The sequence below is a fragment of the Serinus canaria genome, chromosome 11 (genome assembly GCF_022539315.1).
Source record: "Serinus canaria isolate serCan28SL12 chromosome 11, serCan2020, whole genome shotgun sequence".
In the NCBI taxonomy this organism is placed as follows: domain Eukaryota; kingdom Metazoa; phylum Chordata; class Aves; order Passeriformes; family Fringillidae; genus Serinus; species Serinus canaria.
This window is the reverse complement of record NC_066325.1, coordinates 7,891,047-7,963,135: the sequence shown is the minus strand read 5'-3', so window position 1 is coordinate 7,963,135 and position 72,089 is coordinate 7,891,047.

The window sequence follows — 72,089 nt, the reverse complement described above, 5'->3', positions numbered from 1 at the left end:
ACACTGTCAGAACTAAGTTGGCAGCAAACAGGACACTTCTCCCACTGTTAAAAGACACAAGTTCAATCAAGGTATTTACAAAAAACATTGCAAGAATTCTTCCAAACCTGAAAATATTTATTAAACAGTGTGAGCAGGTCTGAGAAGTCACTCATCAGGCCCTGTATGTCTGCATTAAAAGCCTTAATCATCTTCAGTGGGAGATCCCGACCCTTGGACAGATGAAGAGCTTGCCCTGAGCCCCACCAGGTGAACTGTGATGTCCTGCCATTTTTCAGGCATAATTCTTAAACAGCAAGCCTCCTTTTGTGTGTGCTTTGTGCTTTTCTGTGTTTCCATATAGAAAATTGTCCCCATAATATTCAGAGCAGACTTGAGCCCCAGGCATCATCCTGCACTTACACTGCAGTTCCTGCATCCTGCTCCTCTTCCCTCCCTGTCCCAGTCTGCTTTGCGGCTTGTCTATGATTTGCATGTGTTTATTCATTGCATCTTCATTTAAACTATTGACTGATAAGAACACTGGATTAGAATTTAAGAGAGTTTTTTTTATTAATTTGCTTTAATTTAATATTTATGCAAATTACTCAGGAAAAGGGATATTCTCCAAAATTATATTATACTATTTGAAAAAGAATTATAATCAATTTTCTTTCAAGAATATTAGTTATTGAAAAGTTGTCTTCTCTGAAGATAGAAGAACTATTTATCTCTGTTGCTTCCTGGTAAAGATGAATTAATTTAGTTGTTTAGAAAAAGCTTTTCACATGTATGGGGAGTGTACTCAATTCTTTCTTGGCTTTTATTTTGATGATACAAAATAAGCTAATTTTTTTTCCTGCATTCTGATGTCTAATTGTATTTCCAGGACCAACTTATTTGAAAGCAATGAAATCAATTACACAAGTCTTTTCAATAGAATGAATGTATAAGGCTCTTTTCAACATGGAAGATTAATCTTTTTTGATAATCTCAATGTCCTTTAATTAACTAAGAGATAATTTTACTTGCATTTTCTTATTAAATTAGGCCTTGAGCTAATATTTTGAATATTTCAGATGTAAAAAGGGATAGGACTCTTTTTTTTTTTTTTTTTTTATGCAAGAGTAAAATATCTTTGTGTGAGAAACATCTCAATTAACATAAAAACAGTTTTCACCAAAGGTTCTCAAATACTCAAAGGCAACTAAACTTTATGCTTTGTTAACAAGGAATAATGATTCCAAAGAGCACTGAGAGCTGCCCTGGCTGGTGTTCCACAGACACTGTAATTGTGGGGAGAATCTCCCTGCAACCTTGAAAGGCTGAGGGGGTCTAAAGATGGCCAAGACCCACAGAAACAAGAGCAAAGTGGTGGAAGAGCTGGCCCAGAGGGGTCATTCCTGTCCCTGGGAGCTCTGGGGACACCTGTGAATAAAGCCCTGGGGACCTGCTCTGTCAGGGTTAACACTGCTTTGAGGAGGAGGCTGAACTAGAGATCACTGGGCTCTCTTCCAATGTGAAATATCTTGGTCTTCTATAGAAACTCTTCACTTTCACAATTTTTCCTCACATTTTAATGATAATTCCCACAGAAGACTCATCTCCAAGGTAAACAAAAAGGTGTCTTTAAGGCTGTTGACAGATCTCACCTCTTTCCTATGGTGAGTTACAGACAGTTTTGCCTCTGTCACACTACAGAGGTGCAGTGGGGGTTTGGTCTGTGATACCTGTGAGCTCAGGCTGGGCTTCCTTCCCATTATTGGTGCAGATCTTTACCAATTTATAGCCTTACCATCACTATTCTGTAGTCAATGCCTTCCAAGGAATTTTTTTAAACTGAAAAAAGTTGAAAACCATTTGTCTAGAGAATTCCAGAAAGAAATGAGCTTTCTTAGTGAGCAGAGCTTTATAAGCAAAATCTTTTTGAAGTTATATCCCAGCTGTCTCTGAAGACAGGAAGTGAGGACCCTGATCTTTTCACAAATAAGTCATATGGTGTTCTGCACAAGGCCACTTTCCAGACTGAGTCAAGTTTATCAGTGCACTTTCTTGACAACCTTGCCTTGGAGAGAACTGAAAAATTTCCATGGCAGTGGGACAACAAATATGTCAATTAACTTTTCAAATTAAGATCTTCCCTCTGCAAACAAAATCCCAATTTTATTTACTACAAAAAGCCTTAAGTGACAGGGGATACAGAAATTTTCATACAGGATTCTGATTGAAGAAACAAGAGATTAAGGTTAGTTTGAATAATTTTATTTCATTACTGGCTATATACTGAGATTGGTTCTGAATTTTTGTCAATAAAAATATCAAAGGTCATTTGTAGCAGATTCTCTGTGCTTGGATAGATCTTTTCTCCCCTGGGAGCTAAAACAATATTTTATAGATTCATAACAGGGCTGGAAGGGACCTCAAGAGGTCATTTCATCCATCCTCTGTTCCAAGGCAAGATCAAACATATTAATCTTGACAGATATTTGTCTAGACTGTCTTTTTAAAAACTTCCAATTACAAGGATTCCAAAACCTCTCCAGGCAATCTATCCCAATGCATTACTATCATTACCTTTAAAATTTTTTTTCCTAATAACTGATCTTAATTTTCCCTATTGCAGGTTAAATCAAAAACTGCTTGTTCAATTGTCATTGACAATGAGCTTAGATTGTTTCCTTCCTCTTACAGATCTTTTAAAAATGCAAACTTCTACCCAGCCATTTGCTCCCATCTTGCCATCCTGCCTAAACACAGTACCTTGGCCATATACAAGTTGGACTACATCCTAATTTTTTTCCAGACACTGTTGGCCAATTTTGATAATTTCTGTAGAGGTTCTCCAGAGAACATCTGCTCACTGGCTTAATCCCCTGCATGTACCAAGGAAGGCTGAACAAAGATGTCTCCAGGCTCCTCAGAAGGTTCTCCTTAAATTCTCCTAGAAATTTTCTTTCTTCCCTTTATTTAATAAGCTGGCAATATTTGATGGCTGTGATATGTTTCTTACTTGATTAGCTGCACAGCAGCTACCCAGAAAGTTATTAGTTCCTTGCTGATATGGGCTTATTCCCTTCTAAGCTAATGGCAGTAAATCCAGGATTTACTCCTAAACATCCTAAATAACATCCCTGAGGTAGAGCTCTGATGCAAAGTTATCTTTTCTGTTCCTTCCATGAATATACATAACCCAGGACAAAAGGGGATAGAGGTAATCAATCACATTTAAAGCCCTCAATTGTGTAAATCAATACAGTGGTTTCAGAGATGCATGAGAAGAGTTAAACAGTGAAAGAAAGCTGGAAAGAGTTGGTTTGGGTTTATTCTTTGTTTTTAGAAAGTTTTATAATTAGTGTTGGGGCATACTGGGCACTGAATTCATTTCCTAGTATCACACATAAAAGCAAGCTGAATTCCTCTCAGTGCAAAACCAACCTCAAGCTACCTTGACAACAAGATAACAATAACCCTGTAATTTCAATTGTTCACTCTTTTTTTATGGGTTCTGTATCTCAGTGAAGTCTCATCTTCCCAGCTCAGTGCCATAGGCTAATAATCTGTAACAAAACTCACCCTCCAAAAATGTCAGTTATAATGAAAAACACAACTTCACAGATGAGAAAGTTGGCCCTAGCTAAATCCTAAGGGCCCTAGCTCTCAGATTCTGTAGGTTCTGCTGTTTCATCCTCTAACCCTGAATTAGAAGGCTGTGTGAAATTGAACTATTCCTGCTTTTTTCTACTGAATCACTCATTCCTCATCACAGAACAACTGACTTCCAAAGATTGAAAATTCCGTTGCCAGCTGATAAAAAAATGACCCCAGCAGTTGAACCCAAAACCTGACAGCCCACCCTCATGATGTGCCAAGTGATATTTTTATTAATGAAGACATAGTTCTTCAATTGCCACTTATGGAATTTGAGTGGTTATCACTCAAAAATGATGAAGTATTTCCTCTCAGTAGGAATTGGAATATTTGGATTTGTGAATAAGCATTGAACCTTATCTCTAATGGCCTTTGATACACTACAAAAAGTTGAAAAGTTTCATTTTGATTTGTGTTAAAACAATTATTTTCTGTCAGCAATCTAAAAAGAAAACCACCCCAAACCACTTCTTTGCTCTTGGCTTTTTCCTGTTTAGTCTAAACACTGAAATGTCAAGTTTTCTCACTAATTAAACATGTCTGTCTTAGACTCCACTTCTATCTTTCATCATAATGGTGCAGAGTTCCAGGGAGACATTACATATTCATGTTTTCAAATATAACATGTAAAAAAATACAAATATAAATTTAATGCAGAAATCTCTTAATGAGCAAAGCAATTATGACATGGGAGAAATGAAGGAATTAGCCTTCTAAAAAGTTCTCAGTATTTATGGGCCCAGGGCTTCAGAGTCTGGTTAAGACAAGTTTTTATGCAGATCCTCTTTAAAGGAGTAGAAGGAAATGTGAGTTATTAGTGGAAGTCAGGTAAAATGTGCTCAAAAAGAGAGGATGGAATCACAATTAAATTGATAAGATAAATGATAAAATACTCATTTTTTAACACTGGGACTGAAATCTTGTAGGAAAAGGTTCTTGGTATTTCACTTCTACTGTCAAAAAACCCAACAAATCAACAAACAAAAATATTATAGCAAGAACAAATTCTAAAAATTCAAAACTTTAGCAACAGAGGTTTTTGTAAAGTCCAGGTTTAGAAATGGCTGAAGCTTCTTGGTGTTTGTGTAATATCTCCTAGATTATAGCAGCTGATACATTCATAGCATAAATTCTCATTTTGCTGCTTTTTATCATTTTCTTTGAGCTCTCTCTTGCCAGTGATTATTATGATTAGTAAACTGAATTTTAAAAAATTACAGCTCATGGAAAATATATATTGTTAGTATCTTTCATAAAATAAGGAATAACCTATGAAAGAAGTAGAGTGTATTTTGAGGGAAAGGAACTGTAATCACAGAATAAATCTCCCATCAATAAGATTCTTTCCCAGACATCTCTCCTGAGTGACTACTCTCTCTGGTGCCATCTTCTATTCTGACTTGCTCTCTTTACTTTGTATGACCACTTTCAAATGTTTGTATTTAACATTTTCTTTGGGCTCCATTTCTGTCCTCACTAATCATAAACACTTTGTCTGAGAACCATTTCTTTTGTGATCCTCTCCTTCAGCACAAACATTCTCAGCTATGCCCATGAGGGTCACATCAGTAACTTCTCACTTAACACTGATCTCTCACCCTCCTTCAGATTCAGCAGAGTTTGAAAATGACTATTGACATCAGCTGTATCTGTTCCAATAGGAACTCAGTGACATTCCAGTGCAGCCAGGACTCTAACTTCTTAACTTTTAATTAAAATGTAGATACATACACTCAGCTCTCTGCACCACAGATTTCTCCAGGATAAATTCTGCAGCTCTAGATGAAAACTCAGTCGTTTCACTAACACAGAGTCATCTGCTTTCTCGAGTGGTACTTTGATAATCTCTGAACAGCCTCTTCACAAAGGAACAGTGTTTTTGAATTGACATGCTACAGCTACAGCATATTTTATTGCTACAATAAACCTGTAGCTATTAAAGAAATTAAACAATGAGTATGATGTGCTTGAGCTTTTAGCAAGTGCATGTGGGTTAGTTATTTTATGATATCTGACTCAGCTACTTCTGATGAACTGACCAGAGAGAATACCCATATTGCTAGGAGAGCACTTTCAGTAGACTCAGAAGAGAAAACAGACACAAACTGAACTTTTCTTTTCTATTCCCAGGGTCACTAACCTAGTTTAAAGTGATGTGACATCACTAGAGAAAAGATAAATCCTACCTTAACAGAATTTTTCCCCTGTTTATTACATCTCAGCCAAAACCAATCCTGCAGGCATATATACCTAGGTGCATCTGTATTGGTGTGGGGAATGCAAAAAGCAGTAGGAAAGGGGAAAAATTGTCTCAATGAGTATTTCCATATCTGTGATTACAGCCAGTAAGACCCTGTGTTCTTTTTTGAAGGATTATGAGTAAAGCCATCAAAAAAACAAAGTGGGGGTAGATAACTGGTAAAATGTCCAACTTCTTGTCAATTTCCAATTATCAGCCGTGACTTATATCCATTTATACACAATGAGGACAGTTTCTTAAGAAAGCAAGAACAAATTAAACAGCACATAAGGAAAGTTACCCAAGACCTGGGACACCAAATTCTGGGGGTGAAAAATCAGAAATTTAGGAAACACTTCTATCCTAAAATTTATTTTTAATAGAATTCTTTATGATATTTTGTTCTAACTGACACAGTGATGTTTTAATTGACCTTCTGTATATTTGTCTTTCCTCTCCCTAATTATTTATGATGACTGGGCATGTAGGGACTATAAATGATGAACCAAATTTTCCCATAATTACTTTTGAATTTTTTACTATCTGCAATATACAAAAGCCAAGGTTACAAAAGTTGACACGTATTGGTGATTATAATAGGCCTGCCTTTTTCACATCCTAAAATCTAAATCTAAACATGGAGAAATGCCAAGTATTTAGAGAAATGAAAGGCCTTAAACAAATTTCTGGATGCCAGGCTTTGCTTTAGGAGGGAAAAAAATGGAACAAAACCTGACTCTGATGGACTATGAACATCTTACAAAAACTGTCTGCCTCATTTAAACCTTCCATGTTTATTGGGATGTCTGCTCACATGCTCTGAACTTTAGTGTGCTGATGACCTTACTTACAGAAGCAGCCATAAACTTCTGCTCCATTTCTGCTTGCACTGATAAAGGAAGAATCTTTTGCACTCAGAATTACAAGCTTTGAAGATAGTAAGGTAATTCAGAAAGAAATTTCATATTCCAATGATAGTTTGGACATGGGAAAAAGTCACCACAGCAATAAAAGAAAGAAGGGTAAAACAGTTGAATACATAAAATGTCAACTATTACAATGATGTTACATCCACCCACAAGGGTCTAGAAATTACTGCCATAAAAATTGGCAAACTTCTATTTACACAGGGTAAAAGGGCAAATTTAATGGACTGAATTATGCCCATTAATTTGTTTCATTAATTTCATTTTATAGCTTTGTGAAGATTTTAATAGAAGATTTAAGATGTGGCATGAGCTTAATATATCTGGTATTTAGCAACTGTGCAAAACAGTAGATTCATTTCACAAGGCTTAAAAGACTATAACAAAGTTGGCCTGCATTTCGACACAATTTTATAACTCTTCTCAAACAAAGCAGATTTTTCAAAAATTCCCTATCACAGTAAAAGCTAGAAAGCATTTAGTAGGTGTTAGGAATATTCTAATTTTTTAAAAAACCTTTCATAAAGTAGGGAGGGCAAAGCAACTATTACATGTACTTTTTCATCTTTGACCTGACAGGAAATGACAGTAGAGTCAGGTGTGGAAAATTAGACGTAAAAAAAAATGCCATTAACAAATTGGTAGGATTGACTTATCCTTCAAATATATTTTATTACATTATAAATGTATTTGAAGTTCCATGCCCATTATGTGAGATGCTTTACTGTAATGACATTGTGAAGAGAAAGTTTCTTCATAAAACATGGCCATTATAGGGTTTTAATCCTTTTCTAACCTTTCCATTAGATGTGTTCCTTTTGGATTTTTCTACAGGGTTTCCTTTACACAAATATTCTCTTGGGAATCTTAAGTCCCAGGGATTGTATTGCGGAGTTTTAAATACTAAAAATCCACATAAAGACTTGAGTAAGATGAAGCTCTATTATTTGGAACTAAAGCCTTTTTTACACTGATTTTATACAGTAGCAAGGCACCACAAAGCTCCAACTAAAGTGCAAGCAGCTGTGATATATGTGCCCCATTTATAGTATATGCAGATCATTTGTTAGCTGCACTAGCAAATCTAATTAGATGTTGTATTTTGTATCAGTGTAAAGAAATACTTTTCTTCCCCAAGGAAGTGTAAGAATAATACTGTTTGTGTTACCCACATTAAAAAGAGTTACAAAATAAGTACCTATGATAATTTGAATAAAAAATGCCTAATGATTTAATATTCAAAAACAATGGAAAGAAGTTGTTGGACTGGATTATCAAAAAGTTACCATAAAAAAAAATTACAAACAATTGAACTATCAAGGGAAAGGATGCAAATTATTGCATGGGGATTTAGAGGCATAGACATGTAATGAACTGTAAATTAAAGTCATTTATAAGGTACTACTGGAAACCATATATAAAAATAACTTCTTAGTCAGCAAAGGTGAGTTAAATTATTTGCCACTGCAAGAAGAAATCCATGGGATAGCCCACTGCATGCTTATCAAATGTTGGTTGTGTTCAAAATTTTCAAAACTAATAATCTGTCCCAAAGACAGCCACCAAGTTCACTGTCACTGCCACACTCAGCCACTTTCCCTGCAAAGGTGGAAGGGGACAGAGCCAAAAGTCTCACTGGGTGGGTATACAAAGTTCCTGTACCACACCCTCTCTGCTCCCCCTTGCTGTTAAAAGGTCAATGATAGGAGGTAATGGTGGCAAGGAAGGTGCTTCAGGGAGAGCAACACTCCCATAGATCTGAGATAAAAGCAGGGACTCAGGGAAGTGCAGCTCTCCTCCTTCCACAGGGAGGATTTCTCATTAGAATATCTGGCATGGAGCTCAGAGATCTCTAGCCAGTCTTTTAAAGAGCCTTGGGTTTGTTTTACTTCTGTGTTATCTCATTATTTATTGCAAGTGTGTATAGTAATACCTGTCTTGTACCATTGCCCTAAAATGTGATTAATTTATACTCATTAACAATTCCATTTCATAACAGCATATCACTTAAGTAAAGATGCTATCTGGTGCCATATAAAGAATCATAATGGAAAGCACAGTAAAATCCTTAAACACAAATATTATTGAATTTTTATTGATTAAAATATAATAAAAATTATTCTATGCTCTTAAAATACAGTGGAGAGAAAGAGTAAAAGAAGTCATTCTCATGAGCTCCAGATTTGCCACAATGAGAGTCATTATCAGATTTTCTCTTGTTATGGCTGCTTCAAGTTTTAAAAAGATTCTGAAAAGCTGCAGAACTATTGAGAATGTAAAATGTATTATATCTTGATTTTTTTTTCCCTAAAACCCTTATAAAGCAGAAGACATGCACATATGCTTTTAATTGCCATGCTGGAAATTGCAAGAATAAGCATATGAATAAATAATATATTAGATAGCAAGTGATAGAATGGTTACCATGGTTAAGGTCTGCAGGCTTTTCATATTGAATGGTAAATAGTTAAATATCTATATATACTCCAACAAGTGGACAGAGCAGGAAGAAATCAGCCATATAAATGTAGGTTTCTTTCTCCTCCTTTTAACTTGTTTCTATAACCCTCTTTTTCTTTCTTTAGTGCTGTTATCCTCCACCCCTCTTTTGAAGAGGAAAGTGAGGGTTATTTTTGCTTCTAAAAAGAAAAAATGATGAAGTGAAGATTGCAGGCTATCTGTAAACCCAGATTCCAGTGGGATGTGAAAAGCTCTCAGTATTTCCTACACATTTTGGTTCATTAGTAGAGGAATGTTATTTCAGACAGCCATTATGTGTTACAGGTTTTATTATTTGCCCCCCATAAATATTATACCAAAGCAACAGACAAATTCTTTAGAATTAAATCAAAACAATTCTGCTTATGGGTGCAATGGCATTAAAATACACATCTTCTTCTGAAGATATAATCTATGAATTTTATGGTCAACCAAAGCAACTTGTCAAGCAAAGTGAAATAATTCAGTTATTTAAATAAATAACTTCTATAAAGGAGACCTTCCACATTTGACTGTAAAATACCATTAGAGGATATCTTGTCTTGCCTTTCAGCTGTGCTGACACACAGGTAATAAACTGGAAATAACAATTACCTCCACGTAGGTTATAAATTCTTAGGAACTCAAGTAATTTATTTATTTAGATGGTGATATTGGATTTAGTTGCCTCATTTCAGACACATGAACATTGCCTGGAATCATTCAAAGCTGGATATTGCACTTAAATGATTTAAAATAATTTCACAAGCAAATTAAGTGCAAAGGGAAGTATTCCATTTTCAGAACCCTCTATTCACAATTTTCTTTTTTAACATTTACAGTTCTGTGGGATATATAGACTCTCAGATTTGATATCATTTTCTGTAGATGAAGTAATGATAGGATACATCACTCATCCTAAGTACTGGCTCTTCAAATTGCTACAGTTACACAAAATGACTCATGCAATTACAATTTGCTCTGGTCTTTTTTTTTTTTTTTTAATGCATGTAGCATAGAAAACAGATCATTTTTTGCTAAATGGTGATTTCCTTTACCTTAAACAATATTTACATGACACTTTTTTTTATTTTTAGACTATCTGCCTTCCCTATAGATGTGGAAGTGTTTTTGCAATGCCCTGCCTCTACAGCCAAGATTGATTTGTGGAGAATGGCCTGGCAAGTGAAAGAGGTGAAGACACTTTTTAAACCTGTCATGGGCATTTCTAAGTCTTCTGTGGTATTTGAATTGTGTGTCCTTTCTGACAAAAAGGCCATTGCCTGCTGTGAAATAGATCAATGGGTGATATTGTGCAGTGATTGCTATTTGTTTAAGAGAAATCTCACTGGCTGACCCACTTCCTGTAATGCATAAAAAATAAATGACAGAAGTAATATTTTTGCTCTTGTTTCACTTTCATTCATCTTATTTGATCAGCACTGAACAAAACTGACATCTCATCAAACCCAGCAGTGTATTTCTGCACCAGGTTGATCAGAGGGTGGCATTTAAAACACAGACATTGCAGGAACAAATGTATTTGCTGGCTCTGTCCATCGATGTAAACCTGACCTTTATCCTGTAGATTTATTGACACCGTGCTGCCTTGTATCATATTTTATTACTATGTGAAAAGCCTGGAAGGCCCTCCCTGTAAAACCACTCCTGATTCCCATCTGAAAATTTTCTATCTGTAATAGATTCATCTAAAGATTGAGAAAACTTTGATAGGTCTTAATCTTACATAACCAAGACGATTTAACTACACTTTATAAAAATGCCTCCACATTGGTTTGTGTTTGGTGACACCAGTTCTTAGGGACACCAGGAAAGGAGAGAAGCATCACTGAAGAGTATTTTCCTACAGTTCTTTTCACCACCCCACAAAGCCTGTGTGTTAGTAATCATGTTCCAGAAAAGAACCTATTACGTATAGTCTTGTGATTAGTATTTACAGGTGTAAAATAGTCAAATCAATTCCCTGTACAAAACACAAACTAGGCTCCAACAACTGCACTCCTAAATTAATAATGGATTTACCTTGTTGTGGTGCAGTATCCTGCCACTTTGTTCCTACAATCACCTAGGAGACACATAAGCCCTTTAATAAACAGGGCATTCTAAAATTCTTTGGATTGATACATAGCCATGTTAACTATAACAGCTATACACAGAACAGGTCTGTGACTAAATATTTTGTTCTGCGTGGGGAAATTTTGATGAAAGCAAATAACAATTAACAAAGCAAATTTGAATCATGCTGACAAAACATGTCTTTCTAACTAATTGGCAAAATAACAGTTTGTATTTCTTCAGTATGTTCTTTTCCTAAATCCCCTGGAAGCTTTCCAACAAACCAGAACACTGAAGCACCATGCTGCTGAGCCCTATGTGAATCACATCTGTGTCGTTGTTTTCAGCCTTCTAGGCTTGAACATACTGAAAGAGTCAATGCTTGGCAGTAAAGCAAACAGACTATTTTCCTTAAAGAAAGAAAAATCTATTATTCTTGTGCTGAAGTCTGAAATCCTAATATTTACCCTCCTCTAAATTATGTGTAATTGAGCACTAACATAAACCAACTCCAGATTTCCCTCAAAACCACTTAAAATAGAAGTGGAAAGCAAATGAAAATCATGTTTTCATTCCTGCATTAATTGAGGATAAAAGATTAGAGCTCAGTCCTTGAAGTCTAGAGATAACCATGGGAAGGGTAGCATAAAAGGGGCATTTCCAGTTGTCTGCTAAGTGTCTGAATCTGCACAGACATTTCTAGGTAGTTGCCTGAAATCACTTTACAGGCAATGGAAAGCAATGGGCATTTCTAGAAGGCAATTTCTCTGACATAAAATACCATCTTTATATGGGATATGGTAAACCAATGCATCCCAAAATTAAGTAAAGCTTCAGGTAAAGCCAAAGGTCACATACACTGATTTCAGTGAAGGTCTGAACTTACCTTTTTTCCCTTTGAGTGAATTCTAGAAATTTAAAACAGAGTTTTTCCAAGCAGCAATTTAAAATAAACAACATCACAAAGTCAGAAGAAGGAAGGTACAGATTTTTTCACACATGCATAAAGGTGTTCTCATTCACTAGATTTAGATTTCTCTAAATTTTTCACTTTTTAGATTTCTCAAAAATTATAAGCATAAATTTCTGTCTATATAACGAAGATATCCTGTATTTAGTAATAGAATATCACAGAATATACAGATATTCATAGACTATCCTGAGTTGGAAGGGACCCACAAAGATCTTTGAAGTTCAGCTCTTGGTCCCTCACAGGATACCCCAGCAATTCTCCCTGTGCCTGAGAGCATTGTCCAAACTGTTCCTGAGCTCTGCCAGGCTGGTGCTGTGCCCACTGCCCTGGGGAGCCTGGTCAGTGCCCAGCCACCCTCTGGTACCTTTTCCTGATATCCAACCTAAACGTCCCAGAGACAGTTTCATGCCATTCCCTCGCCTCCTGTCACTGTCACACAGAGCAGGGATCAGTGCCTGCCCCTCCTGTTCCCCTCTCGAGGAGGCTGTACCTGCACTGAGGTCTCCCCTCAGTCTCCTCTGCTCCAGGCTGAACAGACCAAGCACCCTCAGCTGCTCCTCACAGAGCTTCTCCTCAGAGCCCTTCCCCATCCTCATGGCCTCCTCTGGACACCTCTCTAACTGCTCAATGTCCTTCCTCTATTGTAGCCCCCTTGGGCACTCTCTAGTGGCTCAATGTCTTTGCTCTATTGTAGCCCCCTTGGGCACTCTCTAGTGGCTCAATGTCTTTGCTCTATTGTAGCCCCTTTGGACACACTCTAGAGGTTCAATGTCTTTGCTCTATTGCAGCCCCCTTGGACACACTCTAGTGGCTCAATGTCTTTGCTCTATTGCAGCCCCCTTGGACACACTCTAGTGGCTCAATGTCTTTGCTTTATTGTAGCCCCTTTGGACATTCTCTAGAGGTTCAATGTCTTTGCTCTATTGTAGCCCCTTTGGACACACTCTAATGGCTCAATGTCTTTGTTCTATTGTAGCCCCCTTGGGCACTCTCTAGAGGTTCAATGTCTGTCCTCCATTGTGCCCCAAAGCTGTCCCAGCCCTGGGACAGGTGAGGTGCCCCAGCTCTGAGCAGAGTGGGACAATGCCCTGCATGGCCTGGCCTGCAGTGCTGGGCGCCATGGCTCCAGTCACCCCACCCTTTGTGCCAGGGGCTCACACCAGGTGCTTGTCCCACTGCATGTGGCATACTTCATCCAGAAGGATACTGCAAGAGACATATTGAAAGCTTTACTGAAATCCCAGAAGATTACATCAACTGGCTTCCCTTCATAAACACTGGCAGTGCTTTTCCCTTTACAGATCCTATGGGAAACAGGAGAAGAAATGTCACCTTCAGAACTAAGATCAATTAACAAAATTTAATATTTAACTGGTTTTATGGAAAGAAAACACAAACAGCTCCAGTAGTCCATGTAGAGCCCCATCTAGCTGGAATGAGATAGAAATGTTTCCAGTTTTAAGAAATAATTCTCAAAAATAAACTTCCCAAAATGCTCATCCAGATGAACCTTTATTTCCCTAGCTTGTTTGTTCATCATAACAATGGCAAACGAAGTGTTTAAGACTAAGACTCCCATAATACTTCATTAAAATTGAAGGTCAGTACCTTACTCCTGGATGATGTTCTCTGTACCTAATTATGAAGCAGCAACTTAAGTGATGAACAAAAGTCAATGTAAAGAAGATAAACTAGATGACTTGACAACTTATCTCCAGACTCATTTGAATTTCTCTTTTGACCTCTTATAGAGAAGCAAGGAAGTACTAGAAGTGTAGACTATAAAATGTGATAAACAATGAGAGAGAGATAGATGATGAGAAGATGAGAGGAAGGATGCTGACCATCTCTGCTGATCAATGAAACAGGAAAACCAGATCTATTTTAAAATTCAGAAACCCCATTAGAATAGAAAATAGCTGTGGCAGTTGGATTCACGTATAAGGAATATGACTTGTAAAAACAGATGCTTTCTCCATCATCTGCATTCTGTATCTAAAAATGAGTCTTTAAACTCTTCTCTTTAGTTTCCTGCCTGATTACCATTACAGATTTAATATTTGTCACAATTACATTCTACGAGTAAGTTCAAGCCCATTTTCATGTGAAATGCTTAGATGTCCAGCCAATTAGACATGACCATGAGCTCATCACATAAAACTTATTTAGTAGCAAAGTTAGTTCAAGTGATAATGATATTGCCTGTTGAGACTTGCTGGGGGATCCCTGCAATGGATGTTTTAATTATGTTATGAATATACTGTCTAGAGATCACTGTCCTTGTGCCTACTGGATGAAGCTCAGCAAGCCTATACAAGCAGTTCACATTAGTTTGTCTAAGGATCCAGCAAAATATGAGCAACTTTCACCCAATAAAATGTTCAAATTATTTGCCTGCACCAATTTTCCCTACAGTTAATATGCAGCTTCTAGAACATGTTTGTTAGCAGAACTGTAATTTGCTTGGGCAAAACTTTCATCCTGACAAATGTTCAGTTTTAGTGTTGAAGTATGTCAGTTTTTGGTTAAAATGAAAAAGCCACTGTACAGTGTGTTTTGCCTGCTCAGATCTGTGTGGCCTCTTACAACTCCAGAGCAGGTTTTTAATGCTTTGTGGCACTGCCCAGGGAGGTAAATGGCAAACAGAAAAAAGTGGTTGGGACATAAGGAGCTTGAGAGCCATTTAAAAATGGGGATTGTGCTTTGGTGCAGTTGTATATCATCTGAAATCATATTTACTTTTACAAACTTCCTTATCTTCATGGAACAGTAATTCTGGCTTTCAGTAGTGATTATGAAGATCATTAACAATCACTATTAGTTTCATCAAGACAAAAACCAATCAATGTGAAAAGCATTTTGCAGACAACCTTGGACAGACACTGATTTTTACTGCCAGGATAACATTGTTTTCTGCAACAGCCATATATATATCTTACTGAGGATAAAGCTGGATTTAACAGTGATAACAGTTAATATGGACTTAGTCAGCCTTACCTCTAATATTAAGAAAGTTGCATTCAATTGTCTGCTCTAGTGCTTCTCTTAACATATTGCATTTGAGGTATACTCTGCAAACAGCCTGACAATGATTCCTTGGTTTGGGATCAAGAGGCAAACATTTGCAGATGCTATTTTATGTCCTGGCTCAATTAGTAGGGAAGGGTTGTGAGAAGCAGTTTTATCCTGGTCCTGATAAATTGCCTGACTAAGCACACTTTATGTACTGGCTGCAGATGTTTACCTGACTCACAGATTCATGGCATCTGACAGAGATGACTTTGAGGTCTCCATGCACATACCTGATGTATGCAAATATAATTAATATATTAAATATAAACCATGCTGGGGCAGTAATTACTAAATTACTTTATGTTTGCAGATATAATGCCAATAATATTTATACAGGTCCCTCAGACTTTATTTTCTAAACACTATGTGAAATTATTCTCTACAAGTAGGCAATGATGCTAATAATAATAGTAATAATAATAATAATAGTAATAACAACTTTAAAAAGGAAATTGGTTCTTTCTTCCTGAAGGAAAGAATCATAAAATGGATGAGGCTGGAAAATATCACAGTCCTGACTAATGTGCTCTACAGCATCCTGCCCAAGTAGGCAGGTTGGGCAGGATGCTGTAGAGCACATTAATCAGGGCTGTGTCTGGTTGGCTTTTGAATGTCTCCAGGGAAGGAGACTCCACAAAGTCTCTGGGCAGCTTGCAAAGGTGATTTTGAAATTCCCTAGATTCACACATGACAATTTACTGTGACAGGGAGCTGCAGGAATCCCTGCACATGTGTGTGATGCAGAAGCTGTTTGCCTTCAGTTGCAGAACTTGTCCTCAGACTGGAGAGGGCTTCAAGGACAATTCACCATGGAGTATAGACACACAAGCAGACAAGAGCATCAGCAAGTGTCAAAGATAAAAGCAACATTCTTACCTCAAGAATGCTGGCAATCTAATATGGGTTTGGTCACTTATCTTGAATAAACCAGGCTGCCTTTCATGGAAAACTGCACTTCCAAGACAAACAGCAACACTGATAACTAGAAGGTAGAGAAAAAGAAAAATCACTGATGGTAAGGAATAATTATATCCTCAGCAAAGCTGTGTGTGCAGCTGTAAATAACTGCAGCACATCTCAGAGAAAACCATCTTAGCATCTGCTGCTTGGAAATGAGGTGGACCTGGGCCCCTGGAGACACTGGATCAAGCAGAAATAACAAAGCAGTTAAGAGGATATTTAACCTACAAAGCAGGCCAACTTTTACATTTTGAAAATCCCCAGCCTGATCCAACCATTGTAACACAAGTTAATTGAAAAGATCAAATTTTAAAAATCCACTTTAACTCAAGAATTAAGGAGGAAAACAGGGCGTACTTTAATACCTCATATTCAAAATATTCAAAAGTATGGCAGTGCAGTGCAGGAAAAGTACATCCAGCAGTTAAAAATGCTTTATCTCTGCATCTTCTACCATTGGCGCAGTTTCTTCTCTTTTTAGCAAGGCTAAAGGATCAATGATAGGTATCCTTAAGGGTCTTAAGCCCAAACATCCTTAGGAAGGGAGAAAAACCTATTTAATGTGGCTCAAGGGGTAGGAATAATAGGATGCAGCAGAGCAAAGGCTGGCTTTGGAAAGGAAATACTGATAATTAGATGTATCTGACCATGTAATAGTCTTCTAAGCATCCTTGTGAAACTCTGTTATTTAGGGTATTTTAAAAAGGATTAAACCCTTGGAAATGTGCTGTAAAGAACTTTTCTGTATTGACATAGGAAAAGACAAGGTAATGATGCAAGTAAACTTTGTTTATTTAGAACTTTTTTAATTCTATCATTTCTAGATTTCATTTGCTGGGAAATGATGGTTTTCTTCATACTATTTTTTGTTGTTGCATTGTTTTCCTGTCACTTTCATCCTTCTTTCAATTTCATTCCAACATGTTTCACTTCTTAGGAGGACACCTAACTTCTGTAGTTTTCAGGAAGGTAAAAGTTATATGTATACAAAATCAAGGTCAGTTTGTCTGGAAATTCATTCAGCAAGTGAGCAGAATGAGTTGTTTATCTATAATTTTTTTTCCTTTAAATTTCCCAATAGCTAATTGGTATTGGCCTGCAAGACTGCATGGATTTAAACTGAAGGAGGATGTTGCAGGGAAAGGAATCTGTAAAGAAAATTTATTAAAAAATAAAGATATATTTCAAAGAGGAAAGGAGAAGGAAGCTGCCTATCTCAAAACACTTAGTTTTGTCTCCAAATATTTCTTCTTCTCTCCATGTCCTGCCCCAGAGACTCATAAATACCCTTAGTAGCATTGTACTAAAATGCACTAAAGAACAAAAATCCCTGCTGCCAGCACTCCTTGTGAACAGCTGCTAATATCTCAACAAATATCATTATTTTGTACAAGTGCATCTTGCCTTGATTACAACCAATATTACTGGCAAACTATTTCATAGCCAGAGAGGAAATTAACATCAGCATTAAACATTCTGACAGTTATAACAAGATTAGCTGTAATTTAAAGAGAAGGAATTCCAGAGGAAACCATGAGGAAGCACAAAGAACACATTCTTATGATCTGAAATTTCCTTTCATCCTTAGCCAAAGGGCAAAGAAATTTCCCACATTTTAGCCAGACCCGAGGTTCACTTTGGGACACTTCTCCTTGTTTTTATTTACCTTGGTTACATACTTGGGTATATCCAAGCTGCACCCTACCATTCTGTAAGTTCAATTTACAGTCACACTTTCTAAAAATAGACACAAAACATGCAAATATATGCATATGCAAATTTTTCTCAAATAATAAAAAAAGAAAACCTAATTAAAAAGCAAAGTTGTGCATGACTAAATTTTAAAATAAAGCCTTACATGCAGGTGCACTCACACCATAAACTTTAACTGTTGGCTTTAATCTGCACAGTCACATGTGCAAAGTGCATATTTCTATCTGGAAATGGCCAGGCACAAATTTAGAAGCAGTATTTAGACACAGTTGTAAAAGCTCTGTGTCTTTTCTAATTGCCTAATTCAGGCTCTTACGCCCAAATAGTTGTGGAAGAAATAATAGATTCCCAGCTAAGGAGAGCAGCATAAATTCACCAAGGGGGTGGCTTAGTCTAAAAAGAAACTAAAGGTATATATAATATTTTGTTTGAAAGATAAAAATCCTCTTGATGAACATGTTTATTTAAATTAAATTGTAAAATTCAGCAACCTAGAATTATTGAGAATGTTTTTGAGTCTAATTTGATTTATTCTTACATAAGCAACTTCAAATAATAAAGGATTAAACACAACCTGGAAAACTGGGTTTTTTTTTCTTTTAAGAAATATTTGCTTTTTTGGTGTAAAATACTGAAATATTGCAGATTGAATATAAAGTGTAGAATAAAGGTATATAGGAAGAATAAAAGCACAGCAAGATTCAGTGACTTATTTACTCAGTGTCACAGAGTAGGTCAGCATCAAAGAAATCATGAAGGTCCCTCTATCCAGCCCCTTGTACAGCAATTTCTGTGTATTGCAAATCAGTTCTACATCCCAAAAGTCCAATCCAGAAGCTGTGGAGCTCAGTCAGGCTGCATATGTCACATCCCCCTGGGATGTTTTAGCTTTGTTCATCCCTAACCCTGCCAGGCTGTCCTGGGCTGGGCACACCGAGGGCAGCACCTCGACTTGGAGCTGGCAGACAGGACACAGGGATGGCTGGGAAATGTTCTTTCATAGGCTGAGGGAGCTGCTGCAGCTGGGGCAACAGGAGAATCTCAGTTTGGGATGAGCTGTGATCCCATTCAGAGAGAGAAGGACCTGTTCCCAAGAGCAGGGGCTGTCCAGAGCAGAGGTGGTGCTGCCCTGCCCTGCCCTGGAGGGATCACTGACCCTTCCAGCCTCACCCCAGCCCACAGCAAAACCCTCCTGAGCCATGACTACACTCAGCAAAAATGATTCATTTCTAGCATGGGGGAAATCCTGTAAATCAGCATAGGGAAAAGAAAGGAAACTCTCACACAAAGATACAGAAGCTCTAATTTCTTAATCCCTAATTGTTTAGGGACTCTTAACCATCTAACTACTTCAGAAGAAAAAAAGTGATTTTCCTTTAGGAGGGTGAAATGGATCACAAACACAAAGTTACAGCAGAGACCCTGACCCTTCAAGGATAAACAAAGCTGTACAAGCATCATCAAATCAGCATTTTGGGACTGGTGTAGAACATGTGTTTTTCTTACAGAAGCACATAATTTAATAAAACAGCATAAGAAAATCTCCTGGAACAGAGCTTGTGTTACTAAATCAGAACAAGGGATTATCAGCTGCCACGCTATTTGATTAAGCATTAACAAGGAAAAACAGCTTTTCAGTGCCCAGTGATAAAGATTAATCCAAACAGAACTGACTATAAAAGAACAAAAGTCCAACAAAACCCTTATTGACCAGTTTCTGTCAAGCAGTTTAATCCAAAAGACGCAGGGGAGCAAAGAGTAAAAAACCATACATTTCTAAGATATGAAATACTTCATCAGCTCTTGGACAAACCAAATTCCTAACATCTTATGTATTTATTCATATTTTACTGGAGAAAGGCAGATTCTGGACTTTAGGGCTAACACAAAAATACTGATACCTAGAAAATACTTCCAGGAGGTCTCTACTGTTAGATACACACACACAAAAAAAAAAAATTAAAAAATAAAGTGAATTAAATGATCACAATCCAATCTTTGAAGTCCCTCAACAAATGTAAACTTCAGTGAACACAATTCATTAAAACCTAATTACAAAAAAAATCAATAGTGCAATTTAGCCCAACCCAAAACTTATTGTAATGCACTGAACATTTGGAAACTCAGGTCTTTATGAACAGGGCTGAAGTGACATTTTATATTACATTGCAGAGTGTCTCTGTAAAGCAATTAGCACAGGCTGCCTGCCTTTACTCAGAGAGGATATTACAATGAGGAGCTCTTGTAATAGTGCATCTGCAAACATCCACTCTCAAGGATGCAGTGAAAAAGGAAATGACACTACTAACAATAGCCTTATAAACCCAATTTAAAAGAAAAATCAACTATTCATACCCCAAATACATAATCTTCAGAGTTCACTATTTGTATTGCTATTTGGGGAATCAAATGGCCACATTTTCCTTTTAATTATCTACCAGAAAATCCAGTGACAATGTTAGGAAAGGTATAGTCTGGCCTATAGACACTTTTTTTCAGGGAAATCAGACAGAATTGGTTCAGAATAACAGTAACCAGCTTTTATAATTATTTTATTATTCTAATTTTCAAAACATTTTAAATGTCCTAAAATGTAAGAAACCACTACTATAGAGTTTTTAAAAAATGAAATATGATTGAATAGTATAGAAAGATAATTTTCTATCACAGATTTCTCTAGAGGGCTCTGATACCACACATTTTGCCAAGTCTCTCCTAATGTTTGAGTTTGTAATTTTAACCCATGTGTCCTTCTCTCAGACTAAAAGAAATGATGCCACATCAGCTCCAAGAACACTGAAGCCACATGAGCACTTGTAGGAACCAGGTTCTTGTCAAAGCATTGCCTAGGCTGATTTATCCTCTGGCCAGCTGACCTTATTTCAATTATTGCAATTATTGTGATTATTATGTGCTTGGGCAGTACACACAGAGGCCACAGAGCCAGCAAGCAGAACATAAGCAAAATGAAAATTGAAATAAATGAGTAAAATCACACTGTTTTCTTTAGGATAATCTTCTCAGGGTCCCATCAATAATTTTCATCTGTTACACTTTATATTCCAATTGTTTGGGTTTATTTAAAGATCCCCAAGTTCTCCTCAGACAACCAAGGCTGCTCACCTCCCACATTCCATCCTCCCCTATTTGATCTATGCCAGGAGAAGAAAACTCCAGAAGAGGGTGGCACCACACTGGAGGGAGGGGTTCCAGGCAGAGATCTCTCCTATTCTGGCACAGCCATGAGGTCATTCCAGCAGAGGCTGGACCAGGTGTCTGCTCTTCATGTACATTTATATCACACTTAGCTAACCTAAGAGATCACACACACAAGAACCCCAAGAAAACACCACAGACTGTCGCCAATGCAACAACATCCTTCCATGAACTTTAGCTACTTTATATCATAAGCATGTTTTGATATCCAGTGAGAGCTGAGGGCTTAGAGAACCTCTAATAAGGAGAAATAAGGATCTAAAAATGATGCATGGTGACAATGTGCTAAAAAGGTAAAAAAACCTTCCCTGTTCTGGCTATAATTGCAATGGAAATAGCATATAAACTAATAAGCTATAACATTTGGAAGCAGCAAGTTACAAGGGCAGAGATAACAAAAACACTATTAAAAAAGAACTCAATAATGCTGCTAATACTTCACAGAAGAAGGTCGAGTCCTTCAATAATTCTGGATAAGTACTCACCAAGAGTTTTCACAGCAACATATTGGCTACAGCAGCAGAGGCACAGTGTTAAACTTTGAGTCAGAAAATGTATTTTAGTGGGACTCCATCACTGCTCAAGGAGGGTGTTATAACAAGCTAAATTTGTGTTTGGTAGCAAAGATAAAAATGCCATATACCTAGGTAGAAGGGAATTGAGAAAAATGCCTCCTCCTTACGAAGTTGCACAGGCAGTATGATTTCTGTCTGGATTAAATAAATACTGAGCTGAAGGACTGAGGCTGTCCATAGGCTAACAAGCTCATATATGCCAGCACAAATTCATTTGAACTCTTTTCATAAGATTTGGGGTGTTTTCATTAACTTTTTACTGCCCTGGGTGCATACAGAAAATTGCCTGACTAAGGACTATCAGTGACCTCCCACTTCCAAACAGATTGTTTATTCAGACAACTAAATTAGATTTCAATACTTACACTATAAAATTAATCAGAGAAAATAGTGGGTTCAAAATCAAATAACTGAAGCTAATCAGGCAAAATGAAAAGAAAAAGCTAATTATATTTTGCAAGCCATTTTTGTTTCTGAAGAATGTAAACATAGTTATATACACTATATATTAATTATACATTTATACAGAACTCACATCTGAGGTGCAAGTAGGGTTAAGACATTAGCACTTGAATAAAATAATCAGCAGTTCCTCTAAGTGGATCCTTTTGATAAAACAATAAACTCTTCAATCTATCAGGAAGGCTCTGCAAGGTCTTTAAAAGAGCTTTGAAATGTCAAGGTTACATTACAGAGGCTGCAGAATTCTGACTTAATAGGAACAGAATTTATTATTTTTTAACAAAACATTAAGAAAACACCTATTTAGAGACCATCTGATGTTTTTAAACGAGTTATTACAGAATAAAAGTTAATAGTGCAAATAGGATTTTAGCCCAGGGCATATCCTTAAAGGATGATTCAAAGGATGAGCCACAAAATATAGCAGAAAAAAACTGCTCATATTGCCAAAGGGAACTTGGGAAGAACATGCTTCTCCTGAGAAGCTTTTAGAAGTTGACATTGGCCACAAGGGACTTCAGCAGTGAGCATTGTTTGACTGGACATGTGCTGGTGTGCCTGCCTCAATGGAACAGGCAGAAGCAGCCCCTCTGCCCTGCTGCACTGCACGGGTTCAGTCATTCAGAATGCACAGCTGCTGGCAGGTGTCCAGAGGCTGCTGGGGTCTATAAGTGCCAGCATGTAAACTTCCACAGCCCACAGTCACTGGAAATTTGGAAATGGAAGCTGAAAATTTCAAAGGGCAATATTGGAACCAGACCTTCATCACTGTGTGGTGGTTTTTGTCCAAATGTAAATAAGTTACAAGTTTAGGACCTGTAAGCATTTCCCTTCAATGCCATCCAGCCCACACCTCGTTCTTCTCCCTTCTGCTTTCTCTTGCACAGCAACTCCCCAGCTCTGTGCAATTTTTTCTGACCCAAGAACTTGTAAAAAAAGAGAAACACGCTCCAGAACCTGGCAACATCACAAAATTGCTCCCAGCTGGACAGCTCCCTGCTCAGCCAGAGAGACATCATGGATCACCTTCTTCAGCCCTGTTTATGCACTGTGTTTATGCACATTGCATACCCAAAGTACTTTCTGCATTGTGCTTTTGCACACAGCCAAAACAGAGGGCAAAACAGCTGGCACAGCATGGCAAAGAGCCCCTAACAGAGGCAGGCTGGGGGATCCACTCCAAGCAGCTCACTAAGCCCTGCAGGCACACACAATCTGGGACAATGATTCAGAAAGAAATAAATCAAAGGAGAGAAAATCACTAAGGTTTCAGGGGGAAAAAAAGGCTTCTAAAGAGGAATTTGGAAACAAACAGAACAGCTCAGCAATACAGAAAGAATCCATTGCTTTTTCAGTTTTCAATGAAAATAAAAATAATTCATGTTTTAAGGAGACTTACATTTAGAGGAACTTAGTTTTATTATGTTTGTATTAAATCTGTGTTAAATCTGTTTAACATCACATTGCAGATTTATGTGAAAACATTTTGTGTTTCCCATATACGAGCAGGGATGAAATGTTTGGGCACACAATATATGAGTTATGTTTAAAAAAATACATATATTTTGAAAGGAAAAGAAAAACTGTAGAAGAATCAGAAGTCATGTGACACCCAGGAGGGCCCAAAGAATACAGCTCATGACACCTCCAGTTAATGCAACCTAACCATAAACATTATCATATACCATAAAGTACTATAAAGCCACCAAAATCCTAAACAGTCCTAACCACAGCTTCCTCTAGAACAGTGATGCAATTTTGCATATTTCTATAATTTGAAGATTTTTTTTTTGTTAAAATGTGGAAGTCCTTTCCAATTTGACTGCAATTCAACTCACATGAAACAAAGTTTAATTAAACATAATTCATTGTGCTTTCCAAGCCAGGTATTTTATGTGTCCTGTGGTAACTACATGATTATCAAACCTCCTGCTTCTGAGGACAAAATGAATTTTCACAAAAGTCATCTTCTGTCATGAATATATTTTAATTGGTTTTCATTTAGGGGATAAAAAATATCCCCATTGAAGAAAACCTGTGAAGAACTACTGTTAACTGCATTTGTCCCTTTGTCACACAGAAAATATTTTCTATATTTATTTCAATTGACACAATTTTTTTCTTGCTCACTGAATTTGCTTGAACTGTTTAGCTCAGCTTTAAGGCAAGGTCCTGCCTCTGACTCTACTAGGGCTGCAGCCTCACCTTAAACTGCATTCTGAATTGGCCATACTTTGAGAAATGTATTTAAAATGTAAGGGTTGAGCTAAAAAATTGGGGGTATGGTTCAGCTGAGCATCCAAGAATTGAAGTATTTAAGTACTTAATATAGTTTGGACCCAAAATGTTCTTGCATTCAACATCCTCACTAGACTGAGGGTCATTTTCCTGCTTGTAAACCAGTTACCAATTATCCTTCCATTGTCCTGGAAATATTCTAGAAATCATTATATAGTCCTAGGTGTTCTGATGGGCAGTGAGTTTGTCTTTTTCACACTTGTATTTATTGCAAAAAGTTAACCTTAGACTGAAGGGCTGGCAGATTCTTAGATACCTATAATTAGCTACATTCATAATTTCACGTGTAATAATTATTTAACAATTTTGTATTAATGCTCTAGCTATTCCTCAAAAATCAAAATCTGAGGAAGAAAGTATAACACAGGGAGCAGTCTAATTTTAATCAGCAACCAGCTCTTTATAAGATTATTCTGCAACTAATCATTCTGCTGCCAGCAGCAAAATAAAATAGACTCCCCTGAAGTAAGTTTGTCTTGGTAGGGTTTCAAGATAACAGATTGTGACACAAACCTCCTCAGGTTCATACAGTTGCACTGTTTTGCCTTTTTGAATAAACACTTCTGCTGAAATGTTTATCCATTAAGCATGTAAACAGTGTCATCACAAGCACAAATATCTTTTTCATGTAGATGAAGTGAGTATATATACACTAGAATCTCACAGACAACAATTCCTTGGTATCAAAGGCTCCAAAAAACTCATGTAGACTTTTTTGAAAGACATAACTTTGTGCTTCCATGAAAAAACTATCATGAGATACTGGATAGCCACTAATATTCCTGGTTAATAGGTTTCCTCCTTTAGACTCTACCTGCAAGCAACTTATTGCCTATAATTCTTTATCCTCTAAAACATTCCCTCCCTGAAATCTAGAAATAATATTATATACATTTGCAAAATTCTTCCCATGCCTGTGATGACAAACTTGTTTTAATATTTGGAGGAACCCACCTAGAATCCAGACCATGGAGACAGCCCTTCACTGGTCACAGGTGATTCCCACTGAAAAAAATGCACTCTGTAGCAGCTGTCTCTGCATGAACTGAGGCACAGGTCTTGATGCTCAAATCCTCACAGTGGTCTTTACAAACTGATCTCGCCTACGGCTTCATCAAGAGCTGTCCAGCTCAGCCAGCTCCTTTCTCTGTGTGATGTTTGAACAGAAACAAGTGCCTAGGACATTTTTTCCATGGGTTGATTTCTGTTCCTAAGCATTTCTCTAATCTTCTAAGACAGTAAGTCCATAGTATCACACTCCTAGGGCTTATTCAGAGATGCACTTTCCTGTTTTACAAGAGACATTTGGTTCCCCCAGTGTTTTTAGTCCCTACCCCAAGGCAGCAGCACTGATTGTAGGTGTGGGGTCTGCCCCCAGACCACCTGAGTTTTTGCAATAATGAAGAACTCCTCAGCATTTTAACAATGTTATTTTCTTACCCCCCATTCTCACATGAAGGACATCTTCCTTTCTCCTAAAATGTCCTAAAACACTTCCACTGTCTCTTCAAGATTTGGGAAGGTCATTCCCCACTACATTCCAAGGATGATGTAGCTCTAAATGTCTGTCCTTGTATTTATGCTGAAGCTGATGTTTGGAAGAACAGATGGGCTCTGTCTGAGTGTTCTTACTTGGAAATCCTATTTCCTTCCCAGATTCTTGGCTTTTTAGAAAGAAAATAAGTGAAATGTGAAGTCAAAACAAAGGGCTTGAGCAGAGCAAATGTGTGAAAAGCCCTGAAAAGCAGCAGGACTACCTCTAGCCTACATTAAAATCCAATGGAAAAGTCATGCAAGTTGGCAAAGCAGCATTTTCATCTTAATCAGAAAAAAAATCAATCATTTCCTTTGTTAATGTATAATCAAAATTCTAATATAATGGAACAAATTTCAAAATTTAGGGATATAAAATGGTTTCTATAATCTGAAAGGTTTTCAAACTAATTCCTGTGCCTACCAGTTTTGATATTTCTGTGGAACAGGGACTGACACTCAACTTTGGGGAAAAAAAATCATTTATTGGCTTCAAGGACAACAGACTAAAAAGAAGGTAATAAGAAGTCATTGTCACTATTTGCAGCACTGAGAAAAGCAAAATTACCAAATCCTTTTAATTTTTCTCTAAAATACCCATGTTTGCTAAAAAATGGCCATATGGTTTGATTTTATACACATACCAAGAAAACAGAGCCACCCATCAAAAATGCAGTAAGTTAAACAGCCATTTCTTTTCAAAATAAATTGTCAGTTCTTGAAGATTTTGGAGGTCAACACTTCCTTGTGGCTCTGTTTGTTTGTTCAGTTTGTAGAAGAGCAAAGAATCTGTCTCTGGCATTTAATTAGGGGAATGCAGACACGAATGAACAAGAATTATTTATTCTCTTTCTTTTAAAATCTTGTTTCCCTATTGTTATTCTCAGATAAACAAAATTAGTCCTACATCTTAAACAAAAGTTGGCCCTTATTTTGCAGTGTTCTGCCAGTGCAGGCTCTACTGACCTTAATAAATGTGTGCCCTGTTGCAGAGGCTCACTTCAGCAGACCACAGAATGTGATGAACAAGACTTTTACCAGATCCAGAGAAAATTCTGTGGGTCTGAACCAAGTAGAACAGTATTTGACTGACAGGAATTCATACCACCTATTTTACATAGGGCTCAGGGCAAGGGAAGTTAACAGCTTTAAACTCTGCCCATAAGAGGGATTTCAAATAATCCAGAGCAGCTAAATTTGATCTATAAATTTGTCTCTAAAATTGGACAAATACTTCTAATCCTATTTCTATAGGCTAAAACTATGGTTTCTATGACACTGAAAAAACCCAAAGCCAAGATAAAGCTGGACAGGTCAGAATGGGATTCTAGAAAGGATTTTAACAAACGCAAGAAGGGCCCAGAATTCACTAATGGGAAATGCTGAAGAAAGAAGAGAAACATCTGTAATCCCAACATTTGTCAGCATCTAGCATATTTATCTCTCCAGACAAACCCAGAGTCCAGTGTCCATCCAGACAGAAGTGAGGGCATTAGTACCAATCCCCTTTCCCTACCCAGTGGTTTTAGCCCTGCTTGTTTTCCCTAGGTAAGAGCTCTCTTGATCTAGGATTTTAAGTGACTGTCACATCTAGAATCATTACTGAGATAATTGTTGTAGATGATGTTCAATTTGCTGAAGTTCTTAATTATTTGATGATAGAACTGAAAAGGAGGATCCAAACAAACCCAGAAAAAAAAGCACAAAACAACCTAGAAGAGAAAATGGCCTTGCTATTCATATTTAATGAAACAGTGAAAATATCCTGCACAAAGAGAGTTAAATTGAAAATGTGTGTATGATAAATGGATATAATACTGTCTGTGTAATGGGTTTCCTATTTAAATTTTGTGAGGATTTAATCAGTTGGGCACAGCTGTGCAGGATGCACCATAAACTACGTTGAAAAATATGTAGACATGTACATTTATCTGCTACAAATTAAGCTCACTTAGAGGTGGTCTTAATGGACCATGTAGCAATCATTACTAGCATAAATTTTAAACTGTCTGTTTCCAGTGAATTTGCTTTGAAAAAAAATTAATGCTCATCCTTAGTGGAGCACAGTAATAAATGGAAGTACCCTTAATCTGTTAAGCACTAATAACCTACCAATTATTCATCATGAACCCCATGCTGTATAATGTATGTCTGTTACAATTTTATTAGCTATTCTTTACTTAACCTGCAAAGGTGCATTTTTTATTCCAACTTACAGACTGTAATTATATGATGTTTTAAGTGATGTGCCATTAAATTTACAAACTGCTCTGTCCCATTGGTTTACTGTAACACATCTGTACAGTAGAGCATTGTTACACCTTGGGATCATTTATGACTTTCAGACTTTCTTCTTCTATGAACAGCAGCATCACCCACCACAGAGATCAAAAAGTAGTGGCTTTGTTACAATGCAACACAAAAAATAACCATAAATTATTGAACATGGAAAATGGATAACACTGTAATCAGAGTGAATCAGTGACCCAGCTGGAGCTGACTGTAAGCTCACAGCAGTTGTATGTTCTCCTACAGGGATTGTCACTTGGAGTCACCTGTGTGCTATTCTGGTGCTCAGAGAAGCAAAGGGAAACCAGCTCCAGTCACTGAGGGGCCTTTCCCACCCAGACACTGAAAGGCTAACCAGAATAAAGATTGCCAAACCACAAAGGATGAAATCCATGCTTTTCAGTAACTGCTCTGGGTTTGCATCTTGTTTGCCCTGCACCAGTCAGAAAAACTGTTTGTTGCTCTGGGAAGCAGAAGAACACGTCAAGTTTCTCAAATAAACCAAAGAGAGACTTGGAAATAAAAACCATGAACTCAAGCAAGCAGTAGGGTAAGATTTCCTTGTGGAGAAATGATGTGTCTCAATCCCATTCATTGACAGAAACTTTGAAATCCAACAAGCTGAAGATTACTTCCTTTCATGATCTGTTTTCAGGAATATTAGGTGAAGAGCATTTTCAGAGGAAAAAAAAAAAAGAAAGAAAAAAACAACCAACCTAAAAAAAAACTCCCACCAAAGCAAAGCTTATTTTTATTTAGGGGGAGTCAACTCAGGTTGTCTAATTCTTTTCCTCAAAAAGACTGATTTGCCAGTTCCTTTGCTAATGTAACTGTTCAAACTGCAGGCTGCCAGCATGCTCTGCTCTGTCTTCAGTGCATTGGCCAAGTATTCCATCCAGCTTTAATCCAAGCTGATGAGGGCAGGCTGTGACATTTCCTGCTAGCACCCTCTCAGAAGCAAGGAGCTGCTAGCTCTCCTGCACTCACAGAACTGCCCCAGCTGACTCTCCTGGCAGGAGCATCAATCCCACAGAAACACGAGAGGTGGGGAAGCAGAAATGGCAGCACATGAGGCATCTCCTGCACAGGGCAGGCACAGAGGGTGGTGTGTGCATGGGAAGTGTGATCGTTTAAGTATGCATCAGTCAAAATAAAAATGAGGACAAAAAAGGAGACAACTATGTGTGGAAGCAAGCCAAAGAAAACTCTTTGATTACATGAGAGGCTAGTACATATGTTGTATATATAACAAATACTTTTTAAGTTCAGTGCTTGACTCAGAGACACTGTCACATCAAATTCTCTATATTGCTCTGAAGGATCCTTGTGCTGAAATGTCAGCTGGTCACATCACCTAAAGGCAAAAAGAAATTGCCCTAACATTATGCATAGCAATTCCACTGCTCCATGCTCCATAGCACTGTTTTCTAAGAATAGCTGTTTCAAAAGGAAGCTTCTCTTCAGTGTGAGCCAGAGGCAATTGAATTTTACCCTAAAAGTGGCTATAGGCTTTGTAGAAACATTTAGGAAGATTAAATATTCATGTATTTGATTTAGCAAAATTCAGGACAGTAAAGGCATCCACCGGAATAGCTCCAGTGTAAATATTTTTAACATTTACCACCACAACTTGAAGTATGGATATTATGACAAAGTGAAATGCCACAAAGAAGAACAAATGATTGGAAAATTCCCTTTTTCCTCTTGTAGTTAGTGGGTTTTTATGAATTATTTTGCACCTCCAAATGGCAATGTCCAGGATTCTAGCCTTCCACTGGGAGGGCTGTGCCCTGCAATGAACTGTTCTACATCCAATGTTTTCAAGTTCAATTTTCTTTCACCTCCTTTCACCACAATCAATTCCACAAAAGTCTGACATTGTTTCAGACCTGGATTTACATTTTACCCTCTATCACTGGTATCAGCAAACATTTAAAAGAGAATTTCCAGTGAACTGTGCTGCTTTGCACACCACACAGGGGAAGCATGAGACTGAATGTAGGTGTCACAGAAGAAATGGTGGAATCCTATATTACCATGTGATGTACAACAGAAAAAAAAAAGGAGAAATAAAAAGGCACCATAAAATGCACCCATGTATTTTGTCTTGACTTCTCCTAATTTATTGTCAGAAACACAGATCTGCTGTAAAAATACACTGCACTGTGTTCTTTTGAACAGCAAAACCATGTTTTATGGGGTCCTATTTAAAACACTGGATTAAAGCCCCATATCACAGGGCTCCTTTTCTAGAGGAAGGCATTGCTTAAATCCATCATTTCATACTACAGAAAAGCTCATCCTGAATCCATGGTATACTGTCTCTCACTGACTACACACCTAAAGATGGAAATGGGATTAGGAATTCTGGATTTGGATTTCTGGTTTGAGATGGAAGAAACAAACAGAAATATTGCTGTCATAATAGAGTATCACTATGTCTACAAATTCTTAAATTTATAAGTGTAAAGATAATCTAAAGCACCATGACACAGGAATTTAGAAATTTGTAGACATAGTGAAAAATAACATCTCATGTATTACAAGTATCTAATGACTATATATTATATAATATTCTGAGGCATGAAAAAATTGTACAGTTTATAGAGAGCTTAAAAATAAATGCTACATTTTGTTGGCTAAATTAAGCTACAGTTTACAGTCAATACAGAATAAAGCATTTAAAATTTGGTAATTAAATATAATAAAAGGAGGTAAATATTATTTTATAAAGCAGCCTTTCATCTTTTATATCTATGAAAGGTTTTCTATATAAAATGTGTGTGTATATATATAGAGATATATATATGTAATAAATAAAAAACTTTCAGAAATAGTCTATTAATTGCAAACTTAGGAATTTGTAAACTGTGTTTCCTTGCTAAAAATACTGGAATGAATTTTTTAATTAAGGAAATGTGCCCTTTTTGAGTTCTTGCATCCAACTTCAACATCTACATTTCTTATCTTGTCAGAACAGAAAGTATATTATGATGGCATAGATTGTATCTTACTGGATTAAGAGACCACATGAAATTATATACTCTGCAGTATATATATATATATATATATATATATATATATATGAAAATTGGAATTGTAGTGGTCAGAGCAACCCATGGTTATTTTCTATATTTATTTATTTTAGGAGGACAGATACCAAAGTAGCCAAAGTCCCCAAAGCACCTGGCATATAAAGGTGCTAGCTTATCCTGCTAGCTTATTCTCCAGCAGGAAGCACTACACATTTCCCCAAAGCACGTGGCTGATGAGCAAAAGTTGTTTCAAAACCAATATTTCTGAGACCCAGACCCAGGGCACTGTGTTCTCAACACGGGGTCAAAACAGCAGCACTGCTTTGCCTGCAGGGCATGTGCCACCACTCTGCATTCTCTCTCCCAATGTCTCTTTCCCTATTTTAAGTTTCAAGGGTTTCTCTCTATTCCTCATCACTTCATCTCCAAATATACCAGTGCAGTATTTCATACACACACAATGTTCTCTTCTCTCCCATTTCCTCTGAGCCAAGCTGCTAAAACCATATTAACACCAGGATGAGCCTGTGCCCTCCACCTCTGGAGAGGGGTTTATTCAGGATTTGCTGCCATCCAATCTCCCTCCACTGCACCTAGTCAGGTAAGAACATTGGCCAAGACCAAGTTTTTAACTGTCTGCAAAAGACATGCAGACTGATTTTATGCTAAGACTCAGAAATTGTTCAATCCCTGTAAGGAAATGCTTTATTTACCATTATGTTCAGCAAAATTATTATTAAAAAAAAAAATATTTATATAACATGATAACAATTTTTCCCAGTGCAATGTAGCAGGTTAGACTGCAGAAACAATTGCCCCTGAACCAAAAGTGACATAGCCAGCATTCAATGTTTGGTTTGAACTGTGTTCTAAACTGTTTGCTTTTAAAAGGCAGACCACCAAGTGGAGAACTATAGTCTTCTAAAAATAAAAGCCCTTTCACTATGTATAAAAGTTTCCTGTAGGGTATTGTCTACAGTTTTATTGTAGTAGAGGAATAGAAAGAACAACTACAGTGATATCATACAGTGTCAAATAAATAAAATTGAAAATTATTCTGTTTCAGTTTTGTATGACTCAATTCAAAACCATCACCTAACTAGGTAAATGTGTCAGGGCTATAGTTTGGGAACAAATGCACACATTCCTAGGACACCACTGAAGACAAAGAATTTGCTTTGGAATATGAAGAAATAAATTAAGACTGGTCTTTTGTAGTGCAGCAAAGGCAGCCTCAGTCTAACAGGGCTCTGCAGTTCAGCTGCCAAACTGTGGCTGAACCACTGCTCCCAGCCATGGACACTGCATGATTATAAGGACACCAGCCAAGCCTTTCTTCTTTCTACTTCTTTCATTTTTTTTCTCTTTTTCCCTTAATGAAACTTTTCACTAAACTGTGTCTGAACTAAGGATCATTCTGGTATAACTCTTGAGCCAAAGTTAACACTGCTCACAAAAGCAGAAATTCATGTCTCAAAGTGTGGCTACTTTCTGGCCAGAAAAATCCATGGACTGAAAGTAAACCCTGTGACATCAACTCTGCATTCCAGAAAAACACCCTGAAAAGAATAAAGAAGTCAGCAGGTCCACATCACTGTAAGCCTCATGAAATTCATAAGGTAAGGTATACAGGCAAGGTATTACCACACACCCACAATTTTTAGTTTCATTTACAAAGAAACAAAAGTTAAAGAGCCATTTGAGTTTCTGCTCTTTGGTATTTCAGGGTTCAGGAGGTTGAATTTTTTTTTTTTTTTTTTTAGTTCAGACTGTCTTGCTGGTGGCCATTAAAGTCACCATAGAGTGGCTTTACAGGTCAGTGGCTTGTTGGGCAGGGCATGCTGCCAAAGGCAAACGTCAGTGGGGAATGGGATGATAGGCAGGGAGAAGGGATAGGAAAGTATAATTCATGGCCAAAGCAGGCTTAGAGACAAGTTGGAGCTGTGTAAATATAATTTTTGGACACAAACTGCCTTCCAGAAACACATCTCTTGGAGGATTTTGCCACCAAAGTCCAGGGAACACTCCAGAGCAATAACACTTCCCCAGATGCTTATTAAGGTCTTACCAGCTATCATCCATGTCTGCATGTATTCCAAACTCCCAAAGACAACTTTGGCTTAAGACAACCAGCTTAGCTTCTGCTGCTGTCTGCTCACAAATGGCACCTTATCTGGAGAACCTAAGAGAAAATGAAACCCAAGAGAGAGAATTACAAAATGTAGCATATGGCCACCATCACACGCTCTCAAAAAGACAAACTGAACCCAGTGTCCACAATCAGAAGAGAGAAGCTGCATTTAGGCTACAAAATAATTTGAAAGAATAGATTTGATTTCCAAAACAATTTATCTTTTACACAAAGTGGAATCAAGTGGAGCATTCAGGAAATGTTTCAGAGAAAGTATGGTCAAAACCACTTCTTGTTTCCTAGATCCCTTCAAGCCACAGACATGACAAGCAGAGCAGCTCATCATCTTTCAGAGCAAAGCTGTTGTAATGCGATTGAGTGCTTGCCTGGTTAAAAGGCTAGCAGATGCATTTTGAGTTGCACTCAGTTCAAGAGATCATTTTTATTTAATTGAAACAACAATGATCAGCACTTTCATAACAGAAGTTCCAGACAAAGAAAGGAGTAATGAGTTGTTGAAGCCCCAGTGCTTCAGAATACTGAGAGCACCAGTTATACTTTCTGTGCCAGTACCTTAAGGTGAGACACACAGTTGTATTGGAATTGTTCTCTAAACCACCTCCAGCTGAAGTTCTTTCATCTGCTTCTTGCTTGGTCCTTGCATCCCTAAACACAGTTCACAACACTTTAAAAATTGTCAGAACAAAAGGTGGTTTAGTTTTTACCTTCTACAGAAGGCCATTAGGATTACCACATCTGTTCATGCTCCTGTAGTAAATCAACAGAAGACATTTTTCTTCTCTTTCAACAAATTTAATGTTTTCTAACTTTGTTTATGTCACGCAATTTCTCATGACTTATTTAATTCTTAACAATTTTTCTTGTATTACTAATAATTTGAGGTGAGTTATATGAAATTTTTTTTACAAATTAGTAAATGATGAGCACCTTCAGCTCCTGGCAAGCTGCTTGCAGCACAAGTCAATAGGCAGCATGCCAAGAGAGTATTAAAACACAACTACTTCTAGAGTTCCAGGCTTCTTCCCATCTTCAAGGTTGCTTACATTTCCAACTTGTTTAGTGGTATGTGGATTTATGACCAGAGAGGCTGTTCTAACTAAATCTGCAAATAATCAAGACTTCTTGAAACTGTGGAATAGCAGAAACAGCCAGCAGAGATACAAAGTCAGCAAAGATGAAGTGAGAGCAAAAACAATCTTTGTCTTTCCTTGTGTGATTTTAAATAACAGTTTGTGTCACAAAAGAATTACTCCCACATTTAGATAACAGACCCAATCCATACTCATGAACCTAATTTGGTCTACTAGCAAGAGGCACTAATTGTTTTGTATGTAAATATTCAAATGCAGAACTCAAAGACCAGATTGCAAATTTTGTCAAGATTCATCACAGTTTGATTAGTATTAAAGTCTTTTCTAGATTCTTTGGTTTTCACCCTAAAAAAGTTCATGTAGCAGTAGCAAAGACTGAGTTTTCATACAGAATATTGTTCAAAGACCAACATCAAAAGACACAATTTTACAATGACCATGTCTGATTGCACTTATTTAAATGTGCTGCTACTAGCATTAGTGCTTTAAAAAACATTGCCTTTTCAGCAATACTGCAACCAATGGCCCCCATTAAATTAAAGCTGATACACAAAACCCAAGATTTGTTTGTAAAAAAATCTGAGCATCCTCACACCCAGTTAAAGTCAAGGACAAGCAAAAAGAAATGTTCCTGACTATTTCTAAACTGGTGAGAATATCTGTAGTCTCCCAGAAACAGAAAACCCTTTGCCATGCTGGTTAAAACCTCAGCCCTGCACTATCTGGCCTGAGGGTGGGAGCACCCAGGGAAGGAGGGAAGCTGCTGCCTTTGCTCCCAAGGCCAGCCCCAAGGGAGGCTTATGCATCCACCAATCCAATAAGGGACAGGCCACGAGCAGCCAGCCATCAGGGGGGGCTGGAAAATAAATGGTATTTGGGCATTTTTACTGCATTAACTAAGAAAAAGATGTAGTATTTATAGTCTGTACATGGCTTTAGGTTTAGCACACTGTTAAAAAAATGAAAGCCAAGTTTAATAGGTTTTTGAATCTCATATTAAGCAATTGGTACCATTGATACACCATCAGTAAATCAGAAATCCTGCTCCTAAGCACCACTGGAATTCAAAATTCAGCGTTCTGCTGCTTGGGGGCATAAAAATACTGCACTTTTGGGCAAGCAGAGGATATAACTGTAATTTACCTTTGAACTGAAACAAATGGTGAGTTATGGGAGAAAGCAATTTAGAACAGGATAAAATCATCACAGAATAGGTCTATGTGAATTTTCATGAATGCTGATCATGATTTTGTAATTATAAATCATTGCAAAGTTTTACACTCTTACAGTAAAATGAGGAAATACATTCTAAATTATATTTCAGTGAGTTTTTACAAAATATCTAAAATTCTGTGTTCATTTCACCACTTTGAAGAATTGCAATGAGGTTTAGGAGCTGAATACAACTGGATATTATGCATGCTTGCTTCACTGGCAGACCTGAATGCCTTCTGATTTTAGCTAAAAATTTCCCTCTATCAAGGAAAGATTCTTACCACTGAAAACACAGATGAAACTGTGTGATACAATATTTTATACTGATTTCTTTCCCCAGGATTACTACAAAACACAACTGAATGCCCAAAATTTCAGAAGCTCATTGGAAATCTGACCAGCCTCCAAGTATGCACAAACCTCTCGAATACAAAGTTAGACTTTACTTAAAATAAAAAGAAAAAGCCACAAAAATATTTGAACTGTTTTCCCCCAAGTTATTTCTATATAAAATTGTAACTACACAGAGAAGATGACTGTTAGACAAAGAGAAGTTTCAAGGCCACAATTATTGAAGATTTTTTGAATTTTATCAGCAAAAAAACCCTTTGCATCAAAACACTAAGTTCTGTTATACAATTTCTCCCATACTGAAGGTCAACAAGACCTCCTACCATATCTGCTCTCACATTAAAAAATGTCAAATTATCCAGAAAAAAACAGAGACTAAATAACTCAACTGAGGACAGTAACTCAGCCCACCAAAATTTCATTAATATTTTCACCTGGAGATCTTTCATCTGCATTTTTGCTCATATCACCCAATCTGGTTTTATACGTAAAGAGGTTTTTCCATTTGGAAGTAGCCAAGATAATATGATACCACCAACCCCTGAGCCCTGTCAGGACTCCCAGCCTCAACAGCAAGAGAAGTACTTTTCAGTATCTTCAGCTAAGTTAAAAGGATAAACATCACAGAGTAAGCCTAAGTCATACAAATATGAAAATCCCTCCTTGTTTGTCACTCTTCTCAAGCACAGGGTAATATCACTGAACAAATAGCAGGAAACCAGTGGAGAGTTCCCTTCAAAATCTCAGGGTACAGGGTGGCAGAACTAAGAATTACAATTTCAATTCCCTTCTTGGAGCAACACAAACACACTTATTAATAACAGTCATGTATTTTTGGTAGTTTAGAACATGAAAGTATATTGTTTCTTTATTTAATTTCTGTTAAATTAATTTAATAACCTGATCTTTTATTTTACATTTAAGAAAAAAATTCAGCACTAACCACACATGGGAAGAAATACCCAGCTGGGCTAGTTAGCTGTGTAGTACACAATTTATTTTGATTTTCTCCTAGTAAGCATCATGTACTAACTTATGGGCAACACTTCACCCACTAATATCAAGACACATTGCTAATTTATTACTAAAGATCAGCTTATTTTTCATTAAATTGCATTTATCTGTGTTACACCACTCAGAACTAAACTTTGAGCTGAATTCAGGTAAATCCATAGAGAAATTCTGTGAGATAAAGGCCAAAATGCAGTTCACAGTGCACCTATTTTTGAGTTGTAGGCAAAAAATTCAGCAAGGTCAAACAATGAAGCACTGTCAGAGGGGATTTGTTCCTAACACACCCAGTACAACAGTTCTGAAGATTTTACCTTGGTTTTCTTTCAGAAGTGATATTTTAATTCATTTTTTTTATAGCAGACAGTGAGTGTGATGAGATACATGCTGCTCACAGTAAAGGATTTCATAGCCTACTGAACAGGCAAGGACATAAACAGATACCTAAAGTTTAGAAAGTGCACGAGATTCTCACAGAACTGGAGACAAAGCCCTGCAAGTTTTATCTTTTTTTATCATATCCATGGCAGATAAATAATAATCCCCATTTAATCTCAAAACCAGGTAATTAATTAGTTGCTATCAGCAAAGTGCATTGCAAATATTACACACTACAAATGCTACTGTTCCCCTTTCCACAAGCTCAGGTGATGTCCCACTGAGCAAAAATACAAAATTCCAGGATTGTATTATAAGACAAAATGAGAGGGCAAAACTACCCTCTTAGAACCATGGTATCTAGTTTGGAATGTGTATGAGAAATTCCATCTCTTCATGATAATTCTTCCAATCCAGGTATACATTTACACACCTAACTATACAGAGATTTGCAGTTATTAATATGAGATCTTGAGATGAGGCAAGAAAAGCCAAAACCACTTCAGCAAAGATTCAAACTCTATCTATAATTCATATATTTGTGGAGAATATTTGTTTTCATAACTGCATGACTTCAGGGGAGATTGCAAGCTGTCTTTTTTTTCCCCCAGTTTCCAAGGTTTTTTCATTTGGTAGCAACTCATTTGTATTATTTATTATAGAAGTCACACACTTTCCATCTGGATACTACTACAGAAAAACAAGACCTCTCAAAACACTGGCAGAGTTCACACACACAAAAAGTAGCTTTCTATTTAAGAATATGGAAGTTTTTAAAGGGATAGAAGAAAGATCTGTGTGTAAAACAAACAAACAAATATCAAAACCCCAATCAATTATTCCTGTATGTATATTGAACTAAAAAAGCTGGGAGAGGAAAAAAAAAAGGAGTAGTAGACAAAGCTTTGTAGTCCCCATTTCAAAGTAAGCAAATAAAGGACTTCTCACTTCTCTTCCCTTCCCCAGCTCTGACCAGTATGATTCAAGTTTGTGCTTCCCACATATTTAAGTTACAGTCTTGGTGTTTCACTGTTTTTGATGTATGTAGAGCTGGCAACACAAATTTAGAGCACAAAATGACCCATCCCTCAACCTCATCATCACTTTTTGTCCCACTTCATCTCCACACTGGCACTGTTTTTTTGTTAGTCTGAAAACATGAACCTGTGTACAAGTCCACTGCATGTGTAAAGCATTTAATGTATAGCCAGGAATGTATACCTTCCCCCAGAACAGATTTCTACATGTTTGTAATGAGTCCCCCTTGGTTTGGGTGCTGAAACATATGTTCTGAATTTACCATGAGCTTCTATTCCACTCCTGAAGGGCAAAAGGAAAAATTCTCATTTCATGCACCCCAAAACCCTGCCACAATCATTCCCATCACAAGTAGCTGACACCCTGCAGAGCCCGCAGGGGCAGAGCAGGGAGGGGGATGGATGGCCAGAATTTCCTCCCTGCTGCCCCGCAAGGAAGGCTCAGGATCCCGGCCCAGGGGGAGCAGCAGCGGCCCGGGGCTGGCACGGGGCTGGCACCGGGCACACTCTCGCTGCCAGATGGCTCCGAGGGAGCAGCCGCGGCTCCTCTCTGCAGCCCTGGCAGGGCCAGCTCGGGAGCTGCCCCAGCAGCTCTGACCACTCAGACCTGCAGGTATTTTTGTAAGGTGCTGTGATGTAATCAGGAACCCCTTAGCTTACAGTCAGCAAAGGCAGAACCTTGAATATCTCTGTTATTTCTATTCTGTTACAAAGGTATGCAATCCTTTAGCTTGGGTACAATACACATTTCAGACTAGATGCATTACTTCAAGGCAAAATGTAAAAATTAGAAGCATAAAGTGGAGCAGCTGATGTACATTTTGGCTTAGATGTTGAATCACAAAATGGAAAATAAATCTTTTCTTCGCCCTGAAGTGAAATGGCTGTTTTAAAATTATTTTCCTACACTTATTCTGTAAATTGTATCAATTTGGAACTGAAAAAGTAATTTTTAATTTTAAGATCAAAATGTTTGAAAAGGAGTGCAATAAAATGTCAGTATTTATTTTCTTTCTCATTGCAGCTGTAATGGCTTGTCAGGCTCACTTCAGTGAGAAGTACAGAATTTCATCCCATTCCAACAGCATCCTTTGAAAAAATATTGTTGATAAACTAATTTCTTGCACTAATAGATTATTAAAATCTCAAAGTCAGCATTTTCAGATGATCTAAAATAGGAATAAGCTTTGTTTGGAATACCTATCAGAAAGAGGATGTATGCTAGTGTCTCCAGCACAACATAAATTAAAAGAACCACAGACAGTTACCTGAGATCATAGGGCATGATTGCATTCCAGAGGTCTGAATATAAACCATCATTCTCTCTCCATCATCTGCACTGGCCCACAAGGTCTACCAAAACTGAGAGCAAGCATCTAAATCAGTCTCAACTCTCTGGCACTTCAGCACAAAAATGGCACAGAACTGTCACTTGGAGACCTGAATGCAGCCCTAACACAAACACACACAGAAACCAAAATAACACGTCAGTGGAAACGTGGCTGATCAAAATCTCTGCAGAGGAAGCCAGCAACTGAGGAGAGCAAAGAAAGGGAGCACTGGGCAAGAGGCAGTTGCAGGCTGGAGAGGAAATTTCCAAGGCACAGCAAACACAAGGAGATGTGTTTGCACAGCTCACAGAGACTCTGCTGCTCCTGGGGCCACGTGGGTGTCACCTCCTGGACCCTGCCAGTGAGGGGAGGCAAAATGATATTCCTTGGAATTCATCTGTGCTGTTAGGAAAGCTGAGCTTGAAATTGCCACAGTTGAAATGAAATCTAACTGGGAGAGATGATGGCTACAATATGAAATAGTTCAGGGTTCATTCCTGAGCTCCTTATGCATGTGTGAGCTTTGAGGGCTTTTAAGAAATGGAGATGTGGAACTGTACAAACTTCATGCTATAACTGCACACGTGGCACATTCTATGGCATTTAAGGCTCATTAAATTCTGAATCTTGTGTCATCTGCCCTTGCCTTAAAATAGTTTTGTGTGAGCCTTTTGTCTCTAACTTCCTCTTTAACAGAAGTTGTTTCTGTTCATCTCTTAGCTGCCTTTATTTTCTTTACATCAGTTCCACAGCAATACCATAGGTTCAGGTTACAGCTCTAATCCCCCACAATTTGACTCCCTTCATGTTTACTCAGAGGAAAGCAAAAAGAACTGAAGAGTTTACAGAAACCTTCTATGACCAATAATTAAAATAATTTCAGAACACCTTTAAAAAAAAAAATCCAAAAAAAATTAAAAGTAATTTTTTCATTAAGGGTTCCACTCAGTTTTCTAACACATTGAAAGCTCTTGCTGTAACAGAAATATGTTCTATACAAAGTCTAGGAACTGAGGGAAAGAACTGCTTTAACAAGTTCAGAGGAAACTACCAAGATGATCAGAGGGATGGGCAACCCCTCCTACAGATAAAAGCTCAGCAAATTAGAACTGCTCACCCTGGAAACGAAGTTTTGGGATGACCCTACTGCAGCTTTCCAGCACCTGAAGGGAGTAGAACAGGAAAGATGGAGTTGGACATTTTGACAAGAGCATGGAGGGACAGGACAAGCTGAAATGACTTCCCACTGACAGAGAGGAGGTTTGGATTGGGTGTTAGGTAGAAACCCTTCCCTGCGAGGGTGGGGAGGCCCTGGCACAGGTTTCCCAGAGCAGCTGTGGCTGCCCCATCCCTGGAAGTGTCCAAGGCCAGGTTGGACTGGGCTCTGAGCAACCTGGGATGGTGGAAGGTGTCCCTGACCACGGCAGGGGGTCTGGAACCGAATGATTTTGGGGTCCCTTCCAACAAAAGCCATGCTATAATTCTGTGATTTAGGTTTTTCTATGCAACACCTCTTTAACATCACTAAAGAACTGACAGAACAGAATCTGATCTATCACAAGTTGCTCTCACATGAAATGTTTCTTTTTATAAATCAAGAGACTCATCACAATAGCAATATTACATTGCCAAAGAAGTTTCCATCTAATTTAAAGCATGATCAAAATTCAGACACTTAGTGAAATCAAGAAATATCACACCACTGCTTTCTGCTTTCAATAGCTGTTTGAAGTTACTGGGAGGGAAAAAAGAGACTGCCTTATTACAGGTTGGCAGTACAGATTTTATGACAAATTTCTTCCCTGCTGTAAAGACTTTATGACTGAAAAGGTACAATGCTTTATAAAATGAAGCATCTTTTTCCATGATGATAACTGTTAAGTTTTTCCTCAGTGCTCAGATGCCTCCAGCTTATTTTGTAATGATATAACACCTGCAACGGATTAAATTTGCACTGTAACTGTAGCAGAGAGCGTAAGAAATGTCACTTCTCATTAGCCTGCATATAAATCTGCCTTTTTTGGTAAGCAGAATCAAAGAAAGACCACTGAACCGCTAGAAACTCAAAGCATATGTTGTTCATGCAAAAAGGACACTCAGCAATATGAGCCTTTTCCATGCTGTTCTCTTTCAGGACTGCAAGAATGTTTTTGGAAAGAAAAGGATATACACCGAAATGCATTACCATCAAGTTGTAGTAGATATTTATAATTGCTTGCTGACACAGCTGAATAGTTGTAAAATATCAGAGAGTAAATGAGTTGATAATGTAAAGCAGTAATTAGGATTTTGTGCATGCTTATGCTATTTACATATTTTAATGCTTTGATATTAACATGTCAACTTTAATAGTATGTAAATGAATTCCCGTGTGTGAGATTTATTCTCCTCAGCATTAGACATGTATTCACGGACAACAACTGTAAATTTCCTTTCTTATTTGTCTTTTTAGAAAGACTTTCCAGGATCTTATACAAAATGTTTTCCCTGCAAAGCCCTGTCCAGCTCTAATGGATAGAACAAGCCCAACTCCACATATGCTACACAAATACATACACACAACCTCTTTGTGCCTGAAGTTCCACAACAATGTAAATAAAAACAGATTATTCAACTCCATGGCTGTCTCTGCCTGTCTCTAGGTAGTGCTGATGCTCACTAACAATCTGATAGAGCACTGTTAAGCTGAGAAGTGTGAAAACACATCAAAACAGTGATGCCTCAAAAGACACTGGCATACCCCAAAGGCATTTTAGAAGATTCAGGATTAAACATAAACATGCCTTTCAATTTTTTTCCACATTTCATTGTGTTCTTGGTCAATCTTCTTTTTCTGTTGAGCACATTTCTGGAAAGTTTTCACCCTCAGATGAACAACAATTAAAAACAAACAGTTGGAAAACAAAGGTACGGTGTGATTAAGAAATAAGTACAGCCTACCATCAGTTATTGCTTTACAGTGCTCTGCAATTTAGTTCTGGGTGTACTGCAGAACCCGCATAATACAGCCAGAGTTGCCTGGCAACAAACAGGAACTATATCAGAAAGGAGCAAAGGTGTGAATGAATAAACAGAAGTGACAGGGACATGTGAAAATGCTCAGCAAAACCATGTTCAGTGCTAGAATGTCTAACCAGGCTTTCACAACATTTCAGGGGGAACATTGAATCAAATCCTCCTCACCATTAAAGTAAGATTCATGCAATACTGGATCTGACAAAACAAGCAGAATATAAAATATGGAGAAAAGGCAAATTAAAGCATATTTTGTCATCAGTTTAGATACTGAGTACATCCACAGATTAAATACCTAACACTAACCTAATTAGATGAACTAGAATTGATCAAAACTCCTGGCTCAATTCTAGATGCTCATCAGGCATCCATTTTGGGGCTAAACTCCTGGAAAGCCAAGCACTCACACACTGAATTTGAAAAACCATTGATCATTATCTGCACTTCTCTCCATTCAGGAACTCCTAGGCTGACATACAGAACTGTTTTGGTACCTTGTAATTTATTTATTTGCTAGATTCTTTGGTTATAACCAACAGCCATTTTGACATACAAGGTTCACAATGCACACCTGCACTTTACACTGAACACATAGTACTATGCAGAAGTATTTTAGACATTCAATATTTTATTGTGAAAGCAACCCCACTTTAATGTGAATACATAATTAAAGAGAATAGATAGATATGAGAAAATCCTGAAGATCCAAACAATATTGGTATCTCTGAAGAGTGTTTTGAAAAGGAACAGATTTTGTACTGAAAAATTGTAAAATTATAGTTTGATATATTGAATATACATAGCCAAGCCCTTCATCTGGCATATTTCAGAGAAGCTCCCATCATCCAGGAGAGCCAAGCTACTTTATCACAACTAAGGGTCTTACTGTTTTTCACAAAATGATGCTGAAATACCCAGCTAAATCTGAGTCGACCTTTTTCTTCTCTATAGGTAAGACAATGTGATCAAGCAGAGATTGATTAGTCAGAATTACATTGACGTAATGTTGGGGCACAAAGTTGCATGAGGTCATCTTCCTGAACAGATGGTCTAGAGATATTGGTTTTAACTAGCACATGGTTGAGTAAATAATGTTTAAGTTTTCTTTGAGAGCCTGGGGAGTGAACCAGATAGAGTTGAGAGAAATACCTGTGCCTCCTGCCCACATCATCTGCTACTCCCAGGGTTTTCATTTCCTGCACTGTTTGTGCTTTATCACACGGCTCACTGGTCAGGCAGTCTGTGCCCTTGGTTCAAAAAGCTTTTATTGAGAACATTGAGAGAAATGTGCACTTAGTTCCAATTTGTCATTTCTTTAAAAACACAGGTGGTTCCTTACAGGCAAAATCAGACAATAGACATAAGTGTGTGGGTGAATGGCATTTTTTCAGTCAGCACGAGCAATTTCATATGTAGAAATAAATGACTGTAATACAATAAAAAATCAACACGATCATTTGCATGAACAGTTTTGTTTCTATTGAGATTAAATCCATGTGTGAACACACAAATTTGTTAATTCTTAAGCTTGTGCAACACAGACATGCCTACCCATGTTTATTTACAATCTCAAGGGGACTGGTCCTTTTGTTGTATTATTTGCTTTATATATCATTGTTTAGAGTAAATCAAGAGTGGTTGAAAGTAAAGCTCAGAAGATTTCTCTGATACTTTTTAATTCTTTGAAGAGGAACATCTCTTTAACCAAACAGCTGCTAGATAACTAGATAACTAGTCAGCACCAGTTATCTGACTCAATAATGAATCAGATGTTACTGAGTTTGTGTTCTGTCACACTTGCTTTTCATTATAAAAATTCTAGGATTGTCATTGTTATAATATTCAAATGGTCATTTGATAACAAAAGACGGCATATTAAAGATAAAAAATACAGCACAAGATTCAAAACCAGGGAAACAATTTACAGACAAGTAAATGAATATGTACAATTAAGATAAGCTTGACTAAAAATTAGTTTCTAATCTGTTGCATTACACAACATATTAGTATCTTAAAATGACCTTCAAATGGTACTGATTCACAACTACAAATTATTATTCTGGGTAAACCCAAAAATAAAGTACAGAAGTATAAACAAAAAGGCTATAGAAAAATTAAGCAAACAATAAAACATGTTTGTGCAAGCAATGGTCTGATATGGCAACAATATTTAAAACAAACTGCCTGCATTACCTGTGTGAAAGGAGCACTCAGATGTGTAGGTCAGCTGCTTATTCAGCTAACTCTTATTAAACATTTCCTGCTCCCTTCACCTTCTCTCTCTAAAACCTGTTGACCGTTAGCAGAACTTCCACATTTCTGTTTCTCTGGTGTTTATAAAAAAGGCTAAAAAGAAAGCAGTAAAAGAAAAAAACAGTAACATTGGCGTTCTGATTTATTTCATTTAAACCAACCTTTGAGCTAAGGAAGAGAGAATTCTCATATTCCAAGAAAAGAAAATCATATACAAGCCTGGCAGCACTGCAAGTAAAATTTCTTAAATTACAAATAGGTCTATCCCAAAGAATTCAAACCCCATTCTCCACCTAGGCTTCTGTAAAGAAACAAAAGGTGGAAAAAGGGAGGAGAAAGGGATACAGGCAATGTTTTATGTATGAGTCAGAGAAGATTCAGCTAAAAAAAAAAAAAAAAAAAAACAAACCAAAACCAAAAAAACCAAGCACTTCTAAATTTCATTCCATTTTCCTCACAACAGCTCAATATATCATGTTCTGGGCTGACTGAAGTTCATCACAGAAGCATGCAGCTTCCTCCAATTTTGTCCAGAGGTTTCAATAAGAGGATGAACTTGTTTGGAAAACTTGTGATCAAAAATTCACTTTAATAAACCCACTTACACTACACATAAAACGATGCAGTTTGCAATAACCTGCTTTCACTTGGGGCACCAGAAGCTGTAAGGTCATTACTAATATTACTGCAGACAAGTGTTTTTCTCATGTTTTATGACTGTAATGTCATTCCTATTTGACTTCACTGACACTACTCATGGCAGAATTGCTTATGACATAATTATGGAAATACAAAGCTTATTATTGCATAATAGCCTTACAAATCTCATGCATGCATCATTATGCAAATTCGAATAGTGGAGCGAATGTTGTTGATATCAATATGTCCATACAAGAATAAGCTAAACAAATGAAATATTGTCCAATTAGTAGTTTGGTGGGCAATCTTAAATAAAAGGAAATGCTCAAGGGAGGAAAGAATTCTTAAAAGTTATGGCAAAAATCTAACATAACCTCAGGAAAAGTAAAGATTTCTATTCAGCTGATCCCAAGACACTATAATTCAAGAAGTGATTGATGATATACATAACAAATTCTAAGTTCATTAAAGCTACATGTCAGATAATTTAATTTGACTGAGTTTAGGAACCCGAGTTTAGCTGGTTCTGTAGTTGCCCCAAAGTTAACAGAGAGAGGAACAGGGTGAAAGAGAACAAAAGACCTCCAGAGTCAACCATGCTACTGGAGATCTTTATGCTAAGGTGATGATAATCACCTTCTGAAAGTATTTACTTCTCTCCCATGCCTACAGGCAGAACTTATAGCCTGGATAAATAATGAACTTCTAAAATGTGCTATGAGCTAAATCCCAGCCTATATGCTGCATCCATTTAACAGAGCAACCCTCACATCCTATCCTAACTCCAGTGGCCAGGCAGCTCCTTGCTCAGACTGGGCAAATATGTGCCACATCATCCACATTTCTTTATTTGGTAGAGAAATCTCTTGCAGTTTCTGGTGGACTATATTAACTCAAGCAAAAGTGGATTGGTAAGTAAATTTAAACCTCTTGAGAAGGAAATTGAATTTTGAAATCAAGGAGAACCTCAATCCATCCAACTTCCTCCAGTCTGATGCCAATGCCAGCAATAGATGCCCACACCCTTGAAAAGGATTGCAGATTAACAGGAGAGCATGTGAAGGTGTACAAAGGAATTCCAGCAACCCCAGCCAGTAGGTCAGCTTCATAAGGAGTCCAGCTTAAGTGATTATGCAAATACAGGTGGCACAGGGAATAAACAAGAGGAGCTAGAGACACACACACCCCTGCAGGGCAGGGATCTTACTGGCATCCCAGAGCCAGCCACACCAAACTGTGCAGTGCAGGTGACACGCTGGAGGGGAGGGATGCCAGCCTGGGGACTGAGAGGTGCACCTGGGAGACCCTCATGCAACTCAAGGCCAGGGTCCTGCACCTGGTGTCAGGCAACAAGCCACAGGCACAGGCAGGGCAGAGAAAGGACTGGGAGGAGTTAGAGTACAAAAAACTCAGCAGGACCTGGCAACATGTGCTTGCAACCCAGAAATCATTACTTCTCCTTCTCTTGGCTCACTGGCAATATTGATGCATTAAAGTCCTTGTCTAGAAACCAGAGTTTGTCTTGTCCAAAATTACTTTAACACTGAAAATCTGCACCAGACTATGTTTTCTACAACCTGTTGGATCTGTTAATTCCACCAACTAGAGCAATGCCAATGCTGGAGGCCTGTAAGGGCTTATTCAGTATGTTTCCTACTCCCCTGCAAAGCAATTTAGATGATTCAGACAGCACTAGTGTTTCACCGTTCTGAAGCCAGTGGTATTGCATTGGCTGCACAAATTTTGCAAGAAATCTTGGCAGAGCTTGCTTTAAACATCCTCTAGAAGGTGACAAGGTTATTGGGTGTAATTTCTTGATTTTTTGTTCCATTTATTTCTTGCAATTATAGGAGATTGCATTACACGCCTTCACAGTCTAATTCACATCTAGTCCAATTCTTTGTCTGAAACTCTTTGATAGTGGTTTTCATTAGCCAAAAGTACTTTAAAAAGACCCAGATATTTTATTTCTAGTAAAAATTGGTTTTCAGTGTTAGGTGAGCTTTTCTCTATACAGGGTAGCTCCACTTGAAATGAAGTTAACTGTAGAATATCAGTGATGGCTCCCTCTTTGGCCCTTTCATCTTGCACACAAATATTTAGGTATAACCTAGAAGGGACATGATGTCCATGTTTTTCTACCTATGGTTCCTTCTACTGATATTTGAAAAATGGGGATGTGGGAAACACATCCAACAATAAAAAAAGAACAAATAGAAGAAATTGCTACCTGATATCTGCTGCTTCTTACTGGCACTGTATTTTCTCCTTCCAGTAGCAAACTAAACACTACAGCTTTCAAGTAAACCTGTGTACAGTTGTTTACAGCATAATGGTGTAAGATGCAGTGTCAGCTCTGCAGCTCAGCACTGACCTTTTCCCACTGCAGTCAGGACATGAAGGTGAAGACTATATTTAATATCTTTTCCTATTAATAAGCATTAAAGATGCTCAGATGCTGGTCTTTTTCTAGAAAGGATGTAAGGAGAAGGAAACTGTTCTTGTGTTCTGTAGTTTAAGCTTTACTTCACAGATGATCTAGACTGACATAAGACTGGTTGGAAAAAAGGATGCACTTGCAAATTTACCTAAAATCACTTCACTCTATCTTTGATTGGAATAGTTGATACAATGTAAATATTGCCTTGAAAAAGCCTGTATATTAAGGGATTTGTTTTTTTATTTATAAAAATTATATTGCGTGGCCTAAATCTTTTCCCTTTACATTTGTTTTCTGTCCAGACCTCTCCCTCACAAGTGAAATATGTAATGAAACATGATATAATTAAAAGAAAGAAGAAAGCTTCCTTTCATTCTTACTGCTGTGACTGCAATGAGACACAACTGAGCCCCAGTACCCCCACAGAAGGACAACACCCACACCACTGACACAACCCTTAACCCCTTCCCTACTTATGGCTGCTTGCCAAAGTCCTTTCTTTAAAGATGAAAGTGCTGGTCTGCCCTGGGCCTGACTTCTCAGGAGCAGACACATTAAAAATATTCCACTGCTGTTGCAAATAGTAATTCATTAACAATCCATCTGGAGTTATTGTTATTATTATTATTATTGACATCCTTACTGTGTAAGTAAAAATTACATTAGCTATTCATGCAATTGCATCTTTATTTTCCAATACAAAACTTTTCCACAAGCATCCTGGTAGGATTATTCTCTTTGCTACAGTGTTCATCCTGTATTTGTCTCTCTTTTATGCAAGTCTTAACTGTTCTTTTTAGGCATGTAAATGAGGAGAGGGTATTCTTTTTTAAAAAATAAGGTAAGTAAATAAAATGTGGTGACTTTGCCTGTCACAGCAAGCAGCCATAAACCTCAATTATGATACACTTAAGTTGAAAAATCTCTCTTGTCACGTCAGGGGAAAACCCCATAGATTTCAATAGAGGTAGAACATCACTCAGGGGGCTCTATCTCATATCACAAGTAATTCTATGAATTTCTACAGTTATTTTTGACTCACTTCCATATGATTTACCTCTACTATTATGACATATAATGAAACAAAGTGGAGAGCTATATTCTTTTATCTTTCAAAGCAAAATAGGACATTTTGAAAGTAATATACCAAGCCCCTTAAAAACTGTATTCTTAATTCTAGTTACATAAGTCGTGTGTTTTAATAAAACTAGTTTTACTAAAATTATTTACTAAAAATAGATTATTGGGAAAACACAACATTTGTCCATGCAGAAAACAATGAACTCAACACTTTGCAATATGTTTTTAAAATGCTGAAGTTATTTTAAAATGTTTTTTAATAAGTTTCTGTTTGCTTTTTTAATTCTTGATCATGAATGGCTACTTTCTATTTTCTATTAAGAACATTATTAGATGTTTTTTAATCTTGTATAGCATTTAGGATAAAAGGAAAGAATGACCACTCACGATTAATAATTTTTATTTTGCCTTTGTTTCTGTAGGTGAAAAAAATATCTGTGCATATTATCACGAGTAACTGAAATGAGGAGACAAAGTGAAGGAGGAAATATCTAAAGCGCTAATAAGTAGGGACACTTCTCTCTGACCTGTGCAAAATCCTGACATTCTCAGTGAGACTACTGCCAGACTATAAAGTGAATAATCTTTTTGAGAGAGAAAGGAAAATAAAGCCTTATCTGGAATATTATCTATAATACTGATCATGACCTTTGTTTAAAAAGTTGAGCTTCAGATGGAAAAGTGTCAGAAAGGGCATTGGACTGAGGAGGAGAATGGAGAGCTTGAAAGAGGTTAATAAAGGAACTCGTCTCACTCACTCCAGCAAAATGAAGGCTGAGGGGAAGCTGATGGCTCTCTCTACATGTGAGGGGAGAAAAGCATCACTGGGGAAGAGCACTCTCAGTTAATGACCAATGGTGCCAAAGGACCAAATGCAAGCAGAGAAATTGTGAATAAATTCAAGCCAAAAGTTAGAAAAGGGCTTTTCAATAATTGAAGCAGTGAGGAAGCCACTTGCAATGATGCTTTATTTTCTGCCCCATTCATCACACATGACCAGGAATCAGTCTGTTTGTTGGGTAAGGCCCTACACAAATAATGTAAGCTAAATCAAAGGGCTCACTTCAAGAAAACTTTTATAAACCAACTCCTTCTGCTCTTTGCAAATCAAGTTGAAAAACATTCAGGCAATCCTAAGATTTCACTAGATCAAACCTTTCATTCCTAACCCACCTCAGAGCTGCTTTTCCTCCTTGGCAGCAGATAGAATAACCTCACCCTCCAGAAGCAATCAGATCCTTTTCAACACACATCCCAGCACGCTCAACTCAGTTATAATGCAGAAGGACTGCACATCTACCTCTTCATAAAGTCAAGTTAGAGCAAGCAGAGTGCATTTGCACAGCACATTACAAACACTGCACCTTGCCAGTTGGGAACCACAGCCTGACAGACATAACTTCACTCAAAAACATTTGCCATCATATCCCTGCTGAAGGATCTTTCCAGCTTAATTACAACTTCAACCTGAAAAATTCTATCTAAAAGAAGCTGACAGAGGAGGCAGTCCTTTTTGGATTTGGAGAGGTTTGAGCAGTGTAAACAGCAAGTCTTGCACAGCCTTTCCTTTATCCTAACACATTTCTATACATTTCTTTCTGTGTAAAATTGAATTCTAACCTGCTTTGGCCTTTGTGTTTGTTGATGGCCATTACTGTTGGTGATTTGTGATGAAAATCTGCAGGTGTAGAAGTCTGTAAACATATTTTAAAAATAGGGCAAAAGGTTGGGTGTATATAAACAGGAGTCATAGGATAAACTGAGTATCTGTATCTTCTCTTAACATTATCAGTAAAAACTCAGTCACACTGAAATCTGTTAGTCTATCAGAAAGTGTCCCAAAAGATGCTATAGAAATTCCATCACTGCAAATTTGAAAGTGAACTTTGCTTGATGCAGGGAACACTATTTTGGAAGGACATTGGCAAACTCCCTACAGTACATCTTTGGTCATAAACAGCATAAAGTTAGTTGCTCTTCTGCAAAAATACCCTGAATTAGAACCAAAACCACCATTCCACACAAGGATGAACTCAGAATCTTTTGAAAAGGGACACCTATGTAGGAGAATGGTGTCTCCTAGTCTCTTACACAGAATGTAAGGGTTTGCAAGACCTTTGCAAAGATATGGGGGACCTTGTTTAAGTAAGTGAATTGAATACCTTCCCAATACTTCAGATGAGTCTCCTAACTACCCCATGGCTCTCTCTTCTAATCCTTGAACAAACAGTGAAAATGAAGTGTTGAAATTTATTTCACTGAAATACTGATTGACTTGCAGCTCAGTGTTTTTCCTTTCTAACATCAAAGTTTGCATTTTCCAGCTGTACAGACATTTTCTTTACAGTGTTATATCAGGATGGTCTAGATTATTAAACACTGGCCACCTTCATCCCTCATCTCCTGCTACTAAAAAAAGACTTGCATCTTAAATGTTAATTATGCATTTGCAGGCAGTCTAAATGACTCAGGGGACTGAAATCTGACTCTAGCTTTTCATCAGCAGGTCATCAGTTCAGACCTGACTCAGAGCAGCAGTGGCTGGAAGCTTCAACAATTCAACAGCTGTTTAGATGACCTACATGAAAGAATATAATATTATATTATATGCAGCTTTGGGTGGAAAAGAATTCACATCTCAAAAGTCACGTTCAGAACTGACATTAATTGGGATCCATGCTATCAGACACTAAAAGGACAGTGGGCCTGGAAACTGAGCTCTCCTGTCTCTGCAATCTCCTCCACACTAAGGATGGAAAACTTTATGATGGAACAGAAGGTGATTTTTTTTTTTTAATTATTTTCATGGCTTCTACTGTTCTTTCTCCTGGTTCAACAGAGCAAGTGTATTCATTGTTCATGTACACACAGAGTTTAAAAATTGGGATTCAGCAGTGTAACTGGTTCAGGTAATTATTCTGTGCTTGGTAACTGCCTTTTTGTGTGCACAGCATAGGCATCAAGAAACCATCCTTATGAGACTTCTTCAGAAAAAATACAAAACCAGAGACACATCAGACTCAGTACATTGAAACAGGTGAATCAACATTTCAATTTTCCCGATTCATAGGCTTTCCAGAAATTTGATTATAAATCTATATACTCATGTTCATTGCCCCAGTATAACCTGTAGAGAGTTGTCAGAATGAAAGAGCATTAGAACCAATGGGTTCTAATTGGGTTTATGTGAAAATTTCAACACTTCTGTTGATAAAACCAATTTAGCATCCAGACATTTATTTACTAGTCCTAATAAAAGTAAGCAGCATTCTTTTGTATTTGAAATTCTGCCCTTGAGCAGCACAAAGACCCAAAATACAACTCTTATGGATTTTATCCACTCCCTAGGGGCAGGGAATGTTTCCATTGGTGTACAAATGGACAAGCTCACACCCCCACAAACTGCAGAGGCAACCAAGGAGGGAAGATCACTGGTAAGGCATAAAAGCATTTTGCTCTGCTTTATCAATTCTCAGCTTGACAGACTCCTCTGACTTGTGCCAAGAGCTGAACAACCATAGATTCAGCATTGAGTCAATAATTCCTTCCAGAGATGTTCTCATCCCTGGTTTTGTAGATCTTGTAACTTAGCTCAGAAATTCAGGATCTGCATTTATGACTCTGGCTCTGCAAATTGCTAATACAAGTATAGTTTAATGTACAATATTCAGTCCTGGGTTTGTAAGACACCAGTCATGAGTCTGTGCACTATTTCTGGGAAGAAGGAAACAGCCCATCTGATGTGTATGCATCCCTGGGGTTCATATAAACACAAGATTTCTATGCAGAATCCCATACTCAGAATTACAGGTCCCATGTATATACAAAATATGCATTACCTGCAGCATTACCTTTTTCTGTAACTTGGCATATTGGACTGTCAAGTTTTGTGAAATAATTCTTATAGTATTTAGACTAAAAAAAAGTCCAAACAAATATTTTTTGCATTGAAGCAGTTGTTAGGTTTTATGTTTTCAAAATATCATAGGTGCATAACCTGATATAAGAATTAACTCTCAACAAAATTACTTTTAGTTCTATATTGGATGAAATGTATTCTTAATTCTGCTGAAAATTATTAATATTTAAAGAGCTAATAAAACCAGTTTTGCTGAAAACATGCTGGAGATAGTAATGTGCACATCAATCCTTAATCTGAAGTGGACAAAACATTTAATGACTCACAAAATTTTTAATAAAAAAATATCTCCTAGTAATTACTGATTGAATATAATCCACCACATTCTCACATGCATTTACCTTGTATAACAAGCTGGATGTTAGAAGACATCCCTCATGAGTTCCTGTGGCTCTGATATGAAACTACAGTGGCTTCCTATGAATAATTTTGCACTGCCACTCAGTATTTGAGCACAAGAACTACATTTGTTTCTCTAAACCAGTTCATCTGTAAGTCCTAGAACCTGGTTCCCAATGATAATTTTTGAAGACCAGGTTTTTCAGAACCTGGAGCAAATTAGGTCTTGGAGCTCAGCTACCTTCATTGGGGAGGCAATTACCTTTTAGAAAGTGAAAGCAAAACACAGGAAACCAAACTGCTTCACCCTTTGTCATCAGAAGTGAATCACTGAAGATGGTGACAGTTAATCATCAGAGATTTTGTCCTGGTTAATTTCTTCTTTTCTAAGAGGCTGACAGTGTGAGGTTACACCTAAATACACACAGATCTTGCCCATATTTGCTTTCAAATCAGGGAAAAAATGAGGGAAGTGAATGATAAACAGTTTTAACTTACAGAAAAGAAAAGCAAGCACATCCATACTATATTTTAAGAAATCCCATTTTCTTGCTGTTTGAGCACTTCACTACTTTGTCTCCAGTTACAAAACCCTGTGACCAGAAACAACTGGAAAATTACATAGCTCTAGTAGATGTGCAGCCAGCTGGAGTTGGCAGAATGGAACACAAAACAGGACTACACAGTGGGCAGTGGGCCAATGCAAGAGCACCCTCTTCCCAACAGCAGGAAATCCTCCCCAAGAAGCTCCTCAGTCACACACACTTTCACAAAGGATGGATTTTATCCTCCAGTATGGCACAACTCTCTCCAGGCCCAGGCAGTCATAAATGGTTAAGGCCCTGTCCCTTTGGCATAGTGCAAATTCAGAAAAAGAGAGGCTACAATTTCTGCCAGAAGCTGGAAAGGTTTTCCTTGGTTAAATTCATAGTTTTAGCATGTACATTGACATATAACACGAAATACAATGGTAACAACAGATTATAAAAATGTTTGCTAAATATGTAATTAACTTCAGGGTTGGAAGTTTTGTTGTTGTTCTTAAATCTAGCAAACATCAGCTGGCAAACAAATTGCATGCCTTAGAGCTTCTTCAGAGAAAAGCTGTTTAAGGTTTGTTATTTTTAAACTCTGCAAGGAAGGCTCTCAGCTATTAACAACAAAAATAACAGGAGTCAAAAAGTATCTTTCTTTCTATTATTGTCATAAGTTAAAAATGGAACTATTTGGATTGGTTAATCAGAGGATTCACAGCCTAGCAATTAACAAAAGCTATCCACATTATGAGATATGGAAAATAAATAGAATCTAGCTGCCTCATAAAAACTAAATTTTATATAGAAACATTCAATGTGAAAGCTTGCCTTGACACTTGTTCTGAAAACCCCTGTATGAGAGAGAAAGAAAAGCAGCACTCCAGAGGAAAACAGAGCTTTCCCTGTTATTTTAAACAGAAGAAGAGCTGATTCTTCAGTGTGCTTTTTAAATCAGTAGTACCACCACCACTTGGTCCTTGACACAGGTTTGGGCCCTTTATCTGAATTTCTACATACTTAGGTTACATAAACTGCTGTCATTTTTATTCTCTTCCCACCTGCTTTCTACCCTGTATCCAAGCCATCTTGCATATCAAATCAATAATCTTGCTTCTGACTTAAATCTCTTTTAATACATCTTCAAAACTATTTGTTCTCCAACAATCTGTAATGCCTTTCTGCAACACAGACCCTAGTAATTTTTGACAAATTGTCAGAAATATAAAAACTATGTTCCCAATGTTTGATCCTTTCCAGCTTTGATCTCCCCAGTAGCTGCTTTTATGCTGACATTGTACCTGTACAAAACAATTAACAACAAAAATACTTAGTACTACCTCATTGTTAGCAAAATTTAACATGGTTTAAAAAAATAAACAGTACTGGATATTGAACAACAGAAGCTATGCATTAAGCTAACATTGCATTGAAACCTCTACAATCTCCTTTCCCCAAAAAAATTTACCTAGACAGCAAAGAAAGAATCTCACTCAGCTGCACCAGAACCAAGGGCACCAAGATTGGTCAAATCTCAGATCTGGTTTTTTTTTTCTATGCTTCTTTTGCTTTCATTTCCCTGCACCTCCTTCCATGTAGAAACTGGATAATACCATACCCACAGCACATTCTATTGACCCTCAGAATCATCCCCTTGATTTGCATATGTTTGCATTTATTCAAATTTTAGCAGCATGTGTAAATTACTGATGGGAAGAAAAGGAAATTGAGCCAGTGCACAGGGAAAGATCAGAGGCAAGAGACAAACTGAAAATTCCACTTTGAATTTTTTTTTAAATGTGAATATAAACAAAAATTCAAATGAATTGTCCAGATTTTTTGTAGATTCTTCCTTATTGGATCTATTCAAAGCCCCACTGGACACATCACCAAATACCTGCTTTGAGCAGGGGAGGTTGAATTTCCCAAGGCCCCTTTCAACCTTAACTTCTCTACAATTTTACCAGCACGTTTCCATATTTCTATGAATAAGTTGATACTGCAGTTAAAACAGCAAGTGCTGTGATTATAGGAACTTGACATAGATGTAACATAAAAACAGCCTTAGTGAACTCAAAAAAAGCATTAGGAGAACTTACTTGGCATTATGAAAATGTGCTAGTTGAAGTTAATATTTAAATGCCACTTGGGAAAATTGCTCTCGCTCACAAAATAAAGCTCTATTCTATAAAAGAAGTGCAAGAAAAGCATATCTTCTATATTCAGATACCAGAATAATTCATCAGTCACACAAATCAGTACTTATATTTCCTAAATAGTGAAAATACAGCTCTGGACCTGAGCAATAGTACAGTGAGAATTTGCTTCTTGCTGGTTTGAGAGAGAAATATGCAGCACTTGCTAAATCCTTCTCCAGGATCATCTCAGTCATCTCCCCCAGGCTCCTACACCTCCCAAAAGAAATTCCCAAGCAGTGGCAGTCATTGCTCTTCATCTCTCCCCTTGGACAGTCATCAGCCACCCAACACTAAAATATCTTCACTGTCTTTAGGATTTATTTGGCTGTGTTCAGACTGTTTGGTGCTGGAGACAATCTACTTTGTTTCCCTGCAAGATTGCCTTCTGGCAAACACTCCCTCTAAACTGCAGAGCATTCTTGCCTTCTCTTCCATCTCTTTTCTCCAGACTGACCTAAAATCCATAGAAGTGACAAGAAAAAGTTTTGCACAGAACACAGAGCTAATAGAGCAGGCTGATAAACTTTGATCATCCATTTAAATGGAGCACCAAGGAACAAAGGTATGGCTACTTCTCAAGACAAAGCAATTTTTCAAGAGTGAATTCCAAGCAGGTGGTAACTAAGCAACAGCTCACCTGTACAGGGACTTTGATCACTTGACAAAGCAGATCAGAGCAACACAAGGGAAAGAGGACTAGAGATTACAAGGGAAAAAAAGAGCCTTTTCTTGGCCTATCAGAGAGAAAGATGGAAAATAGCCTAAGAGATGCAGCAAAAAGGAGCCTGATGATTTGGAGAACAGAGCAGCTGAAGAAATGAGCTCATGAACACTTTAGTAACCATACTTTAAACAGCTTGTTTTATTTCAATAAAACTCTGTTGCTTCCCCCAGTGATGACAGAAATATTTGTGGGAACAAAGAACAGTGCTACTTCCTCACTCCAGGCTTGAAAAATACAGGTTTTTTAGCTTTGGATGAGACAGTACCCATGTGAAAGAGACCTTGGCCAATGAGGAAGAAAAAGATGGATGTACAGAACTTCAAGGGAGTTGCAGGGACAAAATAGCAGCAAAGCTGGGGAGAAAGCTGTTGAAGCCTGGGGTGAAATCTGCTTCAGGATCTAGTAACTAGGGGCACATACTGAGTTAAAGGGATGAAGAAAAAACTATTAGGAAATTACATGTAGAAATTAATCAATATATAGGAGATGAAAGGTATACTGTAAAAACAGCATCTACAGTATATCAAAAACAATGGAGATGGGCAATAAGGAACAAACAGATGGCGGGGGAAAGAACAACAATCATTTTCAAACACCTCACAAATCCATTGATTGTAAAGTTCAATTTTATCTCTTGAGGCTGGCAATAAAATAAGTATATCTCATCATTATTACTCCTCTATCTGCATATTGCAGAACTCCCATATGAATTAAAACTGCATTTGCCTTCAAAGGAAGCTGCAAATTTGTCATGAGGACAAGATTAGAGCCTGGATTTGTAAGTATTTATTTTTTGTTGGGAGCACCTGGACTGGCCTCAGACAGGAAATTAATGTGGGCAATAGTCAGACTGGTACTTTTTCTGAGGAACCTTGGTATCCTTTTCTAGTGCTTAAGGTCGCTCCACTCCTGAGGGAAAACAGGGAAGAACATTTTAATTAAAAATGAACAGCCACAAAACTTTATAAGCCACTTTTGCAATTTCATTATTCCAGCTAAAGAAGAAAGATTCTAAAATATTATTAACATCCCTTAAAATATTTATTAATAGAGATTTAAATTAGCTGTCTGAGTCCAGCACTATTGTAGTGATTCCATTTCTTTGGTATATCCAAGGTAAGGACTAAAACAATATTAAAATAACAGTAAGAGCATTGATGATGCAACTGAGTGTTAGAAGTTCTGATTAACAGTTTATTTTCCTCAATGATTGGTAATTGTTAAAGTACAGAGTTTCTCCTTATTAAGTCCAGAGTCCACTCAAGATCCTGGGGATCCTGAGCCGCCGCTTTTTCTCAGTGAGTTAAGAACAGCTGCAAATGACAATGATACAGCATAAAATGTCTTGTGTGTGGTGAGTACAATTAAAGATTTTCTCTCTGCATTTGTTTGAAGACTGACAGCTTGGCTGACAGGGCAGCCAAGTTTATGCAGTTTTCTGTAAGCTCATTGACAGTTTTCCCTGTGAAACTCTTTCTGGCTCTCTTCATCAGGTAAAATCCTGAACCTTTGTCAGACAGCTCTTTCAAGAGCAAACAGGATGAGGAGTCCCACCATGAGCAGCTATGAAGTCTCATTAAAAAAAGTCTTTCACACTCTGTTGTCCTTGTTCTGTATTATAATGATGGTTTGCCATAAAGTGCAAAGAAATGTTATTCTAATGAACAGAGGAGAGGCACTGCAACAGTGAGGCATGATTAACGAGCTGAAGTCGTTCATGAAGTCATTTTACATGTCTGGCTGGTGACCTTTGAATTTGAAGAACTGCATGTAAAATATAATAGGAGAAATTATTTGCTTAGCATACAATGTATTCATGGTTTAACAGAGGGATTTGGAATGGGTTATGGTGTGGGAGAAAAGGCAATCCTGACACAAAGAGAGATTACTTCTTCCTCCTGTCTCCTTTTCCATCCCCAGATTCAAATGCAATTGAGGGCCTGTTCTGTGCCATGAGCCCCCCCATGGCTATGAGCACTTGCCCATATGCCATCACTTGACAGAACTTCCTTCCCTTGGTAAGGCCAGGGAACCTAGAGAGCATGCAACAGCTGAGAGAGATTCTAACCCTGTTTGGAGTGCCAGATGACACAGAAGAAAAACAAGAAAATTAGATTTTCTGCTTAAAAGGTTAAACTCCATCCTTTAGGTCTCTTCAGAGGGCCCATATCTTTTCCAACCTATGTGTCAGTGACCCACACTCTCAGACCCAGCCAGCAGCCCCTTTCCCTCATGTGGAGTGGGGACAGTACAAGCTGTACTCATAAAATTACTGGAATTGCTGCCACTTTGTCCAGACTGTCCCAGTTTCACTAGGATAGCTGGGAACCATAACCCTCATAAGTCCACACAAAGCCAATAGGAGCACAGACCTCTGCTTGGCCACTTTCATACATCCCACATGGGATCTGCTTTTGTGGGACTGAACAGAGGATAGAGGCTTCAGGAGCCTTTGTTCAAAATCTTCCTGTCTGCCAATTCCTTCTTCTCAGCATGTGAGGTGCACCTACCAGCTGTTGAAAGCATAATGAGGTACAAGCTACACCCTGGTGAGGCTCCAAAGCATTCCTGACCAAGTGAGCAAGGTGCCAGGAACACTCCTTTCACTGCAGAATGACAGGCACACCCATTTGTGCTAAGACCTGCAGGACCATTTCCTGTACATTTTTGAATAGAAAGGAAATGACCAAAGCTGATAGCAGGCAGGACATGAAGGAGGCAACGAGAAAGGATCAATTAACTACTTTGCTCAAAATGTAATGATCAAAATGACAAATGATCAAAGGCAGCAAAGAACACTACATGTGGCACTGCAAGAATTCAGCTGTTCTCTTATACACTGCTGCTTCCAGAGCGAGGTAAAAATGGAAATTCTACCTGCTCCAGCATCTGCAAGAAGGAGAGGACAGAAGCTAAAAATACTGCTAACCTAGTTTGAAAGTTAAATACTGCTTTAATACTGTACATGGAGAGGAAGCAAGTGCCTTTGTTACTGTTTTCTGACTCTACTGCATTTTTACTGATAAATAAGAAAGAAAAGTTAATGTTAATTGGACCACAACCTTGAGTATCAGCAGAGAATTTTTCCTCTCATTCTGCTATTTTCCAGGTAAGCGAGCTCTATGCTTTTAAACTGTGCAAGCTTGCATTGCACAAGATGGTTTGGGCATGGAATAAAAGGTATTTAGCACTTTTCAGTCTCAAAATCAGAAAGTGTAACAAATAACAGGAAAGAGAAAGGATTAAAGACACTATCTCCATACTTTTTCGACTTTCACCCAGAAAAGACTGCTATAACATTGGCTTGTACTTTCTTTCATGCCTCTCGCTGTGTGTAAATGAATTAACAAGAGAAAACCCTATTTCCTCCCCTTTCCCTGCAAAAATAATGACAAATTCTTTCTAGCAAACTCCCTTTAAAGTTCCCCACCTACTTTTGTTCAATGTTGCATTATAGAGCTTCCTTTGAACTACTGACTATATTATTGCCACAGTATCATGGAAACCTTAACTGCTAGAAGACAAGCACAGTTAAATGAAGCACTTTTGTGTCCTCCCTCTCTGCAGTCTCAGCCTGTACTTTCTGTCCTTCTTTTGCAATGGAGTATTTGCAAGGTTAGGTGGTGAACCAGCCCAGCAAACCTAGCTGTATGAAAATTAATTCAGTCCTATTTTGCCAGGATAATTTTAAGCCAATTTGTCCCCCTTTCTTGTCCATTTCTGTGCCAGCATAAGCACATGAAGGAGGACAGGAATGAGCTGTAGGTCAGGGCAGGTTGGGAACACTTCCCAAAGTAGTGGAATTGACTTAAACTGACTTGAAGTTATGGTCAACCCACAACCTCTGACACAGCTGTAGCCACATCAGATATCCCAACATCAACCCAATAAATTATTCCATTAAAAACTCTAACAAGGGCTACATCCTCAGAAAGAAAACTTCAATTTTTTGATAATTCTGTATTTTCTGACAAGGGGAGGGACAGAGCAACTTTTTCCACAAATATCAATTCTGGGAATCATTTTCAACACACAGCATAGAGATGCAAACATGTTTTAAGCCACTTACAGCTCCAGAGAGCCTGGACAGTGCTGTGAGAAGAAGTAAAAACCACTTGTTTTCCAGAGAGCCCCTCTAGGGTTGCCAGGCTCTCTTAGCAGACTGAGCAATGCCACAGTACACTGAGGCAGCATGATGAGCCCAAGGAGCTGGTATGACATTGAGAATTCACTTGTGGGACACTGCACCAGGGATTGGTTGATTCTTTCCATGGTATGGAACAGTACAGTTTAAATTGTCTAATGAGAGCAGTAGAAGAGCTAAGTAGGATTTGATATTTTGCCTAATGAGGTGTGCAAAAAATTGCTAATGTATTTAATCTGCATAAATTTCTTCTAGCATACATATTCCCATGCACCCACACACACACACTCTCTAAAACTCAATTGCTAATGATGAATGTCATTTGTTCCCCCACCAGAATTAAGACTATTTAATGAATTGTAATCTATAGTTAATTATCACACTGGTAACTTAGGTCTTGTTTATATTGAAGCTGGATGGGGGAAAAAGAGGCTCCTTTCACAGCTATACCAGGGCAGTATAGTGAGCACAATGTAAATGCAGACACTTGAAGATGAGGCTTACAACAATTGCATAAACTCTGCTGAGTAACCAAAAGTTGGTACTTCCAAGAAAAGATAAATTTTCTAGCTGTGTAAAGCACCTTTAACATAATAGCTTTTTCTCCAGGACTACAATATTAAGTACAATCAGAACAGAGCACTGACAAACCCTTAGCAAATCTGGGAAAAAATGTGTAAGTGATTCATTGTCACCAAGGATTGATTCTATTGCCAATTCACTGAATTGTCCACAGAAGAGAGGGAAAATAAGAAATACTTTCCTCAGAAAAGGAAATGCATGCAATGCATGGAATATTACATGCATTTTCCCTCTGGAGTGAAAAAAGGAGTGGGAACCAAAGTGCAATTTGTGTATGAGCACAAATCTGTTCTTGGAATGGTGTGAAGCTATACATTTCTGTCTCAAGCATCTCAAGTCTCTTGCCACTGGCAATAGTACTGGATTTTCTTCTGAACTGCAGCAAATCCTCCTGTACTGGGCAATTATGCCATCGTTCCAGTCAGCGAGTGTCTCTTACATGTCTCCTTTCAGAGAGAGTAGTTCCTAAACACAGTCTCTGAAGTATTGCATTACTAGATACATTAAATTAAACATCCTGCTGTAGGATAACTGCACTTAAACTCTGTTTTCAGGAGGCTTCTATTCACTAAAACAGTATTGTGAAACTGTTTCTATGATTAAAGAAGGAGCTGGAAACTAAGCAGTTCAAGAGGCGAGCAGCTGTAGAGATGCTACTTTCAAAATGAATGTCCATGGCAGGGGGTGGAACTAAATGATATTTAAGGTCCCTTCCAAGCCAAACCATTCTATGAATTTGGCCCATTCTTGACCAGTTAAATCCTAATTTAACTTCTATAACTCCTTTTTGGTGAAAACCACTTTTTCATTTTGATGGTAGTCAGCACATGTACCACAAAGTAACTTACAAGGTATCTCTGGACTGTTTGTTGAACAAAGGTTTGAAAGGTGAGAGGAAGAGAGAAGAAATTATAACAAGTGAGCATCAATGAGCTGGTAGAGCTTTCAGCAAGGTCTGCCACAGCACTACCTCTGCATATCCTCTTGGGACTAAGCCATAAAAACACAAGTACAGCAGAGAACAGGTAGGTAGAAAATGGACAAAAACACAGCTAGAGATGTGAAACAGATGAATACAGCTACAGATTTCAAAATAAAATATTTTTGGACTTGCTGAATGCACCCATTCAATATAACTTACAAAGATTTGTATTCTTTAGTAACATACATCCCAAATTCTCTTTCGGAGCCTATTGTCACCTGCATTCTGTCTTTACTTCTTCTTCCCTACAAATTTATGCCAAATTCACTGAAATTTAATGCATAGCTTGCTTATGAAGTAAAATACCTCAGAAATGTTATACAATGACAAATAACTACATTAAATATAATACCAGATCATAGCATTTGTACCTGAGAATTATTCCCTGCAATATTTTTATTTAAATTTAGCTTCTATAATCTAGCGTCCCTAAGAAAATTATTTTAGATAGCAAGTGAAACAATAAGAAGAGATATAAAGAGTGATAGTCTGCGTCCAGAACCTATTACACCTCAGCTAACAATAAGAACTTCTTTCCTGAGCTACCCATTATCCAGTCAGGAGACTGAAATAACAGGACCATCTGGCTACTTGCAATAAAGGTGACAGTGCTCACCTCTGCTGTCCCTGCTCTGTGCAGACATGAGCATGGAGTTTGATATTCCAGATATGTCAGCCTTGTGAGGCTGAACAGTTGCAGTGCTCTTACTATCCAGGAGCAGGGCACAGTTTATTCCTGTCTTTAACCAGCACATTTCAGGACTTCAGTTATTTGAATGCCCTTCATCAATGAAGCTATTCCATAATAAAGGGCAAGAATTCCAAACGAAATATGAATGCAGAGTGACTCTGTGGACACTTATTTTGAAAGTATAAGTCACCTTCAATGTTGGAATCACATGGAGATAAGTTTCTTATTTTTACAGAACAACCTGGTGTATTCCTGACATACTTTGCTATGACACTTTTGACAGTGGTTACATATACAAGGTTTTTTTGGGCAGAAGATGATGGTAGCATAATAAATTAATTTATACTGATTCTTTGGTTTATATTTCAAATGAAAAAGTAAGTAATACATGAAGATTGCTTTCTGGTTTCCATACCCCAGTCCATTTTTAGCAGACACTTACACAGGCTTATTTGAAATAGACCACGTACCAGTTTTGTCCCAGGCTGTAAAGCTATTATTTCATAAGTGCTGTAGATCACATTGTTTGTTGTTTAAAAGAACTTAAATTGTTTACAAGGCTTTTAGATAAAGTTCTTAGAAATAATATTTGCAAATACTTTGTGATAAGCAGTATTAATATGGTTTTCTATATAATAAAAAGGTAAAGCAGATATGATAAATACATTCTAATTATGAACTAAATTTTTGAGCCTGCTAATTCCCACTGAAATCACAAGAATTAGATGACTCCAAAAACATAAAACTCTGGATTCCAAATCATTAATTTTAAGTAGTTAGAAAAGGGGCCAAGGCATAACTGATAACTGGCTGAAGGGTTAATGTGAAGCATTCTTTTAAAAGGTATTTAATGTTCTGTTAATTTTATGCATTAAATGCCACTTCAGGAGGTTTGGGACTTTAGCTGCACCAACTGGTTTTCATTGAATTAGAAGAGAATACTCTCATGGCAGCAGCAATGTGAATCCAAAGGCGTAGATGAGGAGATATCTTGCTTTTAATTCTTTGAGTAAGCCGCTGTCATGATAAATTATAGGAAAGAAACCCTGGAGCTGTGTCTTTTCTTCTTTTTTTTCAACACCTAAGAACTTCAGAAAGAAGCCAACTAGGTCATAGCTAGCCACAACAGAGTATATCAGTGTTAGGCAGATTAAATGTAAGCAGGTTAAGTGATTCCCTGTATTCAGCAGCTTCTCTACTGACCACATACAATGATTTACAGGTGCCTACACTGAAATAATTATACAGTTGCAACATTATTCAGATCCAGAATATCCAGGAAATGTTCCTGGATATGGGATGGATATGTTCCTGAAGCTCCTATGGAGCTTCCCATGAATAAGCAACCTGTTACATTTTGTGATGTTTAAGAAATACCTGACCTAAAGATTGGCAGAACACTGAGGCATGGCTGGGGCCATGACAGGCCAAGTACAGGAAACTTATTGGAAATGTTTATTAAATTTATACATTGGCCTATGAGATATGTCACAGTAGGTTATGTCATTCAAATTTTATTGTGTCACATCATGCCTGTCAAATTATAGCAGTGCCAGACTGGCAAAACTGCATCTAGAATTAAATTTGATTTTATCTTACCTATTTGGGGGTTTTGAAAAGCACAGCAGATTATATGTCCTTTAAAGTGTTTTAACTTTCACCACAAACTTGTCCACTTGCTGTTCATCTGAAAAAAAGAAAATTCTCAAGTGAGGGCCTTGTGTCATACAAGCATGCAGTAAATTGAGACCAGACAAAATGATAAAGTCCAGGCAACAGATGAGCTGTGTTTACAAGAGTGTCTGAGGATCAAATCTGATTGGAATAAGATACTGCATTAAAGCAGCAGGACAGGTTCCCCAGGACACACTGGAGTCAGCATCACACAGCCACATTTATCTGACAGCACTACTTCACATTTAAGATACCAACACAATTTCTTAAAAAGAAAAGCCTAAGGATTATATTTGTATTTTTATGCATTTAACAATGAGTCTGAGGTCCACAGGATCACTGCTATACTGACTGAAGTAGGATATGAGTCTGCCTTACCCTGCTCTTATTTTCAAGGCTGTTAAGACATCTGTACTTTCACACCACTAAAATAAAAGCTTTCAGAATTGCTGAGAAGGAAATTTATTTTTTTTTAAAAAAAGCACACATTGTACAGTTTAATTGAAACCAACCTGCAACCTGTTCTAATGCTGGCATTTTTCACGTTGTGCTGCTGGGCTTTAAAGCTGGGGAATCATTCAAACCACAAAAGATTTTCTGCTTCAAAACCTTTTTGCCACCAAAATGTGTCATTTTGGCAGTTGTGCTTTTTGAGCAATCTGAAGAGAGTTTACCAAAATGAAAATGCCTGTTAGAGAGCAATACCAAAATTATCTCAATTGCATACAGAGGTTTGAACCCTGAAACAAGGACTGAATGCAATGTTCCACGTTGCTGTTATGGATGTCCTTTGTTTGAAAAGAGAAAGTGACTGCCTGTTCAAATCGCACACACAGGCATGTACACACATTTTGTGTGTCACCAAGTAAACCCCAGGGTTCTCAGTTAAATAAAGTTCAACCCTGGAATCTAATAAAAATGGTGAACATATCCCAAATAGCAGCCACATGATGGTGGAAACTGTTGCTGTCTCTTAAGATCAGCAAGTAATAATGTCTTTTCAATGAAAAACATTCAAAGAGAAAGCATTTTCCTTGCAAATGAACACCTACTACACAACATGTTAAAAGAACCAGATTCAGCTCCTGCCCTTCTAAATATCCAAAATGTATAAGAAAAAAACAAGAATGTAGTCTATGTACATCCTAAAATTGTGCAAGAAATATACTAATTTAAGTTATATTTATAAAGGATTATTTTTCTGTATTTTGCCTCCTTTGTAGCTGTTTTACCATTATCTAAGACAAACTCATGCTTCCAAAATTATCTAATTGGCACTGAGAACTAAGGTTGTTCAGAAGTGTCTTTTTCATGACATTGCCACATCTCCATTGGAAAACAGGAAAACACAATAGATGTGCTCATGAGCTGAAAATAAATGCTTGAGGAAAAAAATTAAATGGTGAGTGTCATTCAATTTGGCACTCAAAGTACTTTTCACTCCTTCTAGGAGGCTGTCCTTGTCATAAGATAATGAAGAAAGTGAATGATACCCCTTTTTCTGTCTCTAAATATTTTGCTCCTAGGAATATTTTCCCACTGTTTCTACACTGAATATTGTTTTGTGTTATAGGTAGAGCAAATGAAGAAACCTACTTTAAGAATAAAATATTGCTCAATAGGAGTAAATGTGACTCATTTTGATAAAGAAAAAAAATTTAAGTATTCAGAGTGAATTACAGGTAATCCTATTTTTAAATTAAGTATCTTACTACTTACAAATACCTGATTAAGCACCAATGCATAGCACTTGCCCTTCCTTCTTAAATTCAGACATCTACTTCATTTACATGCAATATTTTAAATGCATTTATTTAATACCATGCCCACCTCTGTACTACAAATTGCTTTTACTTGTCATGAATTCTAATGCTCATTTTTTATTCTGCTTTGAAATATCCAGCTACCCTTGGCTTTCTTTTCTCTCAGGCTTTGATATATTGGAATCATTTCCCCAGGCAGCAATCAGTGTTGATAAAAGAGTTTGAAACTCAATTCACAAACACATAGTGTATTTGTGGGTAAGAGAACTAGTACTTTATTTCCACTGTGTATCAAAACAAACATGGGAATACTGCTTCCAATAGAACTGACTTCACACAGCAAGGAAGACATACTGTGGATTTTACAAGTGGTGCTGATTTACAGCATTTAGGGGGTTATTTTATTTCTAGAGATAAAGTTCTACCTGTGCAACTAACATCAACACATCACCTTCAATCACAGAAGTACACAATGATGGCATGCACCTTAGTGGTGTTCCTTCTACCCTTTCTCTGGCTTTCCTCCTCCCTCCTGCATTTGCCCAGCATTTTCTGCTCCCCTAAACACATTCCCACAGAGGCACCACTGGTATTGCTGAGGGGCTCAGCTGTGCCCTGTACTAGAGCAGCTCCAGAACCATCTGGAACCAGCCCTGTCCCATATGGGCAGCCCCAACTGCTCCACAGAGATCATCCCATAGCAATACCTGGGAGGGACAGCTGGGACCCACAGGACCCTCAAGATCATTTTGCACCTGGCAGTCCCCCTCTCAGAAACACCATTGGGACATCAGCCAGGACTCCCATGACACCCCCCAGAATCACTCACAAATACCAGAAAACCCAACCAGCCCCTCAAAAACGCTAATCAAAGTTGAATTTCCCTTTCTCTCAGCAATAGTAATTACTTGTGAAAAGAGCTGTTTTACCCAAGTGCATCTGTGTTCCGTATTTCAACTGCATTTCACATGAGCTGTAAACCAATCTGTCTTATCCACAGCCTTCCAAAACAACAGATGAAAACAGTAATACATTAAATTACAGAATTCTGTTGTTTTTTTCCAAGAAGCTTCTAGGATGATCACAGTGCAAAGCAGACTGCTAATCTGATATAAAAGATGTGTAAAATCGGCCGATAGGATGAAGTCTTCCACAGTGCCAGCCTGTCTTACAGCCAGAATGAGGCCTCCACATACTTGAACCATTCTAGAAAACATATTGTAAATATACCACAGAAAGCCTTTCAAAGATAAAGCTAAATAAAATCCCCTCGGGCAAGAGCAGCACAGTCTGCCTGGGTCTGGAATATGCCCTAGCCCTGTGAATGCACATTTGGTGGGAGCACAGAGCAGCTGGGCCACAGGGGCTTCCTGGAGAAAGGGAAGGTAATTCAGAGTGGTTGGAAGGACAGCTTCCATAAGAGAGGGATCTGGGCTACACTCAGCGCTCTGGAGTCACACAGGATCTGTAATTCTTTGCTCCTGTTGATTTCCTTTGGGTACATTTTCATTTGTAGAAATGACTAGAGACCTGAAAGCTGCTAGTAATAGGAACTGTACTTCAGAGTCTTGTGCTATATATGTATGTCCATTCACATCATTTTATAGGTAAGAATTCCTCCCAAATTTTTAGACCTGTGAATAGCAGCAGAACAGCCCAGTTAAAGAAACCCTCCAGATTTCCCATACTCTTACCAACAGGTAGCTTGCCTTTCCAATCACTTTACCAGGAAGATACAAATATAAGTCAATACTGCAAGGGGATGGACCCCTGTTCTCAGCTCTGCTTTCTTTTTAAAGTTGCACCATATGCAAATCAGGTAGAACTAGTAAACTTTGAGGAAGTTACCAACACAATCATAAGCTAAACCTCAATGCTTCTGAGATTTATTCTGTATATGTGTCTCCCAGCACAGACATTTCACATCCTGGCCAGCCTGGGAGATGAGGTCAACATTCCTAAGAGTCAGGTAAATGCCAGTGGAACCTTTCAGAGGCACATCAGATTGGAACACACACCAATAGCAATCACACTTATAAACCTCACTCAATTACAGGCTTTTCAGCTCAGGATGAAAAACATGCCTGCCCTAAAGAAATGCATTTAGGCTTTCTCATTTCTGAGTGGTGAAAGAATTATGTCAGCCATCCATTATTGATCTCCTCAGGAAAGACAGCTTAAAACAAAGCAGCTCTGAAGATACTACTGCAACAGGGCTGTGCTGACTTGCCACCTTCATTTAATGATATTTTTACTTTAGAAAGAGTTCATCTTTTAGGAATACAGAAACATATATCCAAAACATATCTTTATCTGAAGAGCAATTAGTCCTAATTTTTAATATAAGCATTCAGGATATCTAAAAAAATTGTAAGACCAACTTTCTGTACAGGATTAGGGATTGATGTAAAATAGTACAGGAACATTCCCCTTCTGCAGCCTCCTGGGACACAAAAATCAAGCTTCACAAGATAACTGTGCACAGCAAGAGACATTAAAGCATTTCTAGCAAATTATTAGTACAAGTTGCCTGCCTATTTGCAGGGAAAACAATAAAAATGTTATTATATCACACTTTCTTAGGAGCCTCTCCCTCCCATCCTTCCAGCTTTTACCTAATTTTTGCTCCTGTTAAATAAAACTTATTTCTCACCTCAGAAGACATCTCACCCAGGAAAATAAATTAATACCTTTCTACCAATTACCAACACCTTCTAAATCTCCGGAGAAATTTTGCACAGCAATTAGCAACCTTCTGGGCAAATGTGCTCGAGCAGGAAAAGACTACCACCATCCTCCCTCTCAGGCTTCTTCAAATAACTCCACCTGTAATCTGCTGAGCCACCCTTTTGATGGGATTCACTTGCAAACCGTTAGCACAAATGGGCAACACCTGGATCCTTGGGGGGGGTTTGGGGGTGGTGTCTTCACCAGGCATTTATTTAACAAGCTGCAGGCGGGACTTTGGGGTGTGGGGTTGTTAGAAAAGTTCCCTTCTGCTAAACTGTGAGATTCACAATATCAACGTGGTTTTTTAGGTGGTTTTTTTTTGTTGTTGTTGTTTTGTTTTGTTTTTTTTTGAAAAGGCCAGTTTTATTGTCACACGTGGGATAGATGGGGTTACACTTAGCAATGATTACTGGCAACAATATCTTTTTCAAGGGAAGTGACTACCACTGAGCTTGTAAAATTTAGCAAGTAAAGTTAAGGTCAACAAAGCACCTTCTGACAGGGATTTTTGGAATATGTCAGCAAAAGAGAACAGAAAATTAAATTACTATTTATGAACAAGTAGCAAAATATGTACGCTGGCAACATTTTAATTGCATTCTGTCCTTTCCAATACATGTTTTATTTTTTTTTCATGGCAAATTTTCCTCGAAATTGTATGCTATGCTGGTCTTGGAGTTAGGCAATTATGGCTGGGGGTTTGTAGTATTTTTTGGGTTTTTTCCCTTGTATCTGAACATTGAAAGAAAAACAGAGAGAAAAAGCTTTCTACCAAGGAAATTATAACCTAGACATATTAGCTGTTAAATAAATCATATTTTTAATAAAATATTTTTCAGCAGCATAAGATGAATAATATTTAACATGACAGACATGTTTCAGGAAGACTAGCTACGAAAAAAATGTTTCTATGTGTTTTTTAAAAAAGGTGGTTAGAACATGTAGTTCATGTATTAACTGAAAGCTATCTGGTGCCTATCAACAAAGCCAGACAGAAGTATTTCTGCCTGAGGAAAGGGAGATTTTACCTTAAATGTCAGGGTGGGGGAGGGAATCTCATTGCTGAAAACCTTCCTCCCTCTGATCAGAGGCTGGAAAGAATGAGACAGGCACAGGAGGATGAGCAACATTTCCCATTATTGAGTCCAGGAGGACATTGTGTGTGTCACTGCAGGCATGGCTGGGAGGAGTGGCTTTGCCCTCTCCTACAGACCCAGGAGTGGCCCTGGTACCTGGGGCTCACTTCTGCCACTCCAAGGTGGCACTTGGACCTCTCCAGCCGCCAGGGTGGAAGTGCAGAACTGAGCTCTGTCCGTGGGCACCAAAGTGTAGAATATGCAGAGATGCATTGTCTGGAAAACTTGTCTGATGACAAAGTGGAAATATTACTGAGAAAGAAGTTTCTATAAGGGATCCAATTTATTCCTGCACACAAAAAAATGCTTTATGGGAATCATGAGACAGTGCATGGGACCAATAGATTCTTTCACTTACTTGGCCCATGATGCTGGTTCAGGCCTCTGAGGCTGGGAAGGCTCCCCTTAAACACCTTCCTCTAATCCATTTATGAAGCTCTCCTTTGCTGTCACATGAATGAGAATCATGGCAGTGCTGAGGCTAACTTGTATTTGCATTTTAGCTCTTGTCTACCTGTGAATGCAAAGAGGGACTGCATGCATGATGGCATGCAGATGCAACCACCACATTTGCATGTGAACATTTGACATTGTACTCATGCAAATCGGGAGCAAAACAGAGATATTTTTTTAAAAACACAGGCAAAAATGAAATTTAAAAATACAATAAATGAGAAAAATTGAGAGAATTTTGGAATCTGAGCTCAGATTTGGAAACAAATATTTTGAGTTACACTGGCAAATAAAAGGGAATATGAGCACAATAAATCTGAAGAATCAAAATGAAAACCCTTTTTCTACCTTCCTACACTCTAAATCTACTAAAGTCACCAGAATTACTAATCTACATTAATGGTAGCTGGTAATTTATTTGTTATGAATAAGCTCAGAGTACTATTACAATACCACAAAAGCCTTCTCCTCTGGTCTCTGGTGAATTCTATAGACTACTGAAATGCTCAGGATGTTTAAATCATCATCACATCATAGTTACTAACAGTCTGAAACCTTGAATTTAAGGGTCAAATCCAGAGTAAATTTCTCTCAATTAATTTAAAGGCTCATACACTCTATGTTGTCTTTCTTTTTTTTTCTCTAAAAATCTCTGCCTTGGAAGACGTACAATGATGTTCCTTTTGGTATTTTAAATCATCTCGAAAATAAAATAACTAAGAAAATCTCTGAAAAATAAAACTTATTTACTAAGTT